Source organism: Triturus cristatus, chromosome 3_2 (genome assembly GCF_964204655.1).
Source record: "Triturus cristatus chromosome 3_2, aTriCri1.1, whole genome shotgun sequence".
Classification (NCBI taxonomy): Eukaryota; Metazoa; Chordata; class Amphibia; order Caudata; family Salamandridae; genus Triturus; species Triturus cristatus.
The window spans coordinates 314,032,604-314,104,692 of NC_140584.1; positions in this window are offsets into that span (position 1 = coordinate 314,032,604).

The window sequence follows — 72,089 nt, forward strand, 5'->3', positions numbered from 1 at the left end:
TTAATCAAAATCACACAAATATAAAACGATGTTGTGAGTTCGAAACCTGTGCTAAGTAGGAATGATTGTACCGATGGATGGAAGGAGACAGTTAGTAAAGGTTCACTGAAGGTTTCAGATGATTGGCATCTCTTCTGTCCCTATCCCGGATATCTTTCAGGCAGTAGGCGTCCTTCAGAGTGGCTTTGGTAATCAGCCTGCAACAAGTACCATTTTTAAAACGTTCAGAAAAACCCAGTTCTCCTAAGGTGTCTTTTACATATTGTAACTATTTTAATTTGATCAACATGATCCAATTTTAGTCAATCGCTCAGGATGTTTTGATTTAATTTTACTGCCTCTCTTCTTCAAATGGAATGCCACAACAGAGTATGTGGTGCTAGGCGGATTTATCACAAATAAATGGTGCTCCCAGTTCATTATGGCAGTTATAATGTGAGCATGACCGGGGTAGGGAGAGCAATCTTTTTTAACAACTGTCCTCAATGCACTGTAGGGTGTCAACATCGGTCATTCCTCAGATCCCTGCCCCATAGGAAGCTGCTGATAGTGCTTTGGCCTTATAGCCTTTCTGGATTTCTGAGATTGGTTTAGACCCCAGGGGGCAGATTTATGTTTCCTGGCGCATCCCTGCAAATCAGCAGGGATGCGCCAGGAAAGATGCGTCACGAAAGTTTACCCTTGCGCCACAATAGATGCGCCGCATTTACAATGCAGCGCATCGTGGCGCAAGGATAAACACATGCGTGACGCATCTGATGGCGGAAGGTTGGCGCATTGCTGGAGTTGCGTCGCAAGCGCGACGCAGCTCCAGCAAGGCTGGGGGTGCCCTATTGTTACAATGCTGCGTCAATCCTTACGCCTGCTTCAAGCAGGCACAGGGGTTTGACGCAGCATGGCCGGAAAAGTGACTGAGTGAAATCTTGTAGATTTCACTCAGCCACTTTTCGGAGGCGTTCATGCGCCGGAACGCCCCCCCCGTGCAGGTACGCCCACATGTGGCGCAAGCTGTACAACATGACGCATCTCCCTAGATGCGTCACGTTGTAAATGGGGCGCAACATGGTGCAGGGTTTACGCCGCCGCTGCGTCACATAAGTGATGCAACGGCGGCGTTAAAGTGGCGCAAGTCCGTTATAAATCTGCCCCCAGTTTTTTAGTAAAGCTGAAGATAGTCTTTATACACTTTTCAAAGGATAAGCCTCTATTTGCCACCATGCTGTTCCATGTTAGCTTTTCACTGAAGCAGATCCCCAGATAGGGGAAGGTAAGGACCACCTCCAGCCTACATGTTTCTATTTAAAATGATGTTTGTTTCCTCTTTATTGATATTCTCCCACTTAAGAGCATAGCCATTCCTTCTAGTGATTACCAGTTTTGGAACCTTAGCTGAGTTCTTGCAGGGCCTGTCCCATTTAATAGAGCCTGTCAGGAATGCGTGACTCACTAAAATGTGCAAAATTGGTATTTATTTGCATAAACCGATGGCTGAATCCCTCTGAAGCCACTATCTAATCTATGGTGGAACCATTAGCCTGGTCCCCAAAGGTCTTTTCAATTTGCCCTGTATCAGGGTCATTTTTATTTAAGATGGCTAAACTATAGATTATTAATAAACTATTTAAAGTGTTCCCAAGCTGGTTATGAGAAAAGTGGGAAATGACGGCCCGTTCCCCATCCACTATGCCATATACTGCCCTGGAAGATTAATCACAGGCATGGATGCTAAAATCCCCCGCCCAAATGAAGTTCAACCAGCGAGGGTGCGCATTACATATCAAAATTAGTTCCTCTTCTAGAAGGTCTGGAACCGCCTACATGCTCCCCATGAAGTTATTGTAATAATAATGAATGATGAGCAAATCTCAATCTTCACAGCCCTTGCAGAGTAATATGTGGAAAAAAGGGGAAGAGTCTAGAAAGCTAAGCACCTTAACATTAAATATATTTTAGGGACCAAGGCTAATATGCCTCCGCTTGATCTCCCCACCCTTGTGGGCCATGCTGTTGTTTGAAAGGAGCTGTAGCCATTTAAAAAGATGGTTTATGTTGCCCAAGTTTCCTGTAAGCATATTATGTTCTACTAATCCACAATACCTCGCCAGTCAACGTTCCACAACTTCTGCATTAATCCTGAAATATTCCATGACATGAACTTTGCACTCAAGATATCAAGTGTACAAAGTATTTTCAAATCACTCCACAAACTGAAGTTATCTTTCAGTGGGCGTCAAAAAGCATTCCAGTGATAATGTATGGGAAGACTGGGCCTACACTACTGAAAATAGCCTTCAGTTGATTATGATTAGTAGGAAATGTTTTAACCTTAAAGAAAATCTGGCTAAAAATGTAAACCCTCTGAACTGTTAGGGCCAAATATAGGCCAGAGTGAGTACAAATATATTTTTGTGACTGAGAAGTTGTTTAGTTTGCTCCTGTCACTAGTATTTGTGTTTTTTGCCTCATTGACTCTAAGGTCCATTTGTTTCATGAAACTGGTGTGGGCATCAATTAAGGTATGCAATGCCTTTCTAGTTCTTGCAAATAATACCGCAATATTTGCGTATATGAGGATAGGGGGCAGAATTTATGTATGGGGTGTCTGTTGTAGACCCCAACAGTGCAGCCCCAAACCCCAAAAATACCCCAGCACTCCAAAACCTAAACGCACCCTGAACCCTAAAAATACACCCAGCACCCAAAAGCCTAACCCGTCCTGACAACTAAAAATATCCACTTGACACAGAAGGTGGCAACCTTGGCACAGAAAGACCCAGCATCATAGAGGATGATAGGACTGGAAGGAGGCCAATGCTTTGATTGATTCTGATGCCTCAACTACAGACCAGCCAAGTGGTGGTGGTCCCTATAAAACCAGGGCAACTTACCAGCTTGACCTGATGCATCAGCACCCTCACGCCAACAAATCCCATTTTAGGCCAACACATAGCCCCCACAAAGGCTGGGGTCTCTTTCTTCCTAGGCACATCAACTCCTGCCCCTGTCCACCCAGCAGGGGGGGCAGAATCTCTTAATCTGTTGCAAAAGTTTGATCTGTTGCAAAGCTTCTCTTTATGGCAGACTGCACTGTAGTGTGACATCTAAGGAATGAGCCATACTCTCACGCAGTTAGTTACATTCCTGGATGGCATAACATCTGCTGTGCCTGCCATACAGAGAGGATTGTCCCGGAGCAGAGCCCCTCTGACAGCACTGCTGCCAGCACACCCCCACCTGCCCCTACATCTCTGGACCCGATCCTCTTCCCACACATATCCTCCATCCCCCATTCCCCCATCCTCCTTACCCAAAGTATCACAACTAGTCAACATAATTGTTTGAGTTGCCTACAACTGCTTAAGGAGTGACACAAGCCCCTTCATGAGTAGGAACTGTTTGCACTATGGTTGGAGGGAAGATTACATTTAGTTAAAAACACGTACCTACTTTATTTTATGAAAAAATAGCATTACTTATTTGCAATAATGCAGAAATTGGAGGAATCTTTATGTTTTATTTTTATGTTTCATTTATTTAAAGAAAAAAATAAATTTTCTATCATATAAACATGTTTTGATTTATCAATCTCAGAATTTTTTTTTTTACAATTATTAAATAATGTTTGAGCACTATGCCCAAAGAGTCCTATTGAGAAAAGAGGTAACATTATAAGTTTGCGTTGTGCATTTGTTTTGAAAAATTAAAAGAGAGAATGCAAAAAAAAGATGAGATGAAAATGAATAAAGGATTTGAAAGAAAGATAAGAAGGCTACATAGAAGAGCAAAATAGTTTTATAAAAGAATTTGATGTATGCTGAATTTCAACATATGTCAATATTGTTTGCTCATGTTTTGAAACCTATATGAATGATTTTGCTATTCAAACATTTGCTAACCAAAAAAAAACATGTCTTCAAACTTGAAACATTATTGGGCTCATTTCAATCTCAGGTGGAAAGCCTCCGCCCGACACAGACTCAGAATCAGGATCAACCAACTTGCGGCTTCAACCGCAAGATTACGATGCGACCAAACACTGTTGGGTTGGATTCCTTTTGTTTTCTATGGGAGCTCGGGTTACACCTGACAACCGGCCGAAACACAGCCTCCTGTGTGGAAATGGGGTGTATGCAGAAAACCCTGCACCCTGTCACAGGCACCACACAGTGTCTGCCACACAGTGTAGGGTTTTACAGGAGAGTCCCTTAGGTACACCCAGGGCCATCAACCGTAGGCCCCGGGGGCTAGGGCGCCCCACCAGGGGCCCCAAAGTCACTTTCTGACAGCCTTTCTGTGTCAGACAGGCCAATGCAGAAAGGCTCCTGGATATCGACATCATAATCCCGACGGTGTAAACACTGTCTATAGGGGTGTACGGAGTGGTTCCAACCGACATGAATACTTTGCCAGTAGGTCGGAACCAAGTTGGAATGTAAACTGACCGAGTCTGTCAGAAGGGCTCCAACGCCGTTGCGAAGATTCCAACTGGTGGGAGGAGGCTTTCCGCCCGTCATCGTAATGAGCCCCTTTGTTGTCAAATATGTGGATCATAGCAGAAATAGAAAAAGTTTTAGAAAAATTGCTTGTTTGATATGCACTTTCATCATATTGACAGAGGCATCTGTCAAACTGACAATGGATTTAAAGCAAAAGCAAAAAACAGAAATTTAGGCTAAATACCGTTTGCTATAAAGTGTCTTGGTAATAATGACTATATTAGCGAGAAAAGCATGCATTTATTATGTGTCAAAATTTTTTAACCAAAGTAATATAGTGATTGTACTTTGACGAGAGGAAAGTATACATGAACTGTGAACTGTGTGAGCATTTTAATATGACTATAGAACACCACGACCTTTTGAAACGGGAAAGTAGTCCACATGATTTAAAGAAAAAACATAAATATGCCTGCGCATCTGTCACCAATGTTTTGGCTTGTCGATCCATATCGAGCAGCAGATATCTGAAGCCATGCAGCATCAAATTCATGGTGAATGTGAAATTTGGAAAGATAGGAGGTCTGTGTCTGACCCTAAAGTAAGTACAAGCCCACCAGTCAGGTGTGGAGGTTTATCTACCATGGATACGCCGACGGTAAGCCATGTCGTAATTGGACAGGGAGATTTCTGGCTGAAACACCTACATCAGCCACTTATAGGCCAACCAAGACCCCGTTGACTAGTACTCTGAGAGCGAAGGAGAAAGAGGAGCTTTGAGGTAATTTTTTCCATCATACCACTGACATATACATCAGGTGGGATGACAGACACAAAGGTGGATGGATACACTGGCAATTTCTGACAGGCTGTACACATCCGCAGAGATACAAATCTGCCCCTAAGTCCTGATGGTAACATCTTGACTGGTACAAGGCATGGAAAATGTGCAGCTGACAAGGAGGGACACAGAATGTTAATTTTCCCTTTCTGAATTGTTTTATTTTTCTAAAATGGTTTGGGAAATTAAAACAAACAGTTTTCGGGATTACCTGCAACTGATGCCATTGGTACCATGGGTTGAACAGGAATTCTCTCTAGAAATGTGTTTTTCTCTAACCAGTTTATTGGGTTTGTAAGGGTCACTTCCTCCCATACTTATAAATAAACAAATGATCCCAAACAGTCCCCTCTATATCCTCAGACGCCAGAAGGAGGAATACATGTTGGGCCTTTCTTCCATGTCATATTCTGCCTGACTGAATCTGGTGCCTGCAGAAACATTTTAGAATGATCCACATTTATTTCAAGCCTTCAAAGCGCACAACAGTTTGTCTTTGGCCAAGCTAAGGTCACATATATGTTACCATATCTAAGTGAGGACTCCTTGGCTATGCCCTTAAAAGAATTCAATGCCCTTGGAATTCTAACTAAGTAAGCTTTGTGCTACAATTCACAATGATCTTTTAAGAGAAGAAAACTCAATTTGCTGCTCATAATGCCCTATTCACCCTTCAACAATGGAATGAGTGGCTGGCATCTGTTATTTTTGACATTTCATTGACATGTGAGGCATAGACCGGAAAATTATTTTTTTCTTCCAAGAGAAGGTAAAGACCTGGAAATTATTTGTTTTTTCTGCCAAGAGAAGAGTTTTAACCAGTTAACAGTCCTCCATCTATATTAGCACTGTAAAAAGAACCATTAGTATTACCAAGAGTTTCTACTGAAATTATTACAAAGCTATCAAGTTTTTCACAGGATTTACTGGGTTGCAAGGTTCCTTCAGCATAGAAAAGACAGTCAAGAATTACTATGACATGGTCAGAAAGTATCAGATTAGAAAATGGGTACATGATTCTCATGTAGCAGGACATCCAGAAATAGAAACAACAATAACTCTCTAACCTCATGGATGCTCAGGATGGCTCCCGGCCGTCATGAGTCACGGTAGTCGTGTGCTCATGACGGCTGAGAGCCGTCTGACTGTTGACGCTCCGCCCACGCGTGGCTAATTCTCCGCCTGTGCGGGCGAATTAATTAGTGGGCGGAGTTCGGACGGCTCCCGGCCATCATGAGCACACACCCACTGTGATTTATGATGGTGAGGAACCGTCCTGGGTACCTGAGCGCCACACCCAGCCCCGCCCCCCCTCACACCACGGCGAAATTTGCCATGCGGCGAAGGGGTTAACAAAATCAATTTTGGTCACCTCAAATGAGGAGAGACATTGAGCAGTATGTGCAATCATTTTCAGTTTATGCTCAAGTTAAAGTTTTCAGAAAGAACCTTCAAAGACTATTACACCATTATCTACATCCCAGAAACCATGGTTCTCAAGTTTTGATGTACATTATCACTGACTTACCTCCCTTGGAAGGCAAAACAGTACTTTTGGCTGCAATAGACTACTTTCAAAAGAGTGCATGCTTTGTTCCCCCTTTTCAAATTGCCTACAATCCCTTTGGCAATTTACTTCCTAAAAGAAGGAGTGAGTTTACATGAGTTACTAGTAGTTATAGTACTGGACAGGGGATCCCAGTTTATTATCTAATTTTGGAGAGTTTACTATAATGATTGGGGTTATGCATTATATGTCATTCAGTTATTATTTACAGGCTCACAGACAGAGAGATTGACTTAGACATTTGAACAGTATTTAAGATACTTTGTGATGAATCACTCAGATCAGTGGGCACAAAGTTTACCTGTAACAGAATTCTCATACAAAAATACACTACATACTTCTTTAGGATACTTCACTTTTTTCTGTTCTACTGATGTAGATCCCAACATTTGGCCTCCTTCATTTTCACCCTCTACAATCTGTTCAGTTCAGTAACTCCTGCAAAACATTCAAGAGATCCTAAGGAAAGCCCTCAATCATTTTAGACTTACAAAACAAGATACAAGGCTTTCATAATCAACTTTGAACTCCTGGTCCAACATTTAGTGTAAGGGAAAGAGTTTGGCTATCTACTGTTCTTTTTCCCATTATTAAGGTCATTGAAGAGCAACTATCTGGTCTGAACTTCCCAGTCATTGGAGGACACATCCATTTTTTTATGTTTCTCAACCTAGAGTACAGAGTAGAATATTTTGTGACCTCCCAGTGACATTGGGGACAGCTGCAGTACCTTGTTAGCTTGAAAGAGTATGACCCTTCTGGTAACTCATGGGAATGAGCCTAATTGGAACTGGCCTCTCAATTTCACAAGAAATTCCACCCAAAGCCAAAATCCAAGAGGAAGGCTGATCTTTTGGTTAGGGTACTGTTAGTTTACCAGAGAGATTAGGGCATGAGACTTAGAAGACAGGGAACATGGAGAAGGTAGAAAATTGGATAATTGCAATTAGGGAATAACATATACCGCTATGGTTTCCCAACCCCATGCACTATAGGAATGGTGTTAGATGTTTGAGTCAACAACTACCAGGTACATACCTGTAGCGTAAAAGAAGACAGATGTCATATTTAGGTGTTTTTAAAGGATGGTACCCTTGAAGAATGTCTGACTATGGATCATGCCCCACCCTAATCCTATGTGTACTAATATTTAGGGGCTTAGGGCAATACTATGTGTGTGTACTCTGCTGGCTAAGTACACCGGCATGGTATCCTCTTAGGTTTACTCCATTTGACATTTAGACTGCTAGGGAAAGGACTGATCCTATTGACTGATTGGGATTAACAATGAGGCCTGATGAAAGCTGCGCACCTATAGAGACAGATAATCATACCACTGATAATAAGCAGGATACTTGGGTAAATAAAATCCAGTGGCATTAGCCATACCATGGGCATCCAAGAGAAAAGGATACTGAGGTGGCCTTGAGGTATTTTAGGCCACTTCAGATCCCCCTACAACCAAGCATTATCCACATACTCCCTCTAACAAGGCTGAGCCCATCCTGGTATTTAAAATACCAAATATGAGATCCACTGATGAAGCATTCCATTAATAGATTCTGTGAGGTTCCTTTACACAAAAGCTCCGTACCTCATTGTTGTAGTCTTGTACATAATTCCTAAAGAACATATTTTTGGGGTACCTTAGTATTTTATGATTGAGTGGGGAGGATGTATCTATAGACCATGATCTCTCCTCTCATCTGTCATTCGGATAAATGAATGATTAGTGAATTACAGCATCAGAACTACAATTATCACAGTCACACATTGTAGAAAATAGGGTTTTTGATTGAGGGAGATGAAGACCATTCTACAGCAAAAAACACAATCCTTGTCAGGGTGAATCATAAAAGTCACTAAATTATCATGTGAGTAACCCTCCAGTAGCTTGGCACTAAAACAGTCAGGCTTAACTTAGAGGTAAATTGTAAAGAGTTTTTGCAGCACTCAAACAGTAATAAATTAAAAACACAACACAAGACAAATCCAGCATCAATTAGGACAAATAGAGAAAATTGAAATAAATAGTTTGACACCTGAATGACAAAAATCTAATCATTGAAACTGGAGTAATTAGTTTTTAAAGTTGTAATGAAAAACTAGTTCCTAAACAATCAAAGCACCAAGTGCAGGCATATAGTCGCATGACACTAGGGAAAAGTCGATAGTTATGGTTAACTGTGATGGAGACCAGATCAGATACACGCAATGTATTTGTCCCTGTCTCAGCTCACCTTTGGACTTGAAAAAAAATTTGAAAAAAATCGGTAACGTGCTGCCGGTCAAGGCAGCTAGCTGTGTCTGGGGAGGCTGCATCATCATCAGGCCCCCGAGTAGTAGGTGCCATCTTCAGGGATCCCCTGGACAAAGTCTTGGTGACGATTTCTACATTTGGACTTTGTCACTTCTTTGGAAGTCGAAAATCTTAAGTGGGGCGTGGCTACAGGCTGTGGCTGACAAGGGATCCACAAGACTGGATATCTCTTCTTAGAGGAGCTGCTGAGCTGGATTTGCTGCAGGTGAGAAAACTGTAGAGGGAGCTACTGCGAAATCAGGCTGACCAGCGAGACACCTAGGGCTGATCGGTGAACAGGTAGCGTTTTAAGGCTGCTTTTTGGGTGAAAATGATTTGGAGTACCATGTTTCAGATTTTGGTTGTATGGCCATCTTTAGCACCACTTCCAAGGGTCCACAACTGGGTGCGCACCACTTGGAGGGAAGGACTCAACTCAAGCAGGATCCAGGTGAAGGGTTCCATGTTGTTGGAACTTGTTGTGTTCTTGTAGCTCAGAACAAGAGGCAACCAACTAGCCCTTGAAGTCACTCTGGTAGTCCTAGTTTCATGCAACAGGGCAGGCCTTTAGCAGCAGGGTACTCCTCAAAGGTGCCAAACAGGGTTCAAGCAACGGGGCAGTCCTCTGGAATACAAGGCCAACGATATTTGTGTCTTCTGCAGGTCCAGGAGTGAACTGAAGAGTTGGTCTTATGGTTTAGGATTTATACCTGGTGCCAGCCTTTGAAGTGGGAGAAATTCCTAGACTTCCTCCCATATCTAGTTCTGGAAATTTCCTTCGTCCCCTGTCCAGACTCTAGAAGGTCGAGAGTGACCAAAGACTGGTGTCAAGTTCTTTGTGACTTTACTAGAGGCAGTCGTTTGAAATGTAAGTAGGGCAAGGAACAGCTCAGCCCCTCAAATCCTGGCCAACTGCCCCTCTATTCATAGATATATGGCCCAGGACACAGGATGCAGGCACCAAATGGTTAGAAGAAGAAAATGCGACCTTTCTTGAAGTGGCATTTTCAGAATTGTGACTTAAAATCCTACTGTACCATTTAGGGGGATTTTAAATTACAATTCATTTGAGATTAAACATGACATTAAAATGTGTTTTCTATCAAATATTAGCAGATATTAAAGGTAATATGGTAACCCAATCTTATCCTTTGGGAGAGGTAGGCCTCATCAGTATTAAAAAAACTAATTTGGGAGTTTCTTACTGCCAGGACATATAAAAATTAAAAGTGCATGTCAAACTTTTTAAATACACTGCACCGTTCCCTAAGGGTGCTTATGGTCTACCTTAGGGATGACTTATATGTATTAAAACAGATGTTTAGGCTGGAGAAAGGTTGATTTTTCCAGGTTGAATCAGCAATTTCAAACTGCACGCAGGCTGCAATAGAAGGCCTGAGACGTTTTAAGGGACCCACTTGAGTGTGTGGCACAATAGGTGATGCAGGACCACTAGTAGAACTTCATTTACAGGCCCTGAGTACATGTATTATCACTTTACTAGGGATTTATGAGTAAATTAAATCTGCCTATTGCATGGAAGCTAATTTTACAAAGTTTAAAGAAGTGATCACAAGAACCTTAATAATGGTTAACAGTGGTAAAGTGCAAAGAGTCCTAAAGCCAACTCTCAGGCCTGACACAGGTCTGGCACACATGCAGCCCTCAGACACAGGTGATACATGTCAAGGTTGTTAGTCGAAGTCCTAATAGCAGAGTAGCAAGATGTCTAGCAACCTCAGTTGTTTTGACTCTCTTAACACTTCGCTATATTTCACACCCCCCGCCTTGTTGATTTCTTCCCATTTGGTTCCCCTGGTCTCTATGTATTCCCCTGTTCAATTACTTACCTGTATCCTGCCATGTATTCTTTGTATATCTACTATCCTGCTTGCATGGTATAAATCCATATGTGTATCATCTGAGTATGTTATCCATTACAGTTTGCCATTATCCTTCCACTAATGTTTTCCCTCTCATCCACAGATGGATTTGTAGTCTGCTTCCACTTGTGATCCAAGGCCTTTTGCTGTGTGTCATCCAGTCTGAATATTCAGACAGCCCACCTGCAGAAACATATGTCTGGTTCTCTCTCCTAATACCTTTTTACCCTCAGCTTGGGTACTCGTTACTACATGTGGTACTTTACCAGAAAGGTAGGGGGACTACTAAGGTGGAAAATTAGGATTCGGTCTCGACTTCCCACTTTAGAGCTGTGTCTGATGAGAGATATTAATTGCCATGTATTCCTGCTTTGTCTTTAAACTGCAACCCAGCCAGGAGAACTACACTTTTGTCATATATGTGGCTGGTGTTAAAAACACACTGAAACCCACATATGAGATTTTTTCTATCATGCTATGGGTCTATTTTTGCACCATGTACCACAGCCTTACAGCAAAGTTAAAAAGACCAATTGGGTGAAACCAATTTTATCAATATCATATTCGGACTAGAGTACATGCACTGTGGCTTTGAATGGCAGTGTCACAGTGCACACAATCCTAATAACAGCAAAGAAAGGGTCCAGAAAAAGGAAAAAAATTTAGTGTGACGATGCTGAAAAGGCGAATTTGCTACAATATTGTTTACGTTTTTCATATTTTGTTTATTAATGTATTTTTTGTGGAGTCTCTAATTCTATTGATTAATTGTTTATTGGACATTCAAGGTCATTAGAACTTTAAGTACATTTTAATAGAGGTATTTACTATTTTTTCAGTTGATGTATTAGCAAATTGCTTTATTCGTGTGTTTTATATTCAGAACGATGTGAATGATGTGTTATATGCTACATCATGTATTTGTTTAGAAATGTCTTGCTTAACTTTCTTTAATATATTTGGCCTTTATTATGGGCCTGGGCGGAATTTGTGGAGTTTTTCATTCTGCAGCAATATTCCGTGGAGTTTTGCAACCAGGCAGAGTAACTTGAACCGAGATGCAAACCTTGAATTCATCCCTTGGTCTTAACATATTTCACCTAGTAAATAGGAGCTGTTCTACACTATCTGATGCCAGGAGATGGTGCAATTGAGCTAAAAAGGAATCGAGAAATACATTATTCTCAAAAGCAAACGTCTGTATATTTATTACCCGATAAGCATCTAAAAGTGGAGAAATGGCTATTACCACAGCAATAATTGGCTCCATATTTATCTGCTCGTGTGCTAAGCCGAGGCTACCCGTTTCACTGCTCACTTTGTCAATGGCAAGAGATCAAGATAATTACAGTCTTGTAATTGTACATCTGAACAATATTACAATATTAATTATACAATTTAAAATTGTAGCTGCCATTATGTTGGTTGTTTCACTTATTCCCGTTTCCAGTCTAATTTGATGTGCTAATAATCAAAGCATGGACCCTTTGTTCCGTTCTTTTATTCTCTCCATTTTGATACACTTACTAAGGGGCATATCAACAAGGGCTTTATCTCTGCTTTTTTGGCTTTAAAAGCCAAAAAAGGAGAGATAAAACTAGCGCCCTGTCAACAACAGGGTGCTAACATGCAAATTTGCATGTTAGCACCCTTTTACTCTACGCTTCCCCTTGCATCTCTAATGAGATGCAAAGTGGGCGTTCCAGAGTAAAATAATAGGAGGAATGTCGCTAAGCGACATTTCTCCTATTATCAAGAATGTCGCTAACATTGGGGCATATCAACAACAACTGGCGATAATTATCTCTAAGCGCACTTAGCGCTAGGATAATTATTGCCGGCTAGCGTGAATTTTTATCGCTGAGATAGCGTGCTATTAGCAACGCTTATCTCAATAGCGATAAAAATCCTCACGCTAACAGGCTAACGTGAGATTATCGCTGGAAACCCAGCGGTAATCTCACTTTACCTTGTTGATAGGGACAGGCAAACTTAGCCATGATATCCTCCTTCCATAGGATATCATGGCTAAGTCAGAAAAATACCAGACGTAAAAAAGCAGCGTTAACCGCGGTTAGCGCTGCTTTTTTTGTCTCTAACAGGGTCAGCGACATTCTTGATAAGAGGAGAAATGTCGCTTAGCGACATTTCTCCTATTATTGTACTCTGGAACGCCCCCTTTGCATCTCATTAGAGATGCAAGGGGAAGCGTAGAGTAAAAGGTTGCTAACATGCAAATTTGCATGTTAGCACCCTGTTGTTGATAGGGTGCTAGTTTTATCTCTGCTTTTTTGGCTTTTAAAGCCAAAAAAGCAGAGATAAAGCCCTTGTTGATATGCCCCCTTGTTAGAGACAAAAAAAGCAGCGCTAACCACGGTTAACGCTGCTTTTTTACGTCTGGTATTTTTCTGACTTAGCCATGATATCCTATGGAAGGAGGATATCATGGCTAAGTTTGCCTGTCCCTATCAACAAGGTAACGTGAGATTATCGCTGGGTTTCCAGCGATAATCTCACGTTAGCCTATTAGCGTGAGAATTTTTATCGCTATTGAGATAAGCGTTGCTAATAGCACGCTATCTTAGCGATAAAAATTCACGCTAGCCGGCGATAATTATCCTAGCGCTAAGTGCGCTTAGAGATAATTATCGCCGGTTGTTGTTGATATGCCCCTATTATTTTAGTTTAAGATTTGTTTTCCTTGATGTTGCTCTTTCTTTACAAGTAACAACCATAACCTTGCAGTGTCACTGAACACGTACCCAAATGACGGCTGTGGTCTGTTAGTGGAAGTACCATGCCAGCGCTCATTATTATAACTAAGGGGCATATCAACAACAACCGGCGATAATTATCGCTGAGCACACTTAGCGCTTGGATAATTATCGCCGGCTAGCGCCGATTTTTATCGCTGAGATAGCGTGCTATTAGCAACGCTTATCTCCTCAGCGATAAAAATCCTAGCGCTAACTGGCTAACGTGAGATTATCGCTGGAAACCCAGCGATAATCTCACGTTAGCTTGTTGATAGGGACAGACAAACTTAGCCATGATATCCTCCTTCCATAGGATATCATGGCAAGTCAGAAAAATCCCAGACGTAAAAAAGCAGCGTTAACCGCGGTTAGCGCTGCTTTTTTTGTCTCTAACAGGGTTAGCGATATTCTTGATAATAGGAGAAATGTCGCTTAGCGACATTTCTCCTAATATTTTACTCTGGAACGCCCCCTTTGCATCTCATTAGAGATGCAAGGGGAAGCGTAGAGTAAAAGGGTGCTAACATGCGAATTTGCATGTTAGCACCCTGTTGTTGATAGGGTGCTAGTTTTATCTCTGCTTTTTTGGCTTTTAAAGCCAAAAAAGCAGAGATAAAGCCCTTGTTGATATGCCCCTTCATCTGTTAGGATCTCCCAAATGCTCCAGGCCAAAAGTTTTCAGGGGATTCAATTCAAGTTGGCTAACTTTATTGAGAGCCATGAAATGCTGCATGATACAGAGTCTGGCTTTCGGTCTGGTTTCAGTACCGAAACTGCACTGTTGGAGGTGACAGAGTCAGTTAGAATGTCTGTGGGCACTGGATCATCAGCTATGCTGGTGCTCCTAGACTTATTCGCAGCGTTCAATACGGTGGACCACCAAATCCTGGTACAAAGACTCCAAGCAATAGGAATTGGTGGGGTGGTACTCACCTAGATGAAGCCCTTTCTTTAATATCGTACACAGAGGGTCGCCCTTCAACCCCACCAGTCAGAACCCAAACAACTTTGGTGTGGGGTACCACCGGGGTCGGCCTTGAGCCCACTTCTTTTAAACATTTATCTGGCCCCTCTGTTTTCACTCATAGCAAACTGGGGAGTGAAGGCAATATCATACGCCGACGACACCGAGCTGGTGTTTTCTTTTAAGGACCAGTCTGTTGACTTCTTCACTAGATTTAAGGAATGCCTGAGAGATATCGCCCAGTGGATGAACAACAACAAACTTAAACTTAATGCAGAGAAGACAGAACTGTTGTTCTTCGGCAAGGCTCTTCCACCGGAGGCTGGAATTTGGTGGTCGGCTGAAATGGGTCTGCCACCTATCCCAGCAACTACTGCAAAAATATTGGGCGTGGAATGTGGAGTAGTTCTCTCTTTCACAGCTCAAATTCGGCAGGTGACAGCCTCATGCTTCAGCAAATTAGGAAGCCTGAGGAAATATTTACATCTACTGCCGGAGGACTGTCGCAGGGTTATTGTCCATGCCACAGTGACATCTCGGCTGGACTATGCTAACTACCTATACCTCGGTCTGCCCGCTTATCTAGTCAGAAGACTGCAGATGGTACAGAATGCGGCTACGAGATTGATTAGATGTGTACCGTTTCATCATCATATCTCTCCGCATATAAGACAGCTCCACTGGCTGCAGGTTGCGAGAAGGATTGAGTTTAAGGCTTTAACTTTGGCTTTTCGGGCAATACATGGTAAATGTCCTAGTTACCTTAAACACCGGCTGTGCCACTACCAACAAAATCGCTCACTGAGGTCAAACTCTCAGAACCTGCTTTGCACACCTCGCTTTGTTAAAGCTCGCTTAGGGGGCAGTGTTGGACCCGGCCCTCGTAACATAGTCAGACCTGACCCCTGCACCTCACACCAGCCCCAGCCCCTGGCCTGGCCGATCCTTCCCACCAGAACACACACACCCGACCCGGACTTCCCCCGTCCGTAGGCCTTCCTCCTTCGACCACCCCGGGCCCGCGTGCCCACTTCATGCACCAAGATGGCCGCCCGGCCCCAGCACGACCCTAGCCTACAGGTGCCACTCCGGCTGGAGGACATCGCGCTCCCCTTGGGATGAGAAAGGGAGGAGCAGTTTCCATCACACCTCTGCGCTTCCCTGGGAAGGTGGGTTTCGATCGACCCGCCGGCCTCCCCGAGGGCTGGCGCCACGCCTGCTGGGTGTCGGGGGCTCCTCCCGACCCGGCCCTGAAAGGATCAAAGAACAATGGCAGGAAACCCCCAACAAGCGACCCCCAGGTGACAAGACCCCTGCCTGCACAGACTCCGGACATCAAAGAGGAGTCGCCCTATAACAAGGGGTGCCCTGGGACTGTCCGACAGATTCGCCTTGGAAACACCTGAGCCCTGCTGAGTGACTCGCGGCTCCCTGAAGATCGTAAGACTTCCGAACTTGTGCTTGAGCCCTGCTGAGTGACTCGCGGCTCCCTGAAGATCATAAGACCTCCGAACTTGTGCTTGAGCCCTGCTGAGTGACTCGCGGCTCCCTGAAGATCGTAAGACCTCCGAACTTGTGCTTGAGCCCTGCTGAGTGACTCGCGGCTCCCTGAAGATCGTAAGACCTCCGAACTGGTACTCGAGCCTGCTGAGTATCTCGCAGCGCCCCCGGACCCCCTCGGTCCCGCCGGACCCCACGACGACAAGCGTATCCCCCAGCTCGAGGATTGTGAGCTGTGCGCCGGATACACTCCTGCATTTGATCCATTCCCCCAAAGACTGTCCCGCTACCTCCTAACCCCCCTCCAGGACTTTGTGAGCCCGCGCTCTACTTGTATATATATTGCCTTGCTGGTCATAAAGATCTGACCACTCCGATCTGATAAAGATTTACTCTTAAGAACTCTCGGTGTGGTGTCTCTTTGTCGTGTGGTGCCGAGTGTACGATCCTAGATACGAGATTCCTCCCCTGAGGAGTCTCCCGCCAGTGCCCGGCTACGATACCTCGAGGTTTGGTCTCAGGACAGTCAGGGCCCCCTCCGGGCCCCTCTGAGGTCGCCTTCTAACATTGGTGGCAAGCGGTGGGATTCGGGCCCATAATCTAGAGATCGTACCGTGAGCGGCTGACGCACTACCGACAAAGATGGCAGAAGGAAACGCCGTGGTTCTCGTAGAAGACGACGCCAGTACCGTGTTCCAGGTGGAACAGCTGGAAGAGTACACTCACAGGGAACTAAAACAATTCTGTAAGGAACTCAGAATCGCTACCACTGGTCTCAACACCAAAGAAGATATGCAAAAGTCACTGAAAGCTTGGGTGGATTCGGGAGCCCCCCGCCCAGAAGGAGCGGTGGAGCCCCACGACGAAGCAGGACCCCCCCAAGGAGAACGCAGCAGCAACCAGGTGCGAGGCTTCGTACCAGACGGGGGCCTATCCCCGGAGGAACTAGCAGACAGAGAGAAAAGTCGCCATCACGAGCTCGAATTAGCCAAACTCAAAATTGAGGGCGAGTTGAAATTAGCCGAAAAAAAGCTAGCAGTAGAACAGTTGCGAGTGCAAGGAGAATTGTAAGAGAAGAAACTCCAACGAGAACACGAGGGAAGGAGACTTCAACTAGAACATGAATGCAGTTTGAAGGAAATAGAACTGAAAGCAAGAAGCGAAGAAGCGCGGCCCCCGGGGAACCGAGAGGCGGCCGCCCCGACGGAACAGAAGGTCCACATCCCCAAGGATGTGGTCAAGGAATATTACAAGAATGATGACATTCAGCAGTGGTTTCGGGCCTACGAGGTCACCATGACCTCCCATCGGGTCCCGCAGAAGGATTGGGGGGCTGGGTTATGGGGACGGTTCCTGAGCGAAGGAAGAGACACCCTGCTCGACCTACCCACCTCCATGCAGACCTCATATGAACACATGAAAGCGGCCCTCCTCACAAGGTACGGCCTCACCCCGGAGATGTACCGCCAGCGGTTTCGGGACTGCCGGAAGATCCCGGGTACCACCTGGGTGGAATATGTGAATTTCTTCAGCCGTGCCTTCGATGGGTGGATCAAGGGCAGCAAGGTAACCACCCTGGAAGAACTAACTGACCATGGGAACACCTGGCTGCCAACTGCTTTGTGGAACTACGCCAGCATCTGCTCGACAGCAAGCTCACGGACCCGAGAAAGCTGGCTGTCGAGGCGGATCGCTGGACCAACACCCGGGTCTCCCGGGGCCCTGTAGGAGAGTACCCCCGAGCCAGTCAGGGACCACCCCGCCAGAGAGGGGGGGGAAACTAGGGAGGGCAGAGAGAGCCCCAGACCAGTCCCCCGAAGTCCCAACCTCCGCCTTTCCCGGCACCCCCTCCAGCTGTATCCGGCCCCCCCCTGAGACGGGGGCACCGGGTAACCATCACTTGTTTCTGTTGCCAGAAGCCCGGGCATTACGCCAATGACCCTGAATGCCCCATGGCCCCACGCACCAACCAGGCAGCACCCCCCGCTAGACAGATAGCCAATGTAGCCCTGGGGGAGGAGGTTGAGGAGGCCGATGAGTGGGAACCCGCCGCTATGGCCCTAGTGTCCCTAGGAGATAGAGAGATGGTCCCTGGGAGCCTCCTGCCCTCTAACACAAAGAAATATGGGCAGCTCATCACGATCAATGGCCACCAAGTAGAAGCCCTTCGTGACACCGTGGCCAGCATCACCGGTGTCCTCAGCCATTTAGTCCACGAGGACCAGGTCCTCCCCAACGTATTTTGCCCTGTCATTTCAGCCGACAACACAGAAAGCCTATGTAAGGTAGCCCTGGTGCCTTTTGAGTGGGGAGGGGTGGTCGGTAAACTGAAGGTCGCAGTGAGAACATCCCAGCCCGTTGACTGTCTCCTGGGGAACGACCTGGAAAGTTCCCCCTGGGGGCAAGTTGAGCGCAGGACCCACCTAGGGATGATGGGCCTCCCTGAGTGGGTGTGCGCCACCACTCGATCCATGGCGACTCGACTGACCCCCCTGAGGGACGTCGACGACGCCCCGACCCCTGAAGATGGGATGGTCCCGGCCGAGGGCCCCCACATCCCCCCAACAGAAGAGTCGCTCGCCAGTGACGAACCGCCGCCTTCCGACTCCACACCAGACACCGAGTTAGGCAATCTGCCCGAATTAGCACAGTGGTGCCACGAAGGGGGCCCCTCCCGAGAGGAGTTCTGCCGAGAGCAGGCTACCTGTCCCTCCCTGGTCGGGCCCCGGCAACAGGCAGAGGCCCAGGCCACAGGCGACCAGACGGGGACGCACCGGGTCTATTGGGAGAATGACCTTCTGTACAGCGAACAGAAGTCGGTGGAGCTAGGGTCCGGCCGAGTGCTGGTGGTACCACGATGCTTCCGAGACCTCCTCCTGGGCTTGGCCCACGACGTCCCCCTCGCAGGCCACTTGTGTCAGGACAAAACATACAGTCGCCTCGTGACTCACTTCTACTGGCCCAGAATGAAAGCGGATGTAGAAGCCCACTGCAAGTCCTGTCCCATGTGCCAGGCCAGTGGGAAGAGTGGAGGGAAGCGCAAGGCTCCCCTCCAGCCCTTCCCTGTCGTCAGTACCCCCTTTGAGCGGGTCGGGATCGACATTGTAGGACCTCTGGACCCCCCAACTTCCCAGGGGCACCGGTTCATCCTCGTCCTGGTGGACCATGCCACTCGTTACCCTGAGGCCATCCCCCTGCGCACCGTCACGGCCCCCGTGGTGGGCCGGGCGCTGATGGGGATCTTCTCCCGCATGGGTTTTCCCCGCGAGGTCGTGAGCGATCGCGGTACCAACTTTATCTCCCGATACATGAGGTCCTTATGGCAACAGTGCGGGGTGTCCTACAAGTTCACCACCCCGTACCACCCCCAAGGAAACGGCCTGGTAGAGCGGTTTAACCGGACTCTGAAGGGGATGATCGCGGGCCTGGAAGAGCCCCTCCGGCGTAAGTGGGACCTCCTGCTCCCCTGCCTCCTATTCGCATACCGAGAAGTTCCCCAGAAATCCTTGGGTTTCAGCCCCTTCGAGCTACTCTACGGGCACCCCGTCAGGGGGCCCCTCAGCCTGGTCAAAGAAGAGTGGGAGGCGGCGCCCCGAGGCACCCCCCGAGACGTGTTCCGTTACGTCCTGACTCTCCGCAATCAGACTAGGAGATTCCAGGAAATGGCAGAGGCCAATCTGGAGGCGAGTCAGGAGGAGATGAAGCGCTGGTACGACCAGAATGCCGCGCTAGTCGAGTTTCAGCCGGGCCAGCTGGTGTGGGTCATGGCCCCCGTGAAACCCTGCGCTCTCCAGGATAAATGGACCGGGCCCTTCAAAGTAGTTGAGCGAAAGAGCCCGGTCACGTACTTGGTAGACGTCCAGTCACCCCGGGACCCCCTCCGGGTCCTCCACGTGAACCGCCTCAAGCCCCACTTTGTGCGGACCGAGCTGAGCCTCCTACTGGCCACTGACGACGGGTCCAAAGAAGAGTCGGATCCTCTCCCTGATCTTCTATGCACCAAGGAGAAGGACGGCTCCGTAGAAGGAGTGAACCTCTCCCCGTCTCTCACTCCCCAGCAGCGTGAGGATTGCCGCCAGCTCCTAGGGCAGTTTCCGGACCTTTTCTCCCTGGTCCCCAAGGTCACCGACTGGTGTGTCCATGATGTGGATACCGGGGACAGCCCACGAGTGAGACACCGAGCCTACCGAGTCCCCGATCGGGTCCGGTCCTGTATCCAAGCCGAAAACTCGAAAATGTTGACCCTAGGCGTGATCGAACCCTCAGACAGCCCCTGGGCCAGCCCCGTGGTCCTGGTCCCAAAAGCAGCCGCCCCCGGGGTCGCCCCGGAACTCCGCTTTTGCGTGGACTACCGGGGGCTCAATGAGGTCACCCGAGCCGATGCCCACCCCATTCCCCGAGCCGACGAGCTCCTTGACCGGCTCTGAGCTTCCCGGTTCCTCAGCACCTTCGATCTCACCTGCGGCTATTGGCAAATTGCGCTCACAGAGGGAGCCAAGGAGCGGTCTGCCTTCTCCACCCCGGATGGGCACTATCGCTTTCGCGTAATGCCCTTCGGGATGAAAAATGCCCCGGTCACCTTCCAGCGACTGGTAAATAGAGTCCTGGCCGGGCTGGAAAAATTCAGCGCTGCATATCTCGAAGATATCGCAGTTTTTAGTTCCGAATGGAGCGAGCACCTCCAACACCTCCGGAGGGTGCTAACCGCCCTACGCCAGGCGGGCCTCACCGTGAAAGCCAGCAAATGCCAGATTGGGCAAGGTTCGGTAACCTACCTGGGGCACCAGGTCGGGAGCGGGCAGGTCGCCCCTCTGCAGCCCAAAATCGACGCCATCCTAGCCTGGGAACCTCCCACTACCCAAACAGAGGTCCGAGCCTTTCTGGGCCTCACGGGCTACTATCGGAGATTCATCCGGAATTACAGCAGCCTGGTCGGTCCCCTCACGGAGCTCACGTCCAAGAAGCAGCCCAAGAAGGTACAGTGGTCCCCTGCCTGCCAAGAGGCGTTCAATGCCCTGAAAACGGCCATGTGTACGGCCCCCGTCCACCAGGCCCCCGACTACTCCAAAGAGTTTGTGGTACAAACTGATGCCTCCGAGCATGGCATCAGGGCCATCCTCTCCCAAGTAAATGACCAGAGTCTGGACCAGCCCGTGGCCTTCCTCAGCCGGCGGCTGTTGCCCCGGGAACAGAGATGGAGTACCATCGAGCGCGAGGCGTTCGTAGTAGTCTGGGCCCTCAAGAAACTACGCCCTTACCTGTTCGGCACCCATTTCAGGGTCCAGACCGACCATCGCCCCTCGCGATGGCTCATGCAGATGCGAGGAGAAAACCCCAAGCTCCTGCGGTGGTCAATCTCCCTCCAGGGGATGGATTTCACCGTGGAACATCGCCCTGGTACGGACCACGCCAACGCCGATGGCCTCTCCTGATTCTTCCGCCTCAGCGAAGAGAACCCCCAAGAAGATGGGTAGTTCTCTCCGGCTTTCAGCTGGGGGGGACGCGTGTTGGACCCGGCCCTCGTAACATAGTCAGACCTGACCCCTGCACCTCACACCAGCCCCAGCCCCTGGCCTGGCCAATCCTTCCCACCAGAACACACACACCTGACCCGGACTTCCCCCGTCAGTAGGCCTTCCTCCTTCGACCACCCCAGGCCCGCGTGCCCACTTCATGCACCAAGATGGCCGCCCGGCCCCAGCACGACCCTAGCCTACAGGCGCCACTCGGCTGGAGGACATCGCGCTCCCCTTGGGATGAGAAAGGGAGGAGCAGTTTCCATCACACCTCTGCGCTTCCCTGGGAAGGTGGGTTTCGATCGACCCGCCGGCCTCCCCGAGGGCTGGCGCCACGCCTGCTGGGTGTCGGGGGCTCCTCCCGACCCGGCCCTGATCAAAGAACAATGGCAGGAAACCCCCAACAAGCGACCCCCAGGTGACAAGACCCCTGCCTGCACAGACTCCGGACATCAAAGAGGAGTCGCCCTATAATAAGGGGTGCCCTGGGACTGTCCGACAGATTCGCCTTGGAAACACCTGAGCCCTGCTGAGTGACTCGCGGCTCCCTGAAGATTGTAAGACTTCCGAACTTGTGCTTGAGCCCTGCTGAGTGACTCGCGGCTCCCTGAAGATCGTAAGACCTCCGAACTTGTGCTTGAGCCCTGCTGAGTGACTCGCGGCTCCCTGAAGATCGTAAGACCTCCGAACTTGTGCTTGAGCCCTGCTGAGTGACTCGCGGCTCCCTGAAGATCGTAAGACCTCCGAACTGGTACTCGAGCCTGCTGAGTATCTCGCAGCGCCCCCGGACCCCCTCGGTCCCGCCGGACCCCACGACGACAAGCGTATCCCCCAGCTCGAGGATTGTGAGCTGTGCGCCGGATACACTCCTGCATTTGATCCATTCCCCCAAAGACTGTCCCGCTACCTCCTAACCCCCCTCCAGGACTTTGTGAGCCCGCGCTCTACTTGTATATATATTGCCTTGCTGGTCATAAAGATCTGACCACTCTGATCTGATAAAGATTTACTCTTAAGAACTCTCGGTGTGGTGTCTCTTTGTCGTGTGGTGCCGAGCGTACGATCCTAGATACGAGATTCCTCCCCTGAGGAGTCTCCCGCCAGTGCCCGGCTACGATACCTCGAGGGTTGGTCTCAGGACAGTCAGGGCCCCCTCCGGGCCCCTCTGAGGTCGCCTTCTAACAGGCAGATGCTTTACAGTGGTGGCGACTAAACACCAGAACTCCCTGCCAAACATTATCCGCCAAATCCAATCAGAGCTGATGTTCACAAAGGCCTTGAAGACCTGGCTCGTTAGCCTAGGTTAGATTGCTTTGGCCTTCTTTTTTCATCTCGCATGCTGCCTACTGCTATATCGCCGGGACACCTCTGTTTGAGGTAGCTATTTGCGCTTTATACATTTCTGTGTATAATTATTATTATTATTAATGCTGTGGCACACAGTCACACACAATTCCGCCTCAGAGAAATCCCAGAGACGAGTGCAGCATGCACCAGCGGTTGTGTGCATATAGTGCGCTCACAAGTGCATTCACCCCCGTTAATGCGTTAGATTCCCAATCCCAGCAGGATGGTTACCTTACCCTCACGTGGTGGTTATCCAGGGCGGCGGCAGACTCATTCTTAGCCTTCTCTTCAATCCTGCTCCACACTGAGAATCCTCCACTGTCCACTCCCGCTTATATTCACTCTGGAAGTGCAGCTAACTGCTGAGGGCAAGGATGGAAAGAATTGCACATTTCAAACTGCTGGTAAACTCTGCTGCACTGCGGGTGCCGGAGTTTTCACAAACCTTTGTGGTCCAAGTGGAACGCGGAGTAGTGAAGACTCCGCTGGCAGAGCGGGGTCAACCGACCATCTCTAATTTATTTATCTTGGTTCATTTATTTAGGCTTTTTGTGAGAAAGTACCTCTTTTCGCATGGTGATCCCCATATTTTTTGTGGACTGATGCTGCTGTTTTTTTTTAACTCTTCACACTGGGGCACTGCTATCCAGACCCAAGTATATGTGCTGAGAGCTTTAAAATATAACAGAAGTGACTAATTACTAATTGGCATATTGAACTTTCCACTAAAGCCATAGTATATGGTGTAGAAAATTACACCAATGGCATGGGAAGTTAAAGGTCACCTGTGGAATACAGCATGTTATATCGTCCATTAGGCTTGCAAAGAAAACATGACATCAGTGTGCCTTGACTTTGCATCTTTGAACCTCCATGGAACCTTGTTCAAATAATTAAATTGATAGTAAAGAATCCGACTTTCATTTATTGAATATATCATCTCTAAGTAGCCCTTGTAGCACATAATATAGGGAGCTTAGCATTTAAAAGTGGTACCTGAAAGAATATAATGCTGGCATGTGCCTAGGGTGGCTAGCCTCTAAAAGTTAATTTGACTATTAAGAAAAGTTAACGTTTAGGTTGAAATTCTTTTTCTCCTAACTCACAGGAATGATTCAACCATTATATGTAATATTTATTTGATAAATATTTAGGCAAAATAACGTTTTAAATGCTAGATTTTGTGTTTCTGAACTTCCAATTAGCTAATTAGCACTAGTCTGCTAGCAACTGGCCCCTGTTAGTGCTTCCCCTTAATGAAGTATGATAATTGCTACCAGAGCAGAAACAATGGCTTAGACATTTTGTCTGGAAGATTTGGGTGTGAGATATGGGACTCCTCTTGGTAAGCGCAACTGAGGAGGATTCAGGAGCTTCATTAACTTGAAAAGGAATAGGGTGAGACCTCACCAGTCATGATTAATGGAAGAAGATGAATTATCAATTTGGGTTGATGGTAGTACACCACAAGTTATAAAATCACTAACCTGATATGTGTAAGCAAAGGTTTCAATAATTTAAACCTGAACTGAACCCCTGGTAGCAATGGTCCAGTACGAAAATACTTAACTTAGCAAAATTGTGTTAATAGTTTAAAGGTACCATAAACAGATAAAAAGGCAAAAACACAATACTGTAGAAATCCCAACTCTGATTAAAAAAAAATAGAGAAAAAAACAAACAAGATAACATCAGCATGAAAAAAATCCAAAAGGCGAACCGGAGATAGGAATTTTTAAAGATTAAAAAAAAAATAATCTGCCTTGAAAAAGTAAAGTGCTAATGAGAAGTACTGTGCACGGTTGATGTGAACCTAGGTGCATTTTGAGGCCAACCTCAATGAAGAGTCGGTCAGATGCAGCATGAAGGTTAGTCCTGGACAGCGATTTTACCTTGGGACTTGGTATATGAAATGAAAGTCAAAATCCTTCAGTAGAGCACGGTGATAGCTTGGCGCCACCAAAGTCCTCTAGAAGTCTAAAATGCCTTGGATGAGGTCCGACTGAACCTGTTGGTTTTGGTGTGAAACTCAGAGGGGGAGAAATGCAGATTTTGTGGGGAACAAAGTTCTCATGCTGTTTGAATTCTTTTTGTGCCTTCGCCCAATCAAGATTTAGAGCTAAGCCTTTCTTGTGGCGCTCAAAATTGAATTGGTAAATGGGCTTAGAACATTTCAAAAGGGTTTTAACATTTGCAAACCTTCTGATTTACTGAATCAGAGGGTTTGCAAATACAAAAAACATTTTTACATGAGACCTGTTGTCACCAAAACACAGGTGTATGGGGCTTTATTTAATGAGACTATTTCTATGTACCTGCTGACTGAGGTAGTGCCATCAGGATTGTTTTTAATTTGCATTTCTGTTGATGTTGCTAATTTTTGCATACTTACCTGGCAGGACACGTGTCAAGCCTGTGTTAAAACTGATGTCAATTTGTAGGAGTATTGGCATCTGAGTGAGGTCAGAGAATAATTTTACATCTTCTTGAATCCCACATCGCTCACACAATCGCTCACTCACCCACTCAGTCAGTCAGTCACTCACTCACTCACCTGCAACAGTGTAATCAAAACATAACATGCTAGAACCCGATGCCTTTTCCACTCAAACCATTTTTGAACAAATACTCAGTACAGCACTCTTTCGTGCTCAGATGGTGATCACAATAAAATGCTAGATGATGTGGTGCAGAGACCTTTAAAATATGACAGAAGTGCCGAATTACTAATTGGCATATTTAACTTTTCACTAAAGCCATAGTATATGGAATAGAAAAATACACCAATGGCATGGGAAGTTAAAGGTCACCTGTGGAGTACAGCATGTTATATTGTCCACTAGGCTGGCAAAGACACAGCCTAGTGAATGATACATATATATATATTCACTGAAAAAACCATAGGTTTCAGGGGTGTTATAGTTAGCTGGACTTTTCACTTGTATAAAACCATTGAAATTCCCCCGTTATAGTTAGTTCAGCTAACTATAACTTGCGCGCCCGCAATGCACTGCTGATGACGTCACATATTACATCACTCATGACATGGTCAGTGACATCACTCATGACATCACTGATCACATCTCAAATGACATCACTGATGACATCATCCAGTGAATGTGTGTTTTTCTGAAAATTAAATATGTTTTATATATGTATATCTCAAGGTCGATGGAAGAATTAATGGGTATATACGTGTCTAAATGGATGATTTATTGTTGAAAAATTGATTGTGTAACTGACTGATTAAGTGTATCATAGTGAATACATGGCTTAGTGAGTAATGTTTAAATATGTAAATATCTGTATCAGTCTCTCACTTTGTGTATAAGTGGCTGCATGGGTTGGTGAGTAGCTACATGGGTGTCTATATAGGTTATTAGTTTGTTTTTTAAGTATCAGTCTGAGTGTCTGCATGGTTCGGTGGGGGGTATTACGTAGTGCATAGGTGCATGAATGAGTGACTCACTGTTTGTATGTGTTGAAGACAGCATGTGTGCAGGACTGTATGGGTGGATGAGTGTGTGTAAGGGTGTGGTAGTCAGTGAATGACTGTCTCAATAGTGTCTTTATGAGTAACTACATATGTTTTAAACTAGTATATGTGACTATTGGTGTATATAAGTGAGTATATGTGAGAGTGAGAGATTGAAAGAGATCCTGTATGAATAAGTATGTGTTTCTATAAGTGATTGTTTAAAAGACTAAGTATGTGTAAGTTTCCGTAGAAGTAAGTGTGGTGGTGTGTGTATAACTGTATATGCAAGTAAATGTATGTTTGATTCTTTATTAGCATGAGTGACTATGTGTGTGAGTAACTCTATGGATGAGTGGCATTGTGTAACAGGATGTATAGGTGTATCAGTACATATGATGAGTGAGTACATCTATGAGTGACGGTATAGGACTGTTGGTGAATGAGTGGATGTGTATGTGGATCTTAGAATTACTAAAGAGGTTGTTGTAACTGGTATTGGTATGTCCATTGTTTTAAAAATTTTAGTCTCTATTTTTGAATGTGTGTATCAAAGGTTATATTAGGGTGAGAGGAGGTCTGCCACTCTATCACAAGGATGATGTCATCAGTGATGTCATCAGTGATGTCATTTGAGATGTCATCAGTGATGTCATGAGTGATGTCACTGACAATGTCATGAGTGATGTAATATGTGACGTCATCAGCAGTGCATTGCGGGCGCGCGAGTTATAGTTAGCTGAACTAACTATAACGGGGGAATTTCAATGGTTTTGTACAAGTGAAAAGTCCAGCTAACTATAGCACCCCTGAAACCTATGGTTTTTTCAGTGAATTTTTGAGGTTTTTTAAATGCTAATTCCTAACTATAACGTGCCTCAAACCTATGTTTTTTTCTGTGAATTTCAAAGGTTTTTTAAATGCTAATTTCTAACTATGCCTACAGAGATAGGACATGTGAAGAAAGAAGAAAAAATGCACAGAAAGAAAAAAAAGAAGTGCAGAAAGAAGCAACAGAAGTCCTCAAAGACGAAGAAAAGTGCAGGAAGAAGGATAGATAACGTGCAGAAAGAACAAAAAGAAGAGCAGAAAGAAGCCTTGTTGCAAAATCATCCTGTACCCTCAACTTTTTCAGACGGATACTGGTGGTAACTGAGTCTGACTAACCAGTCCTAGAGCCAGTGCTATGTTAAAAAACACTTAGAATACAGTGAAAACACCTACATACACTAGGGAACATTATGCGTTGGGGTCCCCCTGTGATTAGCATGACCTCCTCTGTAAGCCCCTAGTATATAATAGGGCAGGGGGATTAAAACTACCTCTTAAAACAGGCCACAGGGCGTTTTTGCACACGTTAACTCAGGCCCCGTCCCCTCCTTTCACCATTGTGTAAACACGCCCTGTGTCAGTTTTTAGTTGGGAGATTAAGTTCATTTGAGTCCTGAGGGTCCCTAGGGTCCAACTAGCCCACTAGGTACCTCCAGTAAGTGCCACAGAGCTGCGTTGCAGAGAGGTGTAAAAAGTGGCACGGCTTGGACCACCTCTCTGCAATGCAGCTCAGTGGCGCTTACTGGAAGCACTTGGTGGACTAGTTAGCCCCCAGGGGCCCTCAGTATTGAAGGGAAATTATATCCCCAATTTAAAACATGCCATAGTGCGTGTTTGCACACGTCACCTCAGGCCCCGTCCCCTCCCTTCACCACTGTGTAAACGCGCCCTGTGGCTGTTCTAAGTTGAGAGATTAAGTCCCCTTGAATCCTAAGGGTCCCTAGGGTCACACTAGACCACTAGGTACCTCCAGTAAGCTCCACAGAGCTGCGTTGCAGAGAGGTGTAAAAAGGGGCTTGGCCTCAGAACACCTGTCTGCAGCGCAGCTCCCTGGCGCATACTGGAGATGCCTGTTGGGGGCGCGTTTGCAGAGTGCTGCATGGAGGGGGCATGGCCCCCGGCACGATGGCAGTCTTTTATTTATTTTAATTTTTTAAGAAGGGGGGCTGTGTGGTTCCCCTTCTTATTCTAATTTATTGGCCCTGATGACCCCATCCCCCAGGGCCTGTCTCCTAATTATATTTTTTTGACCCCAATCCCCAGGGCCGGCCACTGTTTTTTATTATTTTTAAAAAATATATATTTATAGACACACCTAGGACATGCTGGACAAACCGTACGTACCTATCACCATGACGATTTGCGTGATATTCATTAAAAGGCGACTATGCATGCAATGAATCCACGTGGAATGTATTTACACCACTAGTGAAGCTCTGACATGTCTGATGCCCTACCGTGCCTAATCCCGGTAGACACCCTTGTCGTTTATTTATACAAACATGGGTAGCTATTGACGGGCACATTTAATACACATGCACACCAAGCCATTCAAAGGGGATTCGACAAAAATTCGACCAAAACTATTCAGGAAACCCCCCTCACGGTTAATAAAACACACATCCACTGCCGGATGTGTAATACTTTTTATTTTACTCTCTGGAAAGGGGACGAACATCACTTGAGAGTCACAGCGCACTCCTGACAGAGCCCAATGCTGTGTTACACCCACCATTGCCTGCCGAGTGCCACACACCTCTGTGTTGTATTCCACTAGCTAGTGCATATGCTATGACACTCTCTAGCCCATGTGCACTGTAACACCACCCCGTGAATATGTCATGCCACACTTGTCTTCGCACGGGTTATGTTGCCCCATCTAACGTGCCTTCCTCGATGCCTATGTTATAACGCACAGTGCTATGCCATACATATTACAATCTGGGATCCATATCTTTGTCACAGTGCATATGCAACGTTACACTCCCCAGCACATATTTTATATTACAACTTTAGAGACGAGTTAGGTTACACAACACTGCCCTGTGCATATTACACTCCAAGGCGCATATCGCATAGCACGCGCTAGTGCCTGTGCTATCTCGCGCTCTCCAATAAATCTGTCATTGCTCACAATGTATTGCATATTATATTTCATGCCCAGTTCATCTTATATCACACTTTTTGGTGCATAGTTTATACCATACACTATATCTAGTTTTCATTTTCAATCATGCTCTCAGGACTATGTTCTATATAACACTGTGTTCACCTACCCTTTTCACGGGCATTACATTTTGCGATAGGGGGTGGAGGGTCAGGGGGTGTTTCTGCCAAGTGAGCCCAGAGTCACAGTCACAAACGTCCTCTTCTTCCTGAATAAAAGTGGGGTTATGCTGCATACTTGTTCATATTTTAAGTAGTTCGCACAGACACACGTTTTAAAAACAATAAAGTTCCTAATACCCGCCTTCTCTGAACAGTTAGCTTGATGCCCCATCCCCCTCCTCCCTATCCTCTGTTGTGTGAATCCATAGACTAGCCTCCTCCCTCCTGCCATGCATGGTCTGATGTGCTGCCACTGCCCTCAATTTAGTATGATGTACCAGTCCACTCCTCCTGCCCTCCATTGCCCAATTCTATGCCCCATCATTGACCTCCTGCTTAAACTCTGTGCTTAGCTTGCTGCCCCTATTCTCCTTCCCCCTGCCCTCCGATGTCTTTGTGCATGCCCCTGCTGCATCCTTTTTGCCCACCATGTTCCATGGACCTGCCACTCCTATCTACTCTGAGTGTTCTGTTGAGCTGCCACTCCCCTCCCACCTGCCTAGCATTGTCAGATGACTGTAACCTGTCCCTGCCGCCTCCACCCTGCCTGTCCACATGCCATGCCCCTATTCTCTTCCTCCTGTCCTACATGGTCCATTGTACTGCCACGCCCTTCTGCCCTCCCTGGTCTGTTGTGCTGCAACTGCTCCTCCTGCCTGCCCCATGCGGTCTGTTGTGAGGCCCCTTCCCCTGAACTTTCTTGTCTGTGCACAGGTCCTGACCCTCCCTTCTATCCTCCATCGTCCTTTGTGCATGCCCCTGCACCCTCCTTCTTGCCCATCATAGCCATTGTGCTGCCACTAACCCTCCCACTTGCCATGCATGGTCTTCTGTGCTGCCATGGCCCCTCCCACCTTCCCTGTGTGGTCAGTTAGCTGCCCCTGACCCCCTCCCACCTTCCCTCCATGGTCTGTTTGTATGCCATCACAGTCTCACTGTTGCTCTTAATAGTGTGTCTTGCTTCTAGTGCCCCTCCTGCCTGACCTCCATGGCTATCTTGCTGCTCCTGCCCTGCCCCCTTGCCCCCAGCCCTCTGTTTACATGTGCAGACCCCTACTCCCTCCCTCCTGGCTTGTCTGTTCCATTGTAATGCCCCTGATCCGTCCCTCCTGCCCTTTATGGTCTGTTTTGCTGCAGCTTTCTCTCCCTTCTGTCCATTATGGTCAGCTAGCTACCATTGCCTCTTGCTCCTCTGTTCTCTGTTGTCCATGTGCATGGTCCTGTCCCCTCCCTCTTGCTTTCTATGGATTGTTGTGCTGCACTCCCGTCCCGCATGCCCTGTGTGGTGTATTGTGCTGCTGCAAACACTGATGCCTGCCCTGCAGGGTCAGTTTGGTGCACCTCTCCATGTCCCTCCTGTCCTCTGTTATCCAAGTCCATGTCCCTACCCCATTTCCATCCATGATCCAATGTACCATACTTGCGAACATTTTGAACTTGGTAAGAGGGAGATTTTGAAAAAAAACTGGGGTATTGATTTTCCCCTTTGAGTTACATTGAAAAAGAGGAGATTGTAGACAGGAGACAGATCAAATAAAGCCCGTTTGAGCTTAAAAACATTGGACGTTTCCTGGCTGAATCGGGTCTGTTGGCATGTATGGTTGTACTACCATTGCCTCTTCCTTCTGCCCACAATGGTCTATTACATTGCCACAGCCTCTCTTGCAAGTCCTGTATTGTTGGTTTGTTGCCCCTGCCCCCCTTTCCACTGCCCTCCATAGTCTGTTGTGCTGCCACGGCCCTTCCTGCCTGCTCAGTGTGGTTAAATTGTTGCCTTTGCACCCTCCTACCTGCCTTCAATTTTCAGAGTCCGTGCCCCTGGCCTCTGCCTCTCAACAGTATCCTAATCAACAACTAGATTGCTAACATTCTATATTTATTACAAAAGTGTGGAACGCCTGACATCATCTTGATGTAATCAAAACTGTAATACCTAGAGCATTTCCTTTAGAAATTACATATATGAGAGGGTCTTATTGGCATCAAAATTATGATTAGTGCTCTAAAAGACTAAAATAAGGACATATTTTCTGAGTTTTCTAATAGCGACAAAGCACTTTTAAATATTTGTTATCTTTATGTTTTTTTATCCAGTTGACCACTTGATTAAATGTTGTACTTAGGGGAGAGGATGTGGTGTTACTTCCAGAACTTCAGACTTTGCAACTGGGGAACCAGGTTGGAGTTTCTGCTTCAGCTCGACATTCTGTGATTCTGGTCAAATCACTTAGTCTCCCCATGTCTACAACCAAAATGAATTTGTTCTTGTGTGATGTAACCAATGCTCATGTAAAGCACTCCAATACCTGACAAGTCTGCACTATATAACACTGCAAAAACACAAAATAATAAGTGTTTTGCACACTTCTGTCATTGGGCTATATTTGGGCTACATCTGGGTGATTTTGGGCTACATTTGGGCTCTTTTGTCTCCGGTGGCCATCTTGGGAGATTTATTTGTTATGAAGTTTCCTAATTTCCTCATGTACTGCAGTCTCCTCAGTAGGAAATGCTTTCAGTTTTTTACTTTGATTCCATAATGAAGGTATTCAGATATGTCACACTCTAGTTGCTCATTAGATCACTGTAGTAAAACTACTGTTCACCATGGAAGTCTGCTCCTGGTATTAAAAGTGCATGTTTCAGTCTGCATGTCAGAATTTTTTAATGAAATAGAAGAGGATTTGAGAAGTCACTCAAAATGTGCCCTCATTTTCTTTCTTCAGCATCAATCATAATTTCTATGGCAAAATGAACCCCCTCATTGTGTTCCTTTTTACAAATTTTTTTTTTTTTAATCCTCTTTATTATTTTACCATTTAGCACATATAATAAATTTTATCATCATACATTTCATCAAATTCATTAAGTTCTTAAGCAGCAGCTATACAATACATAATCCTTACAGTTATAACACTAAGAATTGCATTAATGCATCCAGATTGTCAATAGAACAAATACCCACAATTATATTTTGAGCATATAGTGTGATCGATGTTTTCCCCCCCTACTACTTAGCGTTGAGTATAACCTGCCTTCCACCTGGTTACAGGTTCCCATATTTTTAGCCCAAGCTGTCTTTTCCTCTTTCCCTTCCTTTCATATATAGGCTTGTCTAGATTATACGCTGCCAAAAGGTTAGCCAACCATGTTTGCCAGCCTGGGGGATTCTTATCCAGCCAAGCCCTAGCTATCATAAGTCTATAGACTGCCATGGCAATAAACATAAATTCCTTCTGCGATGTGTCGGAATCCGGGCTGATCCCCAGTAGCATCCTGTCAAGGCCGTTGATTCTCCACAGAGGCAGAAGATGCTTATTCCCAATTCCTTCCTCTCAGAACACACTGCGTTAAGCAGCTGCTCTAAGCAGGGGGAAAGGGGAGTTGGACAGAGAAGAGAAAGACACTCGAGCTGGACCTGAATTCCCTTGTCTTCTGTTTTCCTGTCTTCTGGGGTTCTAATGCACATAAGGGGAAATAAGCATTCAAATACACATAACAGTTCTGCTCATTACTTATCTAAACACTTCTTATCTGTCCTACCAGGTATTGCTGGAGTGTAGGCTCCTCTTCTGTAATGAGGTCTCTCAGTTCCTACTGGTCTGGAACTGTAGCTTCCTAGCACACATGGAAGACACTACATTAGAATCACAACACTACTTTCTACCTTTCTTCTATTAACTGGGAAATGGACGTCTCCTACCTAACTGGTAGCTTGACCTATCACTTAGGTTTCTCATAAAAGGTTCGGAATATTTGTCTAATTGAATGAAGTCTCACATGAAGTCTCTCTTCCTGAAGTCTGGAACAGTTCTCGTTGAATTAGTGAAGGTAAATGGCTTCAGGGAGGTACGCACAAGAAGGATCAAGGAAGGATAGAGTGGAAGGAAAGGAAAGGGAAGAACGCTAGGAAGGAAGGGTACAGTGGCTAACGCGCTTCTCCAAAGTTGCAGTCTCCTTAACGCTGTAGCAGGATAAATTCTTGGCTTACTTGACTGTGAAGGTTCTCGGGCTCACCAGCTTAGTACTCTCGAAACTCCTGGAAGGCTTCAACAACTGGCCTCTCACAATGCGAATTAGTAATGTCCCAAATAAGAATTGGACACTTGAATACTGAACACTTGAATGGGAAATGATTCCCTCTGTGAAATTATGTCTTTGAATAAGCGCCGCTTCCACTAAATTGCTTAAAAGGAAGCGCGCTTCGAATTCGAACTTCTCTACCTCAGATTCAAATTGAAGTGCGCAGTTGAGCGCGCTCGCGAGCCGCATCATTCCGAAGTGCCTTCAAGACTAGAACGTCTCTTCTGGAGCCTCTGATGCTTCGCGGGCAACGCGGCGGCCATCTTGAAAGGGTCTTTTTCACCGGGTTAACATTAAACCAATAATTTACAGTAGCCGGTTTAATTACTACTCTATGTCTTTTGGGATAACACTGCCCTATGGTAAGGGCACTCACCAGGTTCCTGACAGTACCCCCTCTCAATGACCGATTTATCGGTCTAGGTTTGAGAGGATTTTGCAAATGAAAGCGTTTAATTAATTGGGAAGCATGCACGTTTAAGGCCGGTTCCCAAGATCTCTCTTCAGGTCCATACCCCTTCCAGTCCACCAAATAATATAGTTTCCCTCGAATCCTTCTTGAATCTAAGATTTCTTTGACTTCATCATATTCAGTGTGTCCTTTGATTCTCACTGGAGGGGGAGGGGTACCCTTGCGAAGATGGGGCACTGCTGGCTTAAGGAGGGATACATGGAATACACGGTGAATCTTTAATTGTGAAGGCAATTTTAGCTTTACTGTCACTGGCCCTAACACCTGTTCTATTGGGAAGGGACCAATATACCGTGGTTGAAATGTTCTATTCCCCTTCAAACGCAGGTGACGAGAGGATAACCACACTGAATCTCCCACCTGATACTGAGGGGCCTTCTTTCTGTGTTTATCTGCTTGTCGCTTATAACTCTCCTTAGCCTTTAAAATATTAGACTCTGCAGATTTGTGAGCTCGGGATAGTTCTTTCAAATACTGATCAGCTGCCGGAACCCCAAACTCTTCTCCACAACTAAAGGGATTTGGATGTCTTCCAAAATTGAGGTAAAATGGAGTAAACCCAGTGGAGACATTCTTCGCATTGCTGTGCGCGAATTCTGCCATCCACAGCAGGTCTGACCACTCACCATCCCGAGCCAAAAGGAACAGGCGAAGGTATTGTTCCAACTCTTGATTTACTCGTTCCGTTTGACCATCTGTCTCGGGATGATAACTGGTAGAATGCCTGACTTCTACCCCTAATCCCAGCATGAAGGCCTTCCAGAATCGAGAGACAAACTGAGGACCCCTGTCAGAAATCAAGATCTTAGGCACCCCATGAATCTTAACTATGTGTTCACTGAAAAGCTTGGCTATTTCTCTAGCTGTGGGAACCCCTTTTATAGGAATGAAGTGACTCATTTTAGTAAAGGTGTCCACTACAACTAAAACGGTATCATACCCCCTGCTTACTGGAAGGTCTACGATTAAATCTAATGTGACTGTGTGCCAGGGTTCTGTGGGAGTAGGTAGGGGTTGTAAAAATCCTTGGGGCGCTTGCCTACTGGTTTTCCCTCGAGCACAGATGTGACAAGATTCCACATAGCGTTTCACATGAGCCTTCATATCCGGCCACCAGAAGTATCGCTGGACTCAGTCAAGTGTCTTGGCCATGCCTTTATGCCCTGCTAATGGTTGATCATGACAGTCTTTCAAAGCTTGTTCTTGGATTGCTCTGGCTGGCAAATATAACGCACCTCGATGGTAAGGCAAGGAGTTGACAATCTCTCGGTCTGTTTCTTGATTTGCCCATTCTGACATTTCCTCTATAGTCATTTGTCTTCCAATTTCTTCCTTATAGTTCGTGAAACTAAGAGTGCATACAATCTTGGATTCAGGAATAATTGGGCGTGATTCCACTGGATGTTCTGAGGCCTCTGTTTGAATTCGGGACAGAGCGTCCGCTTTGCCATTCTTACTGCCTGGGCGATAAGTAATCACAAAATCAAAGTCGGCAAAGTAAAGGGACCAGCGTAGTTGACGAGGAGTCAAGGTTCTGGCTGATTTCAAAAACTGAAGGTTTTTATGATCCGTGAAAACGGTGACCGTATGCTGGGCTCCTAATAAATAATGCCTCCATTCCACAAAAGCATCCTTTACGGCCAGCAGCTCTTTCTCCGCAATAGTGTAATTCTGCTCTGCTGCATTCAACTTTCTAGACCTGAAAGCTACTGGATGTAGTTGTCCCGTAGATCGGTGTCGCTGAGACAGGATTCCACCTATGGCTTGGTCTGAGGCATCCGCTTCTACAAAGAAAGGTTCAGAAGGATCTGCATGAAGGAGAATTGGGGCCGATGTAAAACTGGTCTTGAGATAGACAAAGGCCTGTTCAGCCTCTTCGGTCCATTGAAATTTTTCCCCTTTTTTTAACAATTTTGTGATGGGGAGAATATTTTGAGAAAAACCTTGAATGAATCGACGATAGAAATTGGCAAACCCCAAAAATCGCTGTACCTCCTTGACATCTGTGGGAGATGGCCATTCGACCACAGCCTGCACCTTCCTGGTGTCCATGGTAATTCCGTCTGGTGACAGTACAAACCCCAAAAACTCAACAGTGCGAACACTGAACGCACACTTCTCTAATTTCACATAGAGCTGATGTTGTCGAAGTCTTTCGAGGACCAACTTCACATGCCTCACATGTTCTTGTGGATTCTTAGAAAAAATCAAAATGTCGTCCAAATAGATCACCGCTACCTTATCCAACAAATCTCCCATGGCATCATTAATAAAATGTTGAAAGGCTGCGGGAGCATTGCACAGCCCGAAGGGCATCACCTGATATTCGAAGAGCCCGTACTTGGTTCTGAAGGCTGTCTTCCACTCATGACCCTCCTTCATTCGGATAAGATGGTAAGCTCCCCGAAGATCTAATTTCGTGAATATCTGAGCCTCTTTGATCTGATCCAAAAGGACGGAAATCAAAGGTAACGGATAGCGGTTTTTAATCGTTGCTCTGTTGATTGCTCGATAATCGATGCAAGTCCTCAAAGACCCTTCTTTCTTTGGAATGAAAAACAATGGTGAGGAGACCGGAGACTGGGATGGTCTAATGAACCCGTTAGCTAAGTAACGATCCAAATAATCCTTCAAATACAGGTTCTCGGCCTCCGTTAATGCATAAATCCGACTGCAGGGCAAAACGGCCCCTGGTTCAAGGTCAATGGCGCAATCGTAAGAGCGATGGGGGGGCAATCGTTCCGCTTCACATTCACTGAACACATCTCCAAATTCCTTGTATTCATCCGGAACAAGTATAGACTCGACAACCCCAATGGGATCTCCCCCGTAAGACAACAAGGTGGCTGTGGAAGGTTCTAGATTCTTTTCATCTGAGGAGAAACAATGTTCAGAACAAAACAAAGAAGTCATCTTAACAGTCCGATTCTCCCAGTCAATTGTCGGATTGTGTGTGGTGAGCCACGGAATACCCAGAATGATCTGAAACTGTGGGGCATCAATCAAGTTAAACTGAAGATATTCTCGATGTCCATTTGATTGGACCAATTCTAACAACTCAGTGTGATGGGTGATGGGACCCGATGAAAGATTGGTCCCATCTACGGCTCGAACCAACTCCTTCTTTTCCTTTAACCTCGCTTGGATTCCCATCCTCTTCGCGTACTTGATGTCACAGAAGTTCCCCGTAGCTCCGGAGTCAATCATGATGGCTACTCCTGTGATTTCTTGTTCACGGAACTTCAACGTCATCTGTAGGATCAAATGCGGTGCTTGAGTTTGAAGGGTGTTCATTATGCAATGGGATTCTGGAACCTTCTTTTCACATTTCGCCATCTGAGCGGCTCCTCCTACAGATGGTTTTGAGAGTTTCCCGACACAACAGGTTTAGGTCTCTTTGGGCACTCTTTCACAAAATGTCCTGCAGCTCCACAGTACAAACATAACTTCTTTGCTCTCCTCGACTCCTTTTCCTCTTTACTTAAGGGACCCCTCACTGTTCCTATCTGCATTGGTTCACTCTCTGATGTGGATCCATTAGTTTTACTCCCTTCAACTCTAGGTCTGTCAAAACGTGAAAAATTCCATTTAAAATCTCTAGACTTCTTTTCTCCTTTTCTCTCCGTACAGCGAAAGTCGATTTCTAACACTAAGTCTACTAATTCTGTAAAATCAGTAGGTCGGTTTGGAATCTGTGCAAGTGTGTCCTTTATCTCATCCCGTAAGCCTCTATAAAACAGTGCAGCCCTCTTCTCTGGTGGCCAATTAGTTTCCATTAACAGTTTGTTAAATTGCGTTAAGTACGTGAGGAGATCTTTGGATCCTTGACGCAGTTCCAAAAGTTCATTGTCAGTGGCCTGGGAAATTCTTCTCCTGTCAAAGATACGAAGAAACTCTGTCTTGAAGCGTTCAAAATCATATAAAAAAGGATCATCTCGGGAAACCAGAGGCATGGCCCAATTGGCGGCATCCCCACTAAGATAAGACAAAATGAAAGCCACCCGGGATTGAGCATCTGGAAATAGGGTTGAGCGACACATGAAATGAAGGGAACATTGTGTGAGGAACAATTGGGCCTTTTGAGGATCCCCGCTAAACCTTTCGGGTGGTGCTAAAGGAATAAGGGGGGAAACTGAATGAACAACTTGGGCCACTGTTCGGGGGTTAGTTTCTGGCAAGGAACCCTTTAAATCTGCTACAGAAGGAGGAGAGTCTGAAGGCATCATCTCACTAACTCTTTGGGATAGCATCATTGTTTCCTGTCGTGAAGCTACCATTTCTTGTTTAAGACTCTTATTCTCAGCGCTAAGATGTCCCACATCCCGCTGAATTCTCTCTAACATGTCCCCTAACGCCTTCAAACTAAAACCCTCTGCCATTCTGCCTGGGTGGAGTGAAGTCGTGGGCACTTCAATCTGTCAAGGCCGTTGATTCTCCACAGAGGCAGAAGATGCTTATTCCCAATTCCTTCCTCTCAGAACACACTGCGTTAAGCAGCTGCTCTAAGCAGGGGGAAAGGGGAGTTGGACAGAGAAGAGAAAGACACTCGAGCTGGACCTGAATTCCCTTGTCTTCTGTTTTCCTGTCTTCTGGGGTTCTAATGCACATAAGGGGAAATAAGCATTCAAATACACATAACAGTTCTGCTCATTACTTATCTAAACACTTCTTATCTGTCCTACCAGGTATTGCTGGAGTGTAGGCTCCTCTTCTGTAATGAGGTCTCTCAGTTCCTACTGGTCTGGAACTGTAGCTTCCTAGCACACATGGAAGACACTACATTAGAATCACAACACTACTTTCTACCTTTCTTCTATTAACTGGGAAATGGACGTCTCCTACCTAACTGGTAGCTTGACCTATCACTTAGGTTTCTCATAAAAGGTTCGGAATATTTGTCTAATTGAATGAAGTCTCACATGAAGTCTCTCTTCCTGAAGTCTGGAACAGTTCTCGTTGAATTAGTGAAGGTAAATGGCTTCAGGGAGGTACGCGCAAGAAGGATCAAGGAAGGATAGAGTGGAAGGAAAGGAAAGGGAAGAACGCTAGGAAGGAAGGGTACAGTGGCTAACGCGCTTCTCCAAAGTTGCAGTCTCCTTAACGCTGTAGCAGGATAAATTCTTGGCTTACTTGACTGTGAAGGTTCTCGGGCTCACCAGCTTAGTACTCTCGAAACTCCTGGAAGGCTTCAACAACTGGCCTCTCACAATGCGAATTAGTAATGTCCCAAATAAGAATTGGACACTTGAATACTGAACACTTGAATGGGAAATGATTCCCTCTGTGAAATTATGTCTTTGAATAAGCGCTGCTTCCACTAAATTGCTTAAAAGGAAGCGCGCTTCGAATTCGAACTTCTCTACCTCAGATTCAAATTGAAGTGCGCAGTTGAGCGCGCTCGCGAGCCGCATCATTCCGAAGTGCCTTCAAGACTAGAACGTCTCTTCTGGAGCCTCTGATGCTTCGCGGGCAACGCGGCGGCCATCTTGAAAGGGTCTTTTTCACCGGGTTAACATTAAACCAATAATTTACAGTAGCCGGTTTAATTACTACTCTATGTCTTTTGGGATAACACTGCCCTATGGTAAGGGCACTCACCAGGTTCCTGACACATCCACAATGGCGTAAGTGTAATTTGTATGCCTAGAGATCTAGTTAAGAATGCCTCAATGTCTCTTATTAAGGTATACAGTTGGGGACAGGACGCAAAAATATGTACAATATCTGCTCCTTCCAGGTTACAACGAGGGCACAGAGTCCCTGAAATTCCCCCCCATTTGAGGATTCTGGAAGGAGTAAAGTATAAAGAATATAGAGTCTTATAGTGTTGTGATTGCAAAGGGGCCGAACAGAGAATTTTGTGGCTCAAATCCAATGAATCCTGAAACCAGTGCTCTTTTCCACTGAGGGTCACAGCCCATTTCTTACTAAATTTCTCAATGTCGTCTGGTTTCCTCTTGATGAGACTTGCATAGATACTGCTAATTGTGCAGTCCCCCAGCATCTTAATTTTCTCTAAGATTTCATTCGCTGCAAACCCTGCTGGTCCCCCCTTTTTATTATTCAAAAAGCTTCTTACTTGAAGATATTTAAAAAAGCCTTGTCTATCAATACCAAATTTGTTTGATAGATCAGTGAACTGCAGCACTCCATCAGAGTCCAGTATATCCCCAATCTGAGTTATTCCCTTGTCTTCCCAGCCCGCCATTGTCCTGTCAGCGAATTCTGCAGCAGGGAAAGACCTGTTCCTATATAACTTAGTATATCTGTTGAATCTTCCCAGCCCAGCATTCTTAAGGAAGGCTTTCCATACTTTAATGGCCGCGCTGAGAGTCTTAAACCTCGTTCTTTTATAATACCCATAGTCAATACAATTCAAAAAACAATTTTCCGACTCATCCCATAGTACAGTGGCATAAATTTTGGTGGAGTTTGAAATAGTTCTTACAACAGTTCCACCCCCTCCTATCAACCCCTGGATGTATTGTAGTGTTGCGGCCCAATAATATAATCTGAAATCCGGTGCACCCCACCCGCCCCTTTCTCTGGGAAGAGAAATAAACCTATAAGCCCTCCGTGTCTTCCCTTGGGCCCAGATGAATCTGTTTAATATTGCCTCCAATGCATTAAACCACATAATTTCAAAAGACAAGGGGATAGTCCTGAAAAAATACAAGAATCTAGGTAAGATTAACATTTTAATGACGTTGGTGCAGCCAACCAGGGATAGATGTAGATTGTTCAACCTCTCCAGGTCTAATTTTACCTTACTTAGAAGTGGGGTCATGTTTCCCTCTACCAGCTTCTCTAGGTCAGCTGTGATTGTTACCCCAAGATAAACTGCTGAACTAACCACCCTGGGGTCGTGACAATTAGAGTACCTATTCTCTACTATTTGAGTCTTCGGTCTATTCAGTCTATATCCTGATAGTTGACCAAACGTTTGTGCCACTGCTTCCACCTCCATTATAGCCAGCGCGGGATTAGATGGCAGAATGGCCACGTCATCAGCGTACGCCAGAGTTTTAACCTTGACAGTATTACACCTCATGGGAGGGATGTTGTGATTAGCTTCTAACCTTCTTAATAGAGGATCTATATATAGAGCAAAAAGAAGGGGGGACAAAGGACACCCCTGCCTAGTCCCCCTAGTGATCTTAACTGGGTGCGAGCATCCCCTATTAACTCTTACTTTAGCTATCGGATCTTTGTATAGTGTTTGAATCGCTACCATATATCCCACTCCTATACCGCACCACTTCAGAACCAGCCACAAGTAGCCCCAGGAGACCCGATCGAACGCCTTCTCTGCATCTAAAAAAGGGCTGCCATTGGGTCTCCTAGAGTGCCTGCTGCGTCAAACGCTGTAATAACCTGTCTGACATGTAACGTGGTTCCCTTCCCTGGGATAAAACCATGCTGTGCGGGGCTTACCAGGGTTTCAATGATGCCGGCCAGTCTAGTTGCCAACATTTTTGAGTACACTTTGGCATCTGAGTTCATTAACGTGATTGGCCTATATGAGCCTGGTACTGACGAGAGCTTCCCTTTTTTTAAGATCACTATAATATCTGCCCCTCCCCATGACTCGGGGATAGCTTCTCCTTTCTGGGCTTGCACCATAGTATCAAGCATGTCCCTTTCGAGTACCCTTTGAAAGGTTTTGTAAAATGCCACCGGGATCTGGTCCGGTCCGGCTGCCTTTCCCGAGGGTAACATAGAGAGGGCTGCCGTAATTTCTTCCCCTTGAAATGGGGCATCTAACATCTCTTTGGCTTCCTCTGATAATGAAGGGGAAGGAATGCCTTCCAGGTAACTCTCTATCTCTTTTGTCCAGTCTCCAGAATCAGAAGTATAAAGATCTGCATAGAATTGCCTGAAAACATCCCTCACTTCCTCAGGTTCCGTGACAGTAATACCTTGACTATTAGTAATCTCCTTTACGTCTGCAAATGCTAACCTCTGCCTAGTTCGAACAGCTAAAATATGACCGACCCTCTCACTCAATTCATATGCATTTTCTTTTCTAGTGAGAAAGTTTTCAGCAGCCTTCCTGGAGATGGATTCTGAGATTTCAGCTCTAAGTACAGCAATTTTAAGCAGGTGCTGCTCTAATGGGTGGTAGTGCTGTATAGCAAGGGCCAGCATTTCTTCCTCCTTCAGTAAGCTGTTTAGAGCTTCTTCAGCCATAGATCTCTCCTTTTTATTCCTTGCTAAGACGAAACTCAGAGTCTCGCCCCTCACCCCAGCCTTAAAAGAATCCCAAACCACCCCTGGAGGTGCTGTTCCCCTGTTAATATCCCAGTAATTTCTAATCCAAACTTCCATAGACCCCTGGTAAACTTCATCTTTTAGTAATCTTCTTTCAAAAGTCCAGTGGGAGACCCTGTTTTGCTGCTTCCCTATTGTAAGTGTTAGGACCAGTGGGTTATGATCGGAAACAGCGCGGGATATCTATCAATCTGCGAACCCTACATCAAAGACCTAGAAATTAAAAAATAATCCAACCTAACCAAGACCTTGTGAGGGGCAGAGTAAAATGTATTACCATCTATATATGGGTGTGATGTAATCCACGGGTCATCCAGGGAGTTGTGTTGAACCATATCTGAGAGAGCCCTATATGTCTTCTTCTTCCTCCCATTGTATTGTCCACCTGGCTTCAAAAATGAGCTGTTATAATCATGAATATTAAAGTCGCCACAGCAAACAATTGGCTCCGGCCACTGTGCCAGCTCTATATCTAGATATTGGAAAACATCAGGGTCATCCTCTGTTGAGCCGTAGATACTAACTACCGTAAACTGTACTCCCTTGACAGTTATCTCCATTATGACCCAGCGCCCCCACTGGTCTTCCTGTTTCCTTCCCACAGTCCCTACTCTAGTTCTCCCTAGTATTGCCACCCCTCTCGTTCTTGTCCCTTGTTTGGATTGAGCCAAAAGTGAAAAACCGAGCTGCTCGAGTATATACCCTCTTGAACCTTCTATGTGTGTCTCCTGGAGGCACACCAGATCTAATTGAAGTGTCTTTAATTGAGCAGCAACCCTAACTCTCTTATTAGAGTCGTTAAGTCCACAAACATTCATTGTAGCAATTCTACAAGCCATTTTTATGAACAAGTGGCCTAGCTATAAGTACTTCCAGTGATTGTAATTCAAGGGTGATGACCATACGGTCATAAACATGCTGCCAATCGAACAATGAATTTGTTTTGCTATAAACTATGCTGTGCTGGACTAAATTAAGTATACCTAATGCTTGACCATTACCACCCCTCCCCACACCCCCCCTAACCCACCTCCCGCTTCCCAAGCCACCCATGCCACCCATCCTCCCCACCCTACCCTCCCTCCCCCTTGTACAGGCAAATAGGTCAACAATGACCTATGTGTGACTGCATATGAGCTGTAGTTGTCGCCTCCCTCTCCACTAGGAACCCGATTAGCTGCCTATAATCATGCTCCTCATTAGGCCCCCCTTCCTCCCAAAGCTACCTTACGGGTTTTTTACCTTTTACTCAACTAACCCCCTTTTTGGCCTTTTAATTCTTCTAGGAATTGGTTTGCTTTATTTTCTGAAAAGAACATTCTTACATGGCCTCTTGTAATTACTTTCAATCTAGCAGGGAAGAGTAGGTATGCTTCTGACCCTAGCTTTTGAAATGGAGAGATTAATTGTCTTAACTTCCATCTCCGCTCTACCGTGACATGACAAAAGTCGGGTCTCGCAAAAAATATAGAACCATTGAAGGATTTTTTTGAGTCTGGTCTGGCCTTGTCAATTATCTCCTGTCTCAGTAGATAATTCCCTATGTACACTAGCATAGCCCTGGGCAGAGTCCCTTGTCCGGTGGCCCTTTTTTTCTTTTGTGTCAGAGGGAATCTGTGAGCCCGCTGGACCTCCAGCTCCCATTGCCAATGAGCCTCTGGGAAAGCCCCTTTAAGCAAGTTAACTACAAACCCTCTCGGATCCTGCCCCTCCAACCCTTCAGCCAGACCCAAAAGTCTAACATTGTTACGACGTTGGTGGTTTTCAAAGTCTTCCAACTTCCACTGCATATCTTCTACTACTTTCTCTTGAGTGGATTTGGAAGACCGCCAATCAGCCATGTCGTCTTCTAACTTCCCAGTCCTTTCTTCAACCTGTGCTACTCTGTCTGCAACCTCCTCGTATAGCTTGTTCATTTTTTTGAGGGAGGATTGTATCTTTTTATTGTCTTGTCTGGCCCTCCGGCTCACTACCCTTGCTTCCCCTTGCATCTGTTTCAGGTTAGTGAGTATCAAATCCAATGGTGTTTGCTGTGTTTGCTGTGGTGGTCCTCCAGCTGCACCCTGAGTGTCTTCCTGATACATACTTGAGGTAGCCGAGTAATCCCATAGTAATTTCTTACTCGTACTCATCGGGGAGTTCTGCAGTCCTAACTTAGTTAGTTTTTTCTGAATACTTTGCTCATCTGCCGAGGAGGATTCGGTGTCAGAACCCCCATATGAGCTAACGTCGGTAGTCTCGTTTGACTCAGAGTCTTCATTCAGCGAGAAAAAACGATCTCCCTCTGGGGAGCCTGCCCCCTTATTTTCTGTATTTTTAGGGCGGGCAACTACAAGATGTTGATGTTGATGACTTCTAGGGGTTTTCTCCCCCCCACCCTCATGGGGTATTGCCAGTAGAGCATGAGCAATCCCCGCCTCCACCTGCAGCAGAGCGTCCATCATTTTGGCATTTCCACTGCTTCTTGTGTTCCCTGTTGACTCCTCAGTCTCTGCACCCCCCCCACATTGTTTTGTAGCAGCCCTGGGCCTCGCCTGGCTCGTAGGGTCGCTTACTCCATGCGTCTCTGCTTCCTCCGTGCTCAGCTGTGTGAGTGCCTTCTCCGTCAGGCTGACAAGCGGAGCTGTGTGTTGCTTGGCAACCACGCTGTCAGCGTTGTTGGCGTCCTCGCGGGTCTGGGAAGCGTTTCGCTCTGGCCTCTCCGAAAGTGTACTTGCTACCGAGCCGCTCGAGAACAGCTCAGCCAGGGTATACTGCCGAAGGACTGAGCCTTTTACGGTAAGGCCTCCTGCGCCAGCACCTTTTATCTCACAAGGGGTCCATATTCCGTTTTCTCGTGACGCTCCATCTTCTGTGATGGCGGGGTTTGAGTTACTTTGCGATTCAATCTTCCTCTCTGATGTTTTTTTCCCCCGGGCTGATGTAAAGTTCGGTTTCTTGTTGTGAGGGGGGGGGTTTAAGAGTGCCTCCTATGGGGGCCGCCTTACTACTCCCTTTTGCCCCGCGATCAGAATCCTTCACGCTACTGCCAGTTTCTTCCTGTCGCTTCGGGTGAACAGGCATTTTGAAAGATAGCGGTGGCGGTAACGATAATCCTGCAGTGAAGTAGTAAAGGGATTTCGGGCTGAGACTCAGTGAGTATTTAAGGCTAAACCAATACCCAGGCAGCGAAAATAACCATCCTTGCGCCTTCTTGTCATATACAGTCCAGTTTTCTAGTTTCATGGGGGGCCACCTCATCCCACTCTAGAGCATTATTCCTAGTCCGAGTCCGTTTCAGGAGAGGGATTAGCGGCGACTACTCTCTACAGCCCGTCCGCGCCGGTGGCCATCTTGGGAGATTTATTTGTTATGAAGTTTCCTAATTTCCTCATGTACTGCAGTCTCCTCAGTAGGAAATGCTTTCAGTTTTTTACTTTGATTCCATCATGAAGGTATTCAGATATGTCACACATTTGCCATAATTTCATTCTGAATGTTAGCACTCTAGTTGCTCATTAGATCACTGTAGTAAAACTACTGGTCACCATGGAAGTCTGCTCCTGGTATTAAAAGTGCATGTTTCAGTCTGCATATCAGAGTTTTTTTAATGAAATAGAAGAGGATTTGAGAAGTCACTCAAAATGTGCCCTCATTTTCTTTCTTCAGCATTAATCATAATTTCTATAGCAAAATGAACCCCCTCATTGTGTTCCTTTTTAAATTAAATGTTTTAAGTGTTACCAGTTTATTCCAATCAAGATGGCTTTCAGGTGTGCCATACTTTTGTCATAATGAAGACAGTAAGCGCTCTAGTTGTTTTTAAGAACACTCTGGGACATTCTGTCATTGGGCTATACTTGGGCTACATCTGGGTGATATTTGGGCTACATTTGGGATCTTTTGTCTCTGGTGGCCATCTTGGGAGACTTATTTGTTATGAAGTTTCCTAATTTCCTCATTTACTGCAGTCTACTCAGTAGGAAATACTTTCAGTTTTTACTTTGATTCCATCAATGAGGCATTCAGATGTGTCACACATTTGCCATAAATTCAGAATGTTAGCACTCTTTTTGCTCATTAGATCACTGTAGTAAAGCTACTGCTCACCAGGGAAAACTGCTGCTGGTATTGAAAGTGCATGTTTCAGTCTGCATGTCAGAATTTTTTAATGAAATAGAAGTGGATTTGAGAAGTCACTCAAAATGTGCCCTAATTTTTCTTTCTGCAGCACTAATCATACTTTTTATGGAAAATGAACCCCCTCATTTTGTTCCTTTTTAAATTAAATGTTTTAAGAGTTACCACTTTAATCCAAGCAAGATGGCTTCAGGTGTGCCATACGTTTATCATAAGTAGGACTGTTAGCGCTCTAGTTGTTCTTTGGAACACTCTGGGAAGCTGCAGTAGAACACAAAGGAATCAACTGACAGTCTCTGCCCTTGTTGGATGTACATGTTTTACTGAGAATGTCAGACTTCATTCTCACATGACTGAGAAAGATAATGTGAATTTACAGAAAATAAGCTCGCAGTTTAGCTTATAGATCACCTTCCAAACCTCTGTGGGAAAAGCATGAGAAAATATTTTTCTCTCAATCATGATATCCCAGCAGAAGGCTTTTTCACATGGTGAAATCACCTTAGAACATACCACAATTCCTAAAATGAGTATGGTACCATCAACAAATGATTTATAATGTCACTAAAGTCTTAAAACCTTCTATTAACTGCAATGCTTTTTAATGAGGTGCTATCATGTATATTGGTCCCAAGATGGCTGCCAGCACTTCTTGGATGAAGTGCTGACAGCCAATCAGATCTCAGGATGAGATGTGTGGTTAGGCTCCGCCCACATATAGATATGATTTTACTTTTGATTTTCTCAGGAACTAGTGAACAGATTGACTCCATATATGCAAAAGGCACATCCCTGAGCTGAGGACTGCCTCTCTGCCAAATTTCAAGTAATTCTGTTCAGCCGTTCGGGCTGTACCTTGGACTAAAGGTCCCTATGGAAAATTGCATGGGGAAAACGCGTTTTGGGACCCCCCTTTTTTCTCAGCCCCCGCTTGACGAATCCCCCCGAGACTTTCAGGGTAGGAGCGGAGCGGAGCGCCCCACCTATTTTGAAAATTTCGCGAGGATTCGTGAACCGGCGCCAAAGTTATTCCAAATAGAATGCTGGAGATTTCCTATGGAAACACGGTCCTAACAATAACTATCTACTGGCGACCGCCAGTAGATAATATATATATATATATATATATATATATATATATATATATATATATTCACTGAAAAAACCATAGGTTTCAGGGGCGTTATAGTTAGCTGGACTTTTCACTCGTACAAACCCATAGAAATTCCCCCGTTAAAGTTAGTTCAGCTAACTATAACTCGCACTGCTGATGACATCACATATTACATCACTCATGACATGGTCAGTGACATCACTCATGACATCACTGATGACATCTCAAATGACATCACTGATGACATCACTGATGACATCATCCAATGAATGTGTGTTTTTCTGAAAATTACATATGTTTTATGTATGTATATCTCAAGGTCGATGGAAGAATAAATGGGTATATAAGTGTCTAAATGGATGATTTGTTTTTGAAAAATTGATTGTATAACTGACTGATTAAGTGTATCTTAGTGAATACATGGCTTAGTTAGTAATGTTTAAATATGTAAATATCTGTATCAGTCTCTCACTTTGTGTATAAGTGGCTGCATGGGTTGGTGAGTAGCTACATGAGTGTCTATATAAGTTATTAGTTGGTTTTTTGAGTATCAGTATAAGTGTCTGATGTCTGTATGGTTCGGTGGGGGGTATTAGGTAGTGCATAGGTGCATGAATGAGTGACTCACTGTTTGTATGTGTTGAAGACAGCATGTGTGCTGGACTGTATGGGTGGATGAGTGTGTGCATGGGTGTGTTAGTGAGTGAATGACTGTCTCAATAGTGTCTCTATGAGTAACTACATGTTTTAAACTAGTATATGTGACTATTGGTGTATATAAGTGAGTATATGTGAGAGTGAGAGATTGAAAGAGTTCCTGTATGAATAAGTATGTGTTTCTATAAGTGATTGTTAAAAAGACTAAGTATGTGTAAGTTTTTGTACAAGTAAGTGTGGTGGTGTGTGTATAACTGTATATGCAGGTAAACGGATGTTTGATTCTTTATTAGCATGAGTGACTATGTGTGTCAGTAACTTTATGGATGAGTGGCGTTGTGTAACAGGATGTATAGGTGTATGAGTACATATGATGAGTGAGTACATGTATGAGTGACTGTATAGGACTGTTGGTGAATGAGTGGATGTGGATGTGGATCTTACAATTACTGAATAGGTTGTTGTAACTGGTATTGGTATGTCCATTGTTTTGAAAATTTTAATTTCTATTTTTGAATGTGTGTATCAAAGGTTATATTAGGGGGAGAGGAGGTCTGCCACTCTATCACAAGGATGATGTCATCAGTGATGTCATGAGTGATGTCATGAGTGATGTCACTGACCATGTCATGAGTGATGTAATATGTGACGTCATCAGCAGTGCATTGCGGGCGCGCGACTTATAGTTAGCTGAACTAACTATAACGGGGGAATTTCTATGGTTTTGCATGAGTGAAAAGTCCAGCTAACTAAAACGCCCCTGAAACCTATGGTTTTTTCAGTGAATTTCTAAGATTTTTTAAATGCTAATTCCTAGCTATAACGTGCCTGAAACCTATGTTTTTTTCAGTGAATTTCAAAGGTTTTTTAAATGCTAATTTCTAGCTATGCCTACAGAGATAGGACATGTGAAGAAAGAAGGAAAAACGCACAGAAAGAAAAAAAAGAAATGCAGAAAGAAGCAACAGAAGTCCTCAAAGACAAAGAAAAGTGCAGGAAGAAGTATAACGTGCAGAAAGAACCAACAGAAGAGCAGAAACAAGCCTTGTTGCAAAATCATCCTGTACCTTCAACTTTTTCAGACGGATACTGGTGGTAACTGAGTCTGACTAACCTGTCCTAGAGCCAGTGCTATGTTAAAAGACACTCAGAATACAGTGAAAACACCTACATACACTAGGGCACACTATGTGTTAGGGTCCCCCTGTGATTAGCATGACCTCCTCTGTAAGCCCCTAGTATATAATAGGGCAGGGGATTAAAACTACCTCTTACAACGCACCACAGGGCGTGTTTGAACACGTCACCTCATGCCCCGTCCCCTCCCTTCCCCACTGTGTAAACACGCCCTGTAGCCATTTTAAGTTGCGAGATTAAGTCCCCTTGAATCCTGAGGGTCCCTAGGGTCCAACTAGACCACTAGGTACCTCCAGTAAGCGCCACAGAGCTGCGTTGCAGAGAGATTTAAAAAGTGGCACGGCCTGCACCACCTCTCTGCAACGCAGAGCAGTGGTGCTTACTGGAAGCACCTGGTGGGCTAGTTGGACCCCAGGGTCCCTCAGGATTGAAAGGGAATTATTTCCCCAACTTAAAAACGCGCCACAGGGCCTGTGGGCGTTCTGAGTTGCAAAATTAAGTCCCCTTGAATCCTAAGGGTCCCTAGGGTCAAACTAGCCCACTAGGTACCTCCAGTCAGCGCCACAGAGCTGCATTGCATGGAGGTGTAAAAAGGGGTGTGGCCTCAGAACACCTGTCTGCAACACAGCTCCCTGGCACATACTGGAGATACCTGTTGGGCTAGTTGGCCCTCAGGGACCCTCAGTATTGAAGGGGAATTAATTCCTCAACTTACAACTGGCCAGGGGGCGCGTTTGCAGAGTGCTGCAAGGAGGGGGCATGGCCTCCGGCGCGATGCCGGTCTTTTATTTATTTATTTTTAAGAAGGAGGGCTGTGTGGCCCCCTTTCTTTTTCAAATTTATTAGCTCTGGGGACCCCATCCCCCAGGGCCTGCACCCTAATTTTTTTTGTTGAAAAAAATTAATTTGGCCCTCCCAAGGCCTTAATCGGCCCCGGCGACCCCAACCCCCAGGTCATGGCCTTTTTTTTATTTTTTTATTCTTTAGGAAGGGGTCTGTGTTGCCCCCCTCCTCAGGCCACTTATGGCCCCGGGGACCCCATCCCCCGGGGCCAGCCTATGTTTTTTTTTCTTTTTTAAATATATTTATAGAAACACCTAGGACATGCTGGACAAACCGTATGTACCTATCACCATGACGATTTGCGTGATATTCATTAAAAGGCGACTATGCATACAATGAACCCACGTAGAATGTATTCACACCGCTAGTGAAGCTCTGACATGTCTGACACCCTACTGTGCCTAATCCCGGCGCCCCCGCTGGTGGGTGCTCTCCAAGTAGACACCCTTGTCGTTTATTTATACAAACATGGGTAGCTATTGACGGGCACATTTAATACACATGCACACCAAGCCATTCAAAGGGGGTTCGACAAAAAGTCGACCAAACTATGCAAGAAACCCCCTCAGGGTTAATAAAAAACACATCCACCGCCGGATGTGTAATACTTTTTATTTTACTCTCTGGAAAGGAGACAAACCTCACTTGAGAGTCACAGCGTGCTCCTGGCTGAGCCCAATGCTGTGTTACACCCACCAGTGCCCGCCGAGTGCCACACACCTCTGTGTTGTAGTCCACCAGCTAGTGCATATGCTATGACACTCTCTAGCCCATGTGCACTGTATCACCACCCCGTGAATATGTCATGAAGTTGAAGTTGAAGGCATTTGTAAAGCGCACTGTGACCGAGCGGTTTCCTGGCGCTAGGGGATTACTGGAGACGGAGAAGGGGGGGTTAAGTGGAGGGGAACGCCTGGGCGAACAAGTGAGCGCTTTCCGAAAGAGAAGGTAGGAGGGGATTAATCGAATGGTAAGAGGGAGACTATTCCAGAAGCGAGGGGCCAGGAAAGAAAACCTGGTACCGCCTGCTCGAGATTTGCGAAATCGAGGGACAGTGAGGAGAACCTGACTGGAGGAACGAAGATGACGACTGGGGAGGTAGTGAGAGATCATGGAGTTGACGAAGAGGGGGGCTGTGCGAGCATGAGCCATAAAAACTATGCATCCCATTTTGAAGAGGGTGCGGAAAAAAATAGGGAGCCAATGAAGAGTTTTTAGGAGAGGAGAAGAGTGGTGGCATTTGGGAAGTTGATAAATTAGGCGAGCCGCCTGATTTTGAATGGTCTGGAGGCGCCGTAGCTCATAGGCAGGGATGCCAGCATAAAGGCAATTCCCATAGTCTAACCGGGAAAGGACCATAGCTAAAATAATGATTTTGAGGGCATCAAAAGAAAAGAAGCGACAGATCTTGCAGATGATCCGCAGGGATAAGAAACAGGAGAACACTACGGAGCTGATCTGGGGACGCATGGAAAGGTCCTGGCTGATTTTGATCCCGAGGATTCTAACTGATGTCGAGGGAGCCGGGGGGGGGGGATCTAAGCTGGCAGGCCAATAAGCAGATGACCAGGGGCTTGAAGAGCCGCCAGTTAAGATCAGCTCAGTTTTGTCAGGATTGAGTTTCAAATGATTTTGGCTCATCCAATCGGAGATAAATGTGAGAGTGGTTTGGAATTTGGAGAGGGAATCAGTAGAGGAGGAAATGTTGAAAATAAGTTGAAGGCCGTCCGCGTAGTTGTAAACGGATACTTCCATTCTAAGCAGAGAAACAATAAGAGGGTAAATGTAAAGGTTAAAGAGAAGAGGAGAAAGGGAGGAGCCCTGAGGGACCCCACAAGAAATTGTACGAAACGGGGCAGAAAAACCAGAGAGCTGGACAGCCTGAGACCTGCCTTGAAGAAATGAAGTGAGCCATGAGAAGGCGGTGCCCTGGATGCCCACCGCCCTGACACGGTCCAAAAGGATGGAATGGTCGACCGTGTCAAAGGCAGCGGACAAATCCAGGAGCACCAGGGCTTGAGGGCAGTTGGAGTCCACTTTACTCTTCAACTCGTCAAGGACAGAGAGGACCACAGTTTCGGTTGAATGGGCCGGGCGAAAGCCCGCCTGATGGGAGGCCAGTAACTGATTGTCTTCAATGTATGTTGATAGGCAGGTGGTTACATGGCTTTCTAGGATCTTGCCTAAATACGGGAGCAAAGAAATCGGCCTGAAATTGACAGGGAGGGTTGGATCAGAGACGGGCTTCTTTAGGATAGGGATGACAGTGGCTGATTTGAACTGTGGGGGGACCGATCCCGTAGAAATAGACAGGTTGAGAAAGGACAGAGGGGGATCGGGGCAGCCAGCAAATAGCTCCGTGAGGATTCGAGCAGGGGCAAAGTCAGCGGGTGAGCCTGAATTGACTTTCCTGAGCAGAGTCAAGAAAGATTCTTTGGAGATGGGTGGGAAATGAGTGAGAGAGGAAAGTAGAGGGGGGGGAGAAAGGGGAAAGACAAGAAGACGGTGGAGGGATATTCCGTTTGATGTTGGCGATTTTCTCAAAGAAATAGCCGTTAAGAGAGAGACAGAGAGAGAGAGAAGGAGTGGGGTGGAGATTGACACGTTCTGATAGGGCTAGGTTATGGACAACTGAGAAAATTTCCTTGGGCTTATTAACTGCTAGTAAGATCTTGCCCGAGAAGTATTCTGTTTTTGCCGTAAGAATAGCTCTCTTATAGTTGTTAAGAAGGAGCTTATATTGATCCTTCAGAGAGGGGCAGTAATTGCGTCTCCACTGGCGCTCAGACTGTCGGAGAGCTAATTTGAGGGTTTTGAGGTCGCTCGAGAACCATTTGTTGGCTTCATGGGGTCGGCAGGCTTTGACCATCCTGAGCGGAGCTATCCGGTCGCAGGAGGTGGAAAGCCAGGTGTTAATGGCGTCTGCTTGAAGGTCAAGGGGAAGAGCAGATAACACCGGGGAGGTGGTCCTCAACGAAGAGTGAAGGGAATGGAAATCAACCCGGTTCCAGTTACGTGCCGAAACGTTCTTCGGCAGGGTGGATTTGTCGGTAACTGCTAGGTCAATGGAGAAAGAGATAAGCAAGTGGTCAGACCGGGTGCAAGGGAGGGTAGTTGTTGGAGAGAGGGTCTGATTTGCTGACCAGATCTGGTCAAGAATATGACCGTGAATGTGAGTGGGGACGTGAATGTGGGGGGTGAAATTGAGGGAGCGGAGGGTGTCTGAGAAGTCCCTGGAGGCCAAGTCTTCTTTCGGATCGCCAGGCCAATAATTGAAGTCCCCCAACAGTAGAACTGACGTATTGTTGATTACAAGAGTGGCCAAGAGTTCTTGCAGAGCGGGAAGAAAGTGGGGAGTTGCTTGAGGGGGGCGGTAGATAAGAACTATGGTAAGGAGGATAGAAATGTTCACTGAACGGGCCACAATGTAGTCGATTTTAGGTATGGGGGAGGGTAGGGGCTGGAAGTGGAGGGTAGACCGAATTATCAATGCTACTCCCCCACCAACTTTCCCAGCTGGGCGGTCGGCCCGCAGGATGTAATAAGAATCGGGTAGAGCAGATAAGACATCGGGCTGGGAATCAGCAGAGAACCATGTTTCCGTTAGGAACAGAAAGTCGGGTGACTCGGTATTGAGAAGGTTATAGAGCACCAGCTGGTGCTTGGCAGCTGAACGGGTATTGAGAAGGTAAGCGGGAGCCTCCGTCGGGGAGCAAGGGCGGCAGAGGGAATGTGCAAAGGACACGGGTAGTGATTGAATAGGTGGAAGTGAAGTGGCAATGTTAAGTGCCTGGATGCGGCTGAGTGTAGAGGGAGCAAGGGGCCAGGTGCCGTGTAGAGAGAGAAGCTGGTTAGAGAAGTACTTAACGATGGAGGCAGCGTTCATGGCCCCTGGTCCCGGCCGGTCGCGGACAGGCGCAGACGGGCTTGCCTTTGGCGCGCCTTTGGCGCGCCGCCGGCGTGCCCGCTGCGCCTGCCCACTGCGCCGTCTGGGGACAGTGATCATTTTATAGGAAGAGAGGAGGGTGGGAGGCAGCCGCAACTAGAGCACTACCCCTGCCTTCTCCCAAGATGGCGGCCACCCTGAGCTCGACCCAATGGCAGGTGTCCCAAGCAAGAAGGGAGTCCGGCCAGGAGGGGAGCTGAGGTGGGAGTGAAGCGAGGTGGCAAGGATGTCGGTAGTACCAGATACACAGTGCGCACGGTAAGGGTTTTTAGGTTAAAAATCAACAGAAAAGCGAGCGTGTGCAGATTTCACAGAGAGCGAACATTAACACACCACGCAGCGCGTGCCACACTTGCCTTCGCATGGGTTATATTGCCCCATCTAACGTGCCTTCCTCGATGCCTATGTTATAAAGCACAGCGCTATGCCATACATATTACAATCTGGGATCCATATCTTTGTCACAGTGCATATGCAATGTTACACTACCCAGCACATATTTTATATTACAACTTTAGAGACTACTTAGGTTACACAACACTGCCCTGTGCATATTACACTCCAAGGCGCATATCACATAGCAAGCGCTAGTGCCTGTGCTATCTCGCGCTCTCCAATGAATCTGTCATTGCGCACAATGCATTGCATATTATATTTCACGCCCCGGTTCATCTTATATCACACTTTTTGGTGCATAGTTAATACCATATACTATATCTAGTTTTCATTTTCAATCGTGCTCTCAGGACTATGTTCTATATAACACTGCGTCCACCTACCCTTTTCACGGGCATTACATTTTGTGATGGGGGGTGGAGGGTCAGGGGATGTTTCTGCCAAGTGAGCCCGGAGTCACAGTCCCAAACGTCCTCTTCTTCCTGAATAAAAGTGAGATTATCCTGCATGCTTGTTCATATTGTAAGTAGTTCGCACAGACACACATTTTAAAAACAATAAAGTTCCTAATACCCACCTTCTATGAACAGTTAGCTTGCTGCCCCATCCACCCCCTCCCTATCCTCTGTTGTCTGAATCCATGGACTAGCCTCCTCCCTCCTGCCATGCATGATCTGATGTGCTGCCACTGCCCTGCATTTAGCATGATGTACCAGTCCACTCATCCTGCCCTCCATTGCCCAATTCTATGGCCCATCATTGACCTCCTGATTAGCCTCTGTGCTTTGCTTGCTGCCCCTATTCTCCTTCCCCCTGCCCTCTGATGTCTTTGTGCATGCCCCTGCTCCATCCTTTTTGACCACCATGTTCCATGGACCTGCCACTCGTACCTACTCTGAGTGTTCTGTTGAGCTGCCACTCCCCTATCACCTGCCTAGCATTGTCAGATGACTGTAACCTGTCCCTGCCACCTCCACCCTGCCTGTCCACATGCCATGCCCCTATCCCCTTCCTCCTGTCCTCCATGGTCCATTTTACTGCCACACCCTTCTGCCCTCCCTGGTCTGTTGTGCTGCAACTGCTCCTCCTGCCTGCCCCACGCGGTCTGTTGTGAGGCCCCTTCCCCTGAACTCTCTTGTCTGTGCCCAGGTCCTGACCCTCCCTTCTATCCTCCATGGTCCTTTGTGCATGCCCCTGCACCCTCCTTCTTGCCCATCATAGCCATTGTGCTGCCACTAACCCTCCCGCTTGCCATGCATGGTCTTCTGTGCTGCCATGGCCCCTCCCACCTTCCCTGTGTGGTCAGCTAGCTGCTCCTGACCCCCTCCCACCTTCCCTCCATGGTCAGTGTGTATGCCATCATAGTCTCACTGTTGCTCTCCATGGTGTGTCTTGTTTCTAGTGGCCATCCTGCCTGACCTCCATGGTCATCTTGCTGCTCCTGCCCTGCCCCCTGCCCCCAGCCCTCTGTTTCCATGTGCAGACCCCTATTCCCTCCCTCCTGGCTTGTCGGTTCCATTGTAATGCCCCTGATCCGTCCCTCCTGCCCTTTATGGTCTGTTATGCTGCAGCTTTCTCTCCTGTCTGTCCATTATGGTCAGCTAGCTACTATTGCCTCTTTCCCCTCTGTTGTCTGTTGTCCATGTGCATGGTCCTCTCCCCTCCCTATTGCTTTCTATGGATTATTGTGCTGCACTCCCGTCCCGCATGCCCTGTGTGGTGTATTGTGCTGCTGCAAACCCTGATGCCTGCCCTGTAGGGTCAGTTTGGTGCACCTCTCAATGTCCCTCCTGTCCTCTGTTATCCGAGTCCATGTCCCTACCCCAATTCCTCCTGCCTACCATGATCCAATGTACCATACTTGCGAACATTTTGAACTTGGTAAGAGGGAGATTTTGAAATAAAACTGGGGTATTGATTTTCCCCTTTGAGTTACATTGAAAAAGAGAAGATTGTAGACAGGAAACAGATCAAGTAAAGCCCATTTGAGCTTAAAAACATTGGACCTTTCCTGGCTGAAACGGGTCTGTTGGCATGTATGGTTGTATGACCACTGCCTCTTCCTTCTGCCCACAATGGTCTATTATATTGCCACAGCCTCTCTTGCCAGTCCTGTATTGTTGGTTTGTTGCCCCTGCCCCCCTTTCCACTGCCCTCCATAGTCTGTTGTGCTGCCACTGCCCTTCCTGCCTGCCTAGAGTGGTCAAATTGTTGCCTCTGCACTCTCCTACCTGCCTTCAATTTTCAGAGTCCGTGCCCCTGGCCTCTGCCTCTCAACAGTATCCCAATGAACAACTAGATTGCTAACTTTCTATATTTATTACAAAAGTGTGGAATGCCTGACGTCATCTTGATGTAATCAAAACTGTAATGCCTAGAGTATTTCCTTTAGAAATTACATATATGTGAGGGTCTTATTTGCATCAAAATTATGGTTAGTGCTCTAAAAAACTAAAATGATGACATATTTTCTGAGTTTTCAAATAGCAACAAAGAACTTTTAAATTATTTGTAATCTTAGTTTTTTTATCCAGTTGACCACTTGATTAAATGTTGCATCCACGGGGAGAGGGTGTGGTGTTACTTCCAGAGCTGCAGACTTTGCAACTGGGGAACCAGGTTGGAGTTTCTGCTTCAGCTCAACATTCTGTGATTCTGGTCAAATCACTTAATCTCCCCATGTCTACAACCAAAATGAATTTGATCTTGTGTGATGTAACCAATGTTCATGTAAAGCACTCCAATACCTGACAAGTCTGCACTATATAAAACTGCAAATACACAAAAAATAAGTGTTTTGCGCACTTCTGTCATTGGGCTACATTTGGGCTACATCTGGGTGATATTTGGGCTACATTTGGGCTCTTTTGTCTCTGGTGGCCATTTTAGGAGATTTATTTGTTATGAAGTTTCCTAATTTCCCCATTTACTGCAGTCTCCTCAGTAGGAAATGCTCTCAGTTTTTTACTTTGATTCCATCAAGAAGGTATTCAGATATGTCACACATTTGCCATAAATTCTGAATGTTAGCACTCTAGTTGCTCATTAGATCACTGTAGTAAAGCTACTGCTCACCTCGGAAGTCTGCTGCTAGTATTAGAAGTGCATGTTTCAGTCTGCATATCAGAATTTTTTAATGAAATAAGAAGAGGATTTGAGAAGTCACTCAAAATGTGCCCTAATTTTTCTTTCTTCAGCACTAACCATAATTTCTATGGCAAAATGAACCCCCTCATTGTGTTCCTTTTTAAATTAAATGTTTTAAGTATTACCAGTTTATTCCAATCAAGATGGCTTCAGGTGTGCCATACTTTTGCCATAAGTAAGACAGTAAGCGCTCTAGTTGTTCTTAAGAACACTCTGGGACATTCTGTCATTGGGCTATACTTGGGCTACATCTGGGTGATATTTGGGCTACATTTGGGCTCTTTTGTCTCTGGTGGCCATCTTGGGAGATTTATTTGTTATGAAGTTTCTTATTTCCTCATTTACTGCAGTCTCCTCAGTAGGAAATACTTTCAGTTTTTTACTTTGATTCCATCAAGAAGGCATTCAGATGTATGTGATTTTACTTTTGATTTTCTCAGGAACTACTGAACAGATTGACACCATATATGCAAAAGGCACATGCCTGACCTGGGGACTACCTCTTTGCCAAATTTCAAGTAATTCTGTTCAGCCGTTCGGGCTGTACCTTGGACTAAAGGTCCCTATGGAAAATTGCATGGGGAAAACGCGTTTTGGGACCCCCCTTTTTTCTCAGCCCCCGCTTGACGAATCCCCCCGAGACTTTCAGTGTAGGAGCGGAGCGGAGCGCCCCACCATATTGCTAAACTCGTAAAGGATGCGCATTTCGTATCCGACGGGTTTGGGGCACCGCGTCCCACGTAACATCATATACGTATGTGGTCGAGCCAACTGCTACTTTGGTAAGCGATGGGTACGTCATGTACGTATGGGGTCACGCCCGCTGCGTGTTGCGTATGCGACGAGTGCACACTGCCAGGAACTGTGTTACGTCATAGACGTATGGTGTGGCGCCGGGAACGCCATTCCCTCAGTTTTTTTCATCTCAAAACTATATCTAAATAAATTTAAAGTGTATATGAGAACAAGCGATAATATAAAAGATTTTAAACATTTATATATCTCTAACTGTAATAAACTTATATTATAGTAAATATATTTTCTCAAAATCGCGTCGGGTGCAGACTTGCATGCTCGGTGCGCGATTGCCATGTGACCTTAAAGAAAAGCATTTGATTGGTTCATAACATTTCCCATTGTAACAGTTGGAGGACCCCACCCATTTTAGTCATTCTCTCTTCAGCGTTTGATGAGAGACTCCTCTTCTGCTTACAGAGCTTTTTTGAAAACCTTTTGCTATGTACACATATCTGACACTGCACACAACATGCAAACATCATCTTCATCAATATTCATGCTCTGAAAAGTAGCCTTCCACCTGTGATAGCCATGCATATAAAAACTACATAACAGAACTTTTCCCCACTCCCAGAGGTAACATAGTTGCATACGCTGTCCACAGCACAATGTAATGTGGCACGACCCAGGGGCAGTATCATGCATAGATAATGAACACACGGACAGAGATAGATAGTGGAAATGGGTACTGGCACGTGCGCTCGACTCCTTTTTATTATCAGGGTCACATATCCAGTGACGTCTGTGTTGAATGCGCGTGGGATGAGTGTAAACCAGCCCTCAGGGAATGGTTGCTGCTAGCATCAACTACAACAGTAATCATTGGATCACACACAGAGATTCAATAATAAAAGGGTCAATAGTTTGTGCTGCAGTAAGGTAGGGACACTAGATGTGAAATAATACAGAAAAGATTCTATCGTAAAAGAACCATAACTTGTGGTATACTGAGATACAGGCAGTAGATCTGAAATAATACACAAAAAGATTGTATCATAAAGGGTCCATCAGGTCTAGTGCACTCAGATAGCCACATCAAAAGCATTCAGCATGTGCACAGCCAGCGATGATGCGTGCTGGGGGCGGGCCGTACTAGGAGCAATGTCTGTTGCCTACAACACTACATCATCTGCAATAGCAACTCGATCTGAATTGTAAACACTGCTGTCTGCAGTGTAGGCCAGAGTGGGGTCAGCAAGGGCCCACAGCCACGTGGTGTTGACTTGAGCTGTCCTGTTTGCAATACACAAAGCAACAAAAACTGTGTGCGGACCCTGTGATGATGCGTATGCGTGGTGCGGACAGAGCGCAGTGGAGCAATGTCTTTTGCCAATAGCGACTCGATCTGAATTGTGAACACTGCTGTCTGCAGTGTAAATTGAAGGCAGTAGTGAGCACAGTCTTCCATGAATACTTTTTCTCACTTCCTCTTCACAAAATACAACATAAATTACACAAAACTCTGCAATAAATAAATCAAAACAATTCGAATTGCGATCTCTGCTGTCCACTGTATACACTGTTATTCAGTGTTCTTTACCACTACCAAGAAGAATTTCGTCATTGTACTAGACCTATAAGTCATCTTAAAAAACTTCTTCAAACAAGTATACTAAAAGGTTATTGTGTGTATTTCAATAGACGTTGTAGTTAGTTGCCTACTGGATTCTGTAATTAAACAATCACCACTCGATCTGAATTTTGAGCCCTGCTGACCGCAGTGTAGGCCAGAGGCAGTGGTCATTAACGCCTCACAGCCATGTGCCGTTGGATTCAGAAGCACAGAGTTGGTTGCACTTGATCGGAGGGGGCACACACAAATCATCACAAACTTTAACTTCTGACATCCTCAATCATGGAATCAAGACCCCGTTTCACTGTTCCGACCTGCTGTACCACAGTGTACTCCACCGACTGCAGTCAGCCAAGCCCAAAAATCATGTGCAGCAGTTAGCTACGCAAGCACAGAGTCTGATACATGTCAACGGAGGGAGTTCTGTGAAAAACAAGCATCAGGTAATATCGGACATCGTCCATTTTGGGATTTAGACACCGTTCCACTGTTGGGACCTAGAGTTGGTTGCACCTGGTCAAAGGGACTACCTTCATCTCCACTCTCAGATACAGTTCCAACATCGTCCATTGTGGGATCGAGACCCCGTTTCACTGTTTCGACCTGCTGTACCACAATGTACTCCACCGACTGCAGTCAGCCAACCCCAATAATCATGTGCAGCTCTTAGCTATGGAAGCACAGAGTCTGATGCACCTCAACGGAGGGAGTTCTGTGAAAACCAAGCAGCACGTAATATTGTACATCGTCCATTTTGGGATGAAGACACCGTTCCACTGTTGGGACGTAGAGTTGGTTGCACCTGTTTGAAGGGAGTACCTTCATCTCCACTCTCAGATGCAGTTCATACATCGTACATTGTGGGATCAAGACCCCGTTTCACAGTTTGGACCTGCTGTACCGCGGTTTACTCCAGCGACTGCAGTCAGCCAAGCCCAATGATCATGTGCAGCAATTAGCTACGGAAGCACAGAGTCTGATGTACGTCAACAGAGGGACTTCTGTGAAAACCAACAAGCAGCAGGTAATATCGGACATCGTCCATTCTGGGATCAAGACACCGTTCCACTGTTGGGACCTAGAGTTGTTTGCACCTGGTCGAAGGGAGTACCTTAATCTCCACTCTCAGATGCAGTTCTAACATCGTCCATTCTGGGATCAAGACACTGTTCCACTGTTGGTACCTGTTGGACTACTGTGTTAGTAGTATACAGAGCACTCCACGGTGGTGGGCCTCAGGCTGGGTGCTGTCTGCCTGTGTCGTGGTAGCCAGCGTTGATCTCAGGAGCCTTCCCAGCTCACAGACCTCGGCCCAGGAGCTTCCGCTGGCACGTGGTGGGCCCTCTTTCACATACGGCGGTGTCAAAAGGTGAACTGTGGGGCATATGTGCATCACAGCGGCCATGACGGTTTCTGGGTACCAGCAGGCTGAGAGCATTATTCCCACAGCCACCTTCACTCATGGAGTCAGCCTCGTGGTGGTGTAAGCTGCGCAGACCTGACAGACATGTTCGCCATTCCGGAAGAGAACCACATCCAGAGAAACGTGCCTTTTTTTCATACCCCTATGCTAGCCTTGCGTATGCCGAGCCAGCCCACTACGCTAAAGATTTGGGGGGGAGGGGGCACGTACGTGCTATGTTTTCATAATCTTCTCTACTGACTGTACTATCATGGTTGCATCCACTGTCCACTTCACACAATAGACCATCCGTGTATGTTGATATGTACATGTCTGTGCTCTGCATACTCAAGTCTGTCCGGCACATCCCCTCAACACTTTGCATTGTATACTTTTATAATCGAGAATCACTTGCCACCTTAGCACATACTTTGCTCCCAACTCTCCCCGCATTCTGCATTGTGTGGCAGGGGTGCTATGTTTGGTTTGTGTACATTGCTAGCCACGGTTCCCACAGTACGTAGTGTCGTTGTGTCTGCTAGGTGTACATGTTTGTCATGTTGTATGTGTGTATATAAGGTAGCGCGTTTATTTACAAGCAGCGGTTTCTCCCATTTACATATTGCTGTCTTAAAGAGGATACCAAAGTTTTTCTCACAGGTGAAAAGTGGGACCACAATGGCAGTCATTCTTTACTATGCAAGAATGTCCAACTGCACGACGCTTCTAAGCTTACAGCCCCCAATCTTGCGTGCTTTCCTTAAAGCATGCTAACTTCCACAATCAGACCAACATTCACACAGCTTTCTAACGGCAGTTATCCGCTTCTTAATATCATGGACTGCTACGCCATGTGAGCTGGCAAACCGTATGTCCTTACTGTTTCATACCGGATAACTTCCTCTGGCAATCTCTATTCCCACCCACACAAAGTAACTCCCAAAGTTCAACTTGGCCTTCAATACCTACTTTGAAAACAGATTTTATTAAACGGAGCAAACTGAAAGCACTTTTGTTTCAAACAGAAGTGTCCCTCACTTCTCCAAAAGTAATTTATCGACTGCTGATAGCATGAACTTCAAGTAAAATACACTCCCTTTTAAATACGAACCTGCCATCACACTTTGTGAATTGTTACACAATTTTCAACACATCTGACATATAAGGTCTGGCACACTTTTTTAACACTGTCTCCGTTGGCCTTCTCACAGGCTTTCAAACTGTTTTTAGTCTAATCCCAGACTTCATTCATTCGATCATCTCTAGAATAACATCAACAGTGCCCATAATTTTCACTCTGTTTGAGGCCATCCTACTACTATTTTAGCTTGTTAAAAATGGCTGCGCTCCCTGTGGTAACAAGCATCCCCGACAGAATACACCTCTACGCGAAGCTACATCAATACCGTGAAAAATTGGAACAACTTATCGGCTGCCTGCCTCTATCTATTATCGGAGCCAGCTACAACATGACATTTATTTACATATATACAATCTGCGTGCAACCATCATTTTATTGCAAAACTTGCCCAATCGACTGGCGAAAGGATCTATGCCTTGCCAACATCCCAGCAAATGCTCCCAATATCCAGCAGGTAATGGAGTATCTTGAAAACCATGAACTTGATAGTTCGGGCAGTGGAGCAATGGCGGATGCAACGCAAAAAGGTATCCTGGTGGAATAGGATTTCTGCGCAGCCGCGAAAGATCTCCTGCAACGTGCGACCTTTGATAACATCGCAGATTGCCTGCCAATTCAAATTGCCGCTCCAACATTCGAGGAACATTACTATCCCTTCGAGGATATGATTTGGATCGCTTCACTTTTCTCACAGAATGGCAACAATCACCTCTTGGAACATTACGCATCTCAAGCCGCTGAAGAACTTCCGGACTGCAATCTCCAAGACTTGGAAGAAATTCACTTTATTCTTGGATTGATTTTTTCCACCTTTTTTGACTTTTTCCAATTTAATTTTTTTAATACACTTCAATTGAACTATTTTCATATAATAACTTTCTAAGTATGCTTAGGCATTTGAACTCTGTTTTCATTATTGGCCCTTACGTCTCCACACTAACCAGGGATGGATAATGTATGGCCTATGCAAATACGCTATTTACTTGCTAAATTAGCCTAAACCTGACATCCATTTTGAAACCATATCTATTCTTTGTACACACATCTCTCTGCTTGCCTGTTATCCACGAAGCCCTTTCACACAAATTAGCTCATCCTCAACCTCTGCTCAAGAGCTGGCGATCAAGATCAAAAAACACGGCATTGTTTAGGAACTAGTTGGCACAGTGTGCCTTTATTTTCATCCTACAATTTACAGTCATTCATGTCTAATAGGTATTGTTTATGTCACATGGAACTGTAACATGTAATGTGTAATTGACTGATGCAGGAGCTTAGGTTTGAATACAACAGAAGCGGTTGAAGTTTGCCTCAGCTGGATGCTTTAGCTCTTGCACCAGTTGTTCCATTTATGGCACTTAAATAAAGACACTTTTTATATAACTTGCAGACTCCATCGCTTTATCCCACACAGCCACTTTCTTAAACACACCTGATTTCACCATTTGTCTTTTGTGGGATTGCAACATTCTGCATTATATTCTTCACAATTATTTCTTTATTCCTGCTTGCTAAAACACTCAATTTGAGTCTTCAGACCGGTAGGGGTGAGCAGTTTGCTTCCCACTCCCGCTATAGTCTAAACCCATACTAACACCACTTGCACAGCTATGCTACAGCAGCCAGTATGCTACAGCGCCCGGAGCACATCAGTTTACAGCAATCAGCTCAGGATATCATCCTCGAGTGTACTGGCACCTCACCTCAGCACCATCTCACTCTGGGAAAAACAACACTTTCACACCGCTAGGGGAGAATACTTCGCTTTACACTCCCTGTATAGCACACCCTAACCACCCCACAGAGCTCACAGCACTATAGTCTAAACCCATACTAACACCACTTGCACATCTGTGCTACAGCGGGCAGTATGCTACAGCGCCCAGAGCACATCAGTTTACAGCAATCAGCTCATTGTTTCATCCCTGAGTGTACTGGCACCTCACCTCAGCACCATCTCACTCAGGGCAAAACAGCCCTTTCACACCGCTAGGGGTGAATACTTCGCTTCACACTCTCTGTATAGCACACCCTAACCACCCCACAGAGCTCAGAGCACTAGAGTCTAAACCCATACTAACACCACTTGCACAGCTATGCTTCAGTGGCCAGTATGCTACAGCACCCAGAGCACATCAGTTCACAGCAATCAGCTCACAATTTCCTCCCCGAGTGTACTGGCACCTCACCTCAGCACCATCTCACTCTGGGCAAAACAACACTTTCACACCGCTAGGGGTGAATACTTCGCTTCACACTCCCTGTATAGCATACCCTAACCACCCCACAGAGCTCACAGCGCTATAGTCTAAACCCATACTAACACCACCTGCACAGCTATGCTACAGAGGCCAGTATGCCACAGGCCCAGAGCACATCAGTTTACAGCAATCAGCTCACGGTTTCATCCTGAGTGTACCAGCACCTCACCTCGGCACCATCTCACTCTGGGAAAAACAGCACTTTCACACTGGTAGGGGTGAATACTTCGCTTCACACTCCCTGTATAGCACACCCTAACCACCCCACAGAGCTCAGAGCACTAGAGTCTAAACCCATACTAACACCACTTGCACAGCTATGCTTCAGTGGCCAGTATGCTACAGCACCCAGAGCACATCAGTTCACAGCAATCAGCTCACGGTTTCATCCCCGAGTGTACTGGCACCTCACCTCAGCACCATCTCACTCTGGGCAAAACAACACTTTCACACCGCTAGGGGTGAATACTTCGCTTCACACTCCCTGTATAGCATACCCCAACCACCCCACAGAGCTCACAGCGCTATAGTCTAAGCCCATACTAACACCACCTGCACAGCTATGCTACAGAGGCCAGTATGCCACAGGCCCAGAGCACATCAGTTTACAGCAATCAGCTCACGGTTTCATCCCCGAGTGTACCAGCACCTCACCTCAGCACCATCTAACTCTGGGAAAAACAGCACTTTCACACTGGTAGGGGTGAATACATCGCTTCACACTCCCTGTGTAGCACACCCTAACCACCCCACAGACCTCACAGCACTTCTACCCTCCTCTTTCCTCCTCTTTTAGCCCTTTTTTCCCCTTGCTCACTTCAACGGAATCACAAAATGGCTGCCAACACTTCCTAGTTGCAACCGCTCGCACCGCTCGCAGCCAATAAGCAGCAAGCTCGTGCTTGTAACGCCTCAGCCAATCAGAAGGCAATTATCGATATCTGTAAATATCCCAATTATCGATATCTGTAAATTTCGATATTTCTCCAAAACTACAGAACGGATTTACACCAAATAAACAAAAGCGTGCTTTCTAGACCAAGACACTTCTCCCTGCCAAATTTGGGGTAATTCCATTCACCCGTTCGACCTGTAGCCCTGTCTAAAGTTTCCTATGGAAATTAACATTGAGAAAACACGTTTTGGGACCCCCCTTTTTTCTCGGTCCCCCCTTGACGAATCACCCCCAAACTTTCAACATAGGAGCTGATATGAATAAAGAAGTAGTTTAGAAAATTTCATGAAGATTCATCAAACGACGCCAAAGTTATAAGCAAAACACAAAATGCTCTTCCTATGGAACCTTGGTCCTAACTATAACTACCTACTGGCGGTCGCCAGTAGGTAGTTATAGTTAGGACCTTGTTTCTATTTAAAAAGCATTTTTTCTTTTCCCAATAACTTTGGCGCCAGTTGACGAATCATCACAAAATTTTCAAAACTAGTGGGGTGCTCCGGTCAGCTCCTGTCTTGAAAGTTTCGGGGTGATTCAGCAAGCGGGGGCCGAGAAAACAGAGCAATTCCAAAACGTGTTTTCTCTATGTTAATTCCCATAGGAAACTTTAGACACGGCTAAAGCCCGAACTGCTGAATGGAATTACACCAAATTTGGCAAAAAGGTAGCCCTTGGTTCAGAAAGAGACCTTTTTTTTAAATGGTGTAAATCCGTTCAGTAGTTCCTGAGAAATTAAAAAAAAAAGAGTTCGAAAAATGCATTTCCCATAGGAAAATTTAGACACGGCTACAGCTTGAACTGCTGAACGGAATTACACCAAGTTTGGCAAAAAGGTAGCCCTTGGTTCAGAGCGAGACATTTTTTTCAAATGGTGTAAATCCGTTCAGTAGTTGCTGAGAAAATAAAAGTTTAGCTATTTAAAGGTGGGGTGGATCAGTGCACCCTCCCGATCACAAGATTTATTCTAATTGGCTGTCAACACTCCAAACCAGGAAGTGTTGGCAGCCATCTTGTGCCTAGGTAACTGAGGCACAAGAAAACAGAGAAACAAAGACGTAAAACAAGAAAAGGGGGCAGGGTAGAAACAACCTGAACCCCTAGGCCTGCTCAGGGGGTCCCACAAAAAAAAGCATATTTATTAAAAAAAATATGCAAAAGTCGCGGAGGACCCTGCCACGAAAAAAAAAAACGAAGCATGTGCTCCTGCACATCGTTATTATTTAGTGGGTGGGCCAAGTCCATCCCCCGGGGCTTTGCTTTTTTATGTGTGGATGGGCCTCCAAGGCCCCCCTGGTGACCGCCAGCCCCCGGGGCTTTTAGTAATTATTTTGTGGGGACCGCCACCCCCCGGGGCTTTAAAAAAAAATCATACACCTGTGTGGGGGGCTCGAACCCCCCACACGCCACAGGGACCGCCACCTCCCCGGGGCACTAATATTCAAATTTGGAGGTCCGTAACAGACCCCGGAGCCCCGGGGACCACCACCTTCCCAGGGCTGTGCACTCGTTGGGAGGGGGCCACGCGGCCCCCCTCCTGGAGCCCTTCATGGCCCTGGGCACTGCCACCCCCCAGGGCCGGCTCCTGCAGTGTCCCAGAGTGCCCAACCCTGGACACTGCTGTTTGCAATGACAGGGCGGGAGCCGCGCGGCTCCCACTCTGTCATTACAGGGAGACCTGCTCTCACTTCAATGAAGCAAAGCAGATTACTTTTCCACACGGGGAGCTGCATGTCAGCAGCTCCCCATGTGGAAAAAATGCCGGCTACAGCGCGATGCGGGGAGCCTACGGTGTCCAATGGAGAGGGCCAGCTCCGGGGGATGGATCCCCGGGGCTAAAAGTGGCCCAGGAGGGGGGACACATGGCCCCCTCCCCAAAAATACATAAATAAATAAAGTCCGGCCCCAGAGTATGGGGTCCCAATAGAGGCCTCAGAAGGGGAGCCACGCAGCCCCCTCTATAAGAAAAAATATATATTTATGTGGCCATGCCCCGGGGGATGGGGTCCCTGGGGCTGGAATTGGCCACGGGAGGGGGCCCACACGGCTCCCTTCCCGTTCCAAGTTTCTTTTATTTTTAAATATGGGTAAGGCCCTGGGGGGTGGGGTTCCCAGGGCCCCAAAAAAGTAAAAAGAAGGGGGCCACACAGCCTCCCTTCTAAAAACAAAAAATAATACAAAACCCCACGATCGTACAGGAGGCCCGCCCCCCTCACAGCAAAACTCTACAAATGCGCCCTGTGGCACATTTTACAATCGGGAATTAATTCCCCTTCAAAACTGGGGGTCCCTGGGGGCTAACTAGCCCACCAGGTACCTCAGTAAGCACCACAAGGCTGCATTGTAGAGAGGTGGTCCAGGCCACGCCCCTTTTTACACCTCTCTACAATGCACTGCTGTGACGCTTACTGGAGGTCCCTGGTGGGCAAGTTGGACCCCAGGGACCCTCAAGATTCAAGGGGACTTAATCCCCCAACTTAAAACATGCCACGGGGTGACTTTGCACAGTGGTGAAGGGAGGGGGCGGGGCCTGAGGTGACGTGTTCAAACACACCGTGCGGCGCTTTTTAAGTTGGGGAATTAATTCCCCTTCACTCCTGAGGGCCCCTAGGGGCCAACTAGCCCACCGGGTACCTCCAGTAAGTGCCAGAGGCCTGCATTCCAGAGAGGTGGTCCAGGCCACAACACTTTTTACACCTCTCTGCAACACAGCTCTGTGGTGCCTACTGGAGGTACCTGGTGGGCTAGTTGGACCCCAGGGACCCTCAGAGTTCAAGGGGACTTAATCCCCCAACTTAAAAAGCGCCACAGGGCATGTTTGCACAGTGGTGAAGGGAGGGGGCGGGGCCTGAGGTGACATGTGTGCAATGCCCTGTGGCACGTTTTAAGTTGGGGAATTAATTCTCCTTCAAGCCTGAGGGCCCCTGGGGCCAACTAGCCCACCAGGTACCTCCAGTAAGTGCCACAGGCCTGCGTTGCAGAGAGGTGGTCCAGGCCATGCCCCTTTTTACACCGCTCTGCAACGCAGCTCTGTGGCGCTTACTGGAGGTACCTGGTGGGCTAGTTGGACCCCAAGGACCCTTAGGATTCAAGGGGACTTAATACCCCAAATTATAACACGCCAGGGGGCACGTTTGCAGAGTGGTGTAGAAAGGGGGCATGGCCTTAGTCTACCTCTCACCAATCCCACTGCCTGGAGCTTACTGGAGGTAAAAGGTAGGCTAGTTGGCTCCTAAAGGACCCCCAGCAGTGAGGAGGACTTCAATCCCCATCCAAGACCATGCCAGGGAGTGTGTTTGTAGAGTGGTGGGCAAAGTGGGCATGGCCTGGTACGAGCACTTGCCAATGCTGCTGTGTGGGACTGACCGGGGGTAATAGTTTAGGAAGTTGACCCCCAAGGATGTCATCGGGGGCCAACTACCCCTATTGTTACCTCCAGTAAGTCCCACACAGTGGGATTGCTAAGACGTCTTCGGAGGCCATGGACCCTTTTCTCTACCACTCTGCAAACGTGCCTCGTGGCAGACTACGAGATGGGGGATGAAGTCCAATTTAGTCCTGAGGGAGTTTGGGGGCCAAGAATCCCTCCTGGTATCTCCTGTAAGTCCTGCACAGCGGAATTCCTGAGCGTTGGATGGATGCCCAGCACCCTTTCTCCATCACTCTGCAAACACGACTACTAGATAAAGTAGCATATTTCTGCAGTTCTGACTTAGAGATAGTTTTATTCCCCCTGCCCTATTATGTACTAGGGCCTTACATAGGAGGTCATGCTAATCACAGCGGTACCCCAACGCATAGTGTTCCCTAGTATATGTAAGTGTTTTCACTGTATTCTAAGTGCCTTTTAGCATAGCACTGGCTCTAGGCCTGGTTAGTCAGAGTCAGTTACCACCGGTACCCATCTCAAAAAGATGTGGGCACAGGATGATTTTGCAACAAGGCCTCTTTCTGCTCCTCTGTTGGTTTTTTCCTGCACATGTCTTGCTTCTTACCGCACTTTTCTTTGTCTTTGTGGACTTCTGTTGCTTCTTTCTGCATTTCTTTTGCTTTTTTCTGTGCGTTTTTTGTTCTATCTTCACATGTCCTACCTCTCTAGGCATAGTTAGAAACTAGCATTTAAAAAACATTAGAAATTCACTAAAAAAACATAGGTTTCAGGCACGTTATAGTTAGAAATTAACATTTGAAAAGCCTTTGAAATTCACTGAAAAAAACATAGGTTTCAGGGACGTTACAGTTAGAAATTAGCATTTAAAAAACCTTAGAATTTCACTGAAAAAACCATAGGTTTCAGGGGCGATATAGTTAGTTGGACATTTCACTCGAACAAAACCAGAGAAATTGCCCCGTTATAGTTAGTTCAGCTAACTATAACTCGCGCGCCCGCAATGCACTGCTGATGACGTCACATATTACATCACTCATGACATGGTCAGTGACATCACTCATGACATCACTAATGACATCTCCAATGATATCACTGATGACATCACTGATGACATCATCCAGTGAATGTGTGTTTTTGTGACAATTAAAGATGTTTTATATATGTATATCTCAAGGTCGATGGAAGAATAAATGGGTATATAAGTTTCTAAATGGATGATTTTTTTGGTAAAATTAATTGTATAACTGACTGATTAAGTGTATCTTAGTGAATACATGGGTTAGTGAGTAATGTTTAAATATGTAAATATCTGTATCAGTCTCACAATTTGTGTATAAGTGGCTGCATGGGTTGGTGAGTAGCTACATGAGTGTCTTTATGGGTTATTAGTTGGTTTTTTGAGTATCAGTATGAGTGTCTAAGTGTCTGTATGGTTCGGTGGGGGGTATTACTTAGTGTATAAATGCATGAATGAGTGACTCACTGTTTGTATGTTTGTATCTGTTGAAGACAGCATGTGTGCAGGACTGTATGGGTGGATGAGTGTGTGTATGGGTGTGTTAGTGAGTGAATGACTGTCTAAATAGTGTCTTTATGAGTAACTACATATGTTTTAAACTAGTATATGTGAGTATTGGTGTATATAAGTGAGTATATGTGAGAGTGAGAGATTGTAAGATTTCCTGTATAAATAAGTATGTGTTTCTATAACTGATTGTTTAAGAGAGTAAGTATGTGTATGTTTCTGTAGAAGTAAGTTTGGTGGTGTGTGTATAACTGTATATGCAAGTAAATGGATGTTTGATACTTTGGGCTCGATTCACAGAACTAACTTAAGACAAAATCCTAAACTTACTACCATTTTCGTATTCACAGAAGGCACTTGCTCATTTTGGTATTCACAGAAGACACTTACTCACTTCGGTATTCACAGAAGTTAGGAGTCCTAACTTTAGGACTCCTAAATGCCTTCTGTGAATACCGAAAGTCTTAAAAAAAAAAAAATGTGGGGGGCAAGATGGCGGCGGCGTTCTAGACCGCTGTGAGATGCTCCTCTGACCAGTACAGACTTTTGGTGGACTGAGGGGTGCATTATTGCATTTTCAGCAGGAAAATGAAATGGAATTAGAAACGCAATGAACTTTTTAACCTGGTGTTGGAACAGGGGGTAAATATTTAAGCAGAAGTGGTGAGACTTTTCAACTATCCCTGAGGGGGGGGAAAAAAGGAAAAAAACACCACTGGATTATCGCGAGCAGGATGAAGGGGCTCGGATCGTTTGCTATAGCTCCACAACATGAAACTACGGCCGCGGTATTACGTCCTCGCTCTCACCTGCATGTCTTGGCGTCTTTGATCGGCTTTGGGGTCTTGAGGGCTTTCGGACATTCGTGGCTGGGTGGAACTCTCACTGGTGTTCCCGTCGCTGTTGCTGGCCCACAGGACGCTACAGCAAGTGCACAAGGCATCTCCTGCTCCCTAGATGCTGCGAAGTTGGATCGCAGCAAGGCAATGGCACCGAAGAATGCCGCAGCAGCCGCTTCTAGAACTCGGGCAGCAAAGCAGGCTCTCAGAGACCGGGAGCTGGTGCGGAAGCGTGGTGAGGTCCCTGACCTGGAAGGGCCCGGCAGCCTGGATATTGCC